The 60,948-nt window shown below is 41.1% G+C and overlaps 2 protein-coding genes across 3 annotated transcripts; one reads left to right on the top strand and one right to left on the bottom strand.

Annotated features, from left to right (window-relative positions):
* The first annotated feature begins 2,114 nt into the window (after positions 1–2,114).
* CRB3 (crumbs cell polarity complex component 3) lies at positions 2,115–23,009 on the top strand. Of its 2 annotated transcripts, none has more exons than XM_087886536.1 (4): positions 2,115–2,231; positions 17,164–17,413; positions 20,670–20,737; positions 22,153–23,009. In XM_087886536.1, exons 2-4 carry the CDS (start codon positions 17,338–17,340, stop codon positions 22,354–22,356), a joined length of 348 nt encoding a protein of 115 aa, XP_087742662.1. In that variant the 5' UTR covers positions 2,115–2,231; positions 17,164–17,337; the 3' UTR covers positions 22,357–23,009. The 2 variants fall into 2 exon arrangements, with proteins under 2 accessions (XP_087742662.1, XP_087742663.1); XM_087886537.1 differs by lacking the exon at positions 2,115–2,231 and adding an exon at positions 11,201–11,326.
* Positions 23,010–26,262: 3,253 nt separating this feature from the next.
* Positions 26,263–56,360, bottom strand: DENND1C (DENN domain containing 1C). Its single transcript, XM_034434440.3, has 23 exons — positions 56,187–56,360; positions 54,442–54,506; positions 52,344–52,387; positions 48,410–48,459; positions 43,882–44,001; positions 42,499–42,568; positions 42,294–42,374; positions 41,513–41,602; positions 39,701–39,751; positions 39,038–39,148; positions 38,310–38,410; positions 37,610–37,655; positions 37,264–37,365; positions 35,039–35,164; positions 33,668–33,769; positions 33,063–33,150; positions 32,758–32,798; positions 31,673–31,744; positions 30,864–30,914; positions 29,864–30,001; positions 28,596–28,651; positions 27,212–27,422; positions 26,263–27,114 (listed from the first exon to the last, which is right to left on the bottom strand). Exons 1-23 carry the CDS (start codon positions 56,201–56,203, stop codon positions 26,536–26,538), a joined length of 2,412 nt encoding a protein of 803 aa, XP_034290331.2. The 5' UTR covers positions 56,204–56,360; the 3' UTR covers positions 26,263–26,535.
* Between the last annotated feature and the right edge of the window lie 4,588 nt (positions 56,361–60,948).

Genomic DNA, 60,948 nt, shown 5'->3' with positions numbered 1-60,948 from the left:
CTGCTTAATTTGAAGGCAAAGGGATTTTTTTTTGTCTCAACTGACCCCAGACTGAATTATCCCCTGGGTCAGGGCTTGGTTCCTCTGGGTATAAGAAGCTTTCAGGAATTCCTATGTGGCTGCATATTGGGGCTAAAGAATGCAGCTCAAGGAATGGGCAGCCATCCTATAGCCCAGATTGCTTTACAAAGTGGTCATTTATTACTGGTATAAGCTCTGTCATCATGTCTCCTGAGACTGCAGTACCCTGATGAGACCAAGCAACATCAAGAATTCTTTCATGTCCTTTTCTTCAAATCCCTTATTTCCACAGTCAAACAAGTGAGCTCTGTATCCGAAAGAAAGATGGAGAATGCAGAAAATAGGAATGGCGGGGAGGAAGCATTTCAAGATTTGGATACATTTAAATAGTAGATTTTAAAGTGGACTTCCTTGATTCTGATGACTTTTGGGGATGCCGACTAGCAATTCCCATAATTATCCAGTTGAGGCTGAAAACAAGTTAAGGAAGGTTCCTTGATACTCACCATGCTCCAAATTCTGTAAAATCTCAAGAAACCATCTAGTTTGCTAGCTTTTATCACCACCACCACCACCACCACCGACAGCCACTGTGTTAGCATGTTTGAGCATGTCTGATGATGTGGAATTTGACTTGAGCAATTCCTGGGAGTTGCTACCAGTCTTTCCAAGAAGAAATTCTTTCTTGGGAGTTTTCTTGTTCCTTATGTCACACCTGCCCATCCCTATTGGACATACATTTGTCCTTCACAAATCTGTGTGACACTCTTACCATCTCCTACATTTCTTAAGTTTTTGTTTTGTTTATCCTTTTTAATATATAACCCAAAGTGGCAGAAATAGTTAATTCTCCTGCCTCCTATTTCCCCCACAATAACCCTGCAAGGTGTGTCAGGCTGAGAGGGAAGAACTGGCCCAAAGTCACTATCATTACTCCCTTTTCCATCTGAAATATTTTATTTACTTATTATACTTCTTTTACTTTTTTATGTTAAATATTAAATTGCCTCAAGTTTCTTTGAGGCAGCTGGTTTGATGCAGTCAGTCAAAGGCCTGCAGACACTGAAATTCTCTTTCTTTCTTTCTTTCTTTCTCTCTCTCTCTCTCTCACACACACATACTTTATTGGTGCATCAGATTAATGCTTTGTTCAGTGAAGATGCAGAATGCTTCCACAAGGGGGAGAAATTCCATAGGTGAGCAGCAATAGCCAGTGATACATTAAGATAAAGGCCTCTTCCAAGTCAACCCTGACTCTCCAGTACAGTAGTTTTCTTGGCAACAAAAGGGAAGTGGTTTCGGCAAGTGCGGATGCATTCTGGGGTTTTGTTCATTCAGCACTAGCCTACAGCAATCCTGGCATGGTTTAATGGTCTTCTATTAAAATGCTAATCAGACCTGAGATTGGAATGCTGCCTTGTGCCCTGTTAAAGTGTCAGATTAAGTTTGTTTTGTTTGTTTTCCACCTGTTGTGTGCTGGCTTAGAAAATGAATTTTAATTGGATGTTTGTAGTTTTTAATATAAGGGCCAAATTTTTAATATATTTTAAACTGTTTTTAAATGTTGTGGTATATGTTGTTTTAATATGGCTGTACACCGCCCTGAGTCCTTCAGGAGAAGGGCGGTATAAAATTTTTAATAATAATAATAATAATAATAATAATAATAATAATAATAATAATAATAATAATAATAATAAATCTACTCTTAGGAAAGGGCGCCTAGCACAGCAACCGGGAAAAGAGAAACCAAGTGACAATTGTGATCATTTTGATGTGATACTCCGGGCTGGCACTTAGATTGCAGTCTCCTCGGGGCACATCTCCCTCCTTTTATTAACTATTCTATAAAGCAATGTGCTTAACAATATTATGCGGAAGCCAACCGCGTCGAATGGGCGACCAAAGCAGGCACCAGAAAGGCAGAAGCGCTCTGGAAGAAGCCAGGAGAAGGGAACTCGGGGGAGCGATCCCGCCGGGCCAGCGCTGCTTTCTTCTGATTGGCAGAGCAGCCAGATAAGCGGGAGGGGGCGCCTCACCTGGCTCAGGTACGGGACGGGAAGTACCTGTTGCTTTGAGGATCACGTGCCTCGGAGGGGAGGAGGCGGCGGCGGCGGCGGCGGCGGCGCTGTCGTCGTTGCGGGAGAGCGACTGCTGGGTCAGGGCGAGCTCTCGAGCTCAGAAGCTGCTTGGCCGACAGTGCGAAGCAGGTAAAGAAAGGCGGGGATGGGGCGGAGGGGGAGCGGGGTTGGAGGTTTCCTCTTCGGGGCTTGCGAACTTTGGCATCCCCACCAGCGAAGGTGAAGGCTTGGAGTGCTGCCCCGGAGAAGGAAGGCAAACCTGTTTCTCCTTCCCGATCCTCGGAAACCAAGGGTGGGGTGTTTTGTTTTCTCTTGTTTGTTTTTGGTCGGGCTGACCTGGGGGGGGTGTCCCATTATTAAGCCGGGGCTTGTGCGGGTTTTTCCTTCGAGCTACAGTTGTTGGCGTGCTCTGCTTGGACCTTCCGAGCCCGGCGCCGAAGTCCACTTTGGCGGTTCTCCCCTACAACTTCCAGCTGTTTCCCGGGAAAGGGCGGGCGAAGCAGGTGCCTCAAACGCGAAGGGAAAACGGCTCCTTTGAACGTTGGTGTCCTTTTGGTGCGCTCCCGGCCTTAACTTCTGCTGGGAAGGGAAAGTAAGCCGGCTTCTGCGGGGCATCTGGAAGGGGATCCGATCGGGCCGTGGCCACGAGCAGTTAGTGCTGCTCCCTGTTTGAGCGACTTTTCGATGGGTTGTGTTTCCTAAGCGGCCAGGTTAACCGTTGAGTAACCTGCTGGAATTTCTCCCAATCCAACCTGGGAAACCGGGTAGAGGGAGTTCTTGTCTTCTGCTAGGAACGGAATTGAGAGTTGAGCCAAATCTTGTAAGGCTGGGGATGAGAAATTCATGGGCTTTTGGGATTAGAAGATGCAGCGAATCTCTCCCTGTGCCTTTACCCGTTGCCCTGGCTTCTTAGAAAAGAAAAGGCTGGAATTCCCTTCATCCCCACAATGCATTTTACAGCTCTATTCTTACATGTACATAGTATAGAGATGTACTTTTAACTTCACTTTCTATTTTTAATTTCTGTTTTCCTTGTTTATAAACCATCTCCCCCATCCACCATATATATTCCCTAATCCAGAATCCCCACCTGATGAACTGTAGTGCAGCCTAGCAAAGCTTATGCCATACATTTGTTTTGAAGGGACTACAGGTTTTTCTCGTGCAGCTGCTCTCTGTAAGCATGTGTCTTTAAGAACCTAAGCACTTTGAAAAGCCTAGCATTCTTGCAAGCATCCCAGCAGGTAGCCTACTGAAAAACAGCCTATTAGACTGTGAGTTACTTTCTGCTCTGTCTAGAGCACAGAGATTTTTGAATAAATAAAAGCAGTGCCTTTGCCACAGATAGGAGGTGGAATATTGAGCAGGTGTAACTCCTTTGCAGTTTCTCAAAGTACTGAGGCCTTGGCTCCCTTTGTATCTGGTCACTCTGGGGGGATTGTTTTCTGCAGAGGGGAAAAGTGACTTTTCTTGCCTTACCAGGAAAGTTGGTTAGGATGAAATTTAGTTGTAGGAACCAGTGAAAAGACAATGTTCATAGAAGTTGCAGGCACAGGACTGCCAGAATTGTCTGTGTTAAACTTTCAGCTGCACAGAAGTAAACATCAGATCAGATTAGATTTTTTGGGGGGGGGGCGGATGTGGAAAGCTGAGCTTGTTCCCTCTGACTTGATTCACACACTGATCTAAACTAGTGGTTGATCTTGGGATCCCTTTACATTCTTAAAATAACTACCTATTCTGAAGAGCTTTGGTTTATGTGGATTTTACCAATAGATATTTACTGTACTATAAATTAAAACTGAGAAATGTTAAAGTATTTGAGCTTGAACACTTGTAAGAACTGCTGCTCAAATCCATATTGTGTTTTAATTTAGCCTTATTGTGATCCATGGAGTCAACCATGTGATTGTAAACCATGGTTTGTGGTTTAGGATTATATGAGAACTAGGCTAGTGATGCTTGTTGAAACTTATCAAAATAGAGCGTAAATATATTAATCCAGCTTCTTGTTTACCTGTAACCGTTCAGAGTCCAGATGGATTGCCAAGATTTGAAATCATTGTGGTTATATATGTGCTGATGGGTAGGGCCTTCATATGACTTGACCAGGCTTGAAACTTGTTCAGTGGCGCAAATCAAAAGGAAGAGGAAGAGGATAGGGAAGATTTACTCATACTACGCAACCATAAAAAATTTGGCAGCTTTACACTGTGTTTTATAAGGGTGGAACTTTTGCTTGGACAATGCTTCATCTAAAAAGTGCACTATCTGAAATCTAGGATGGCCCAAGCTCCTTTCCCCAGTAGATGTGCCTTAATTGCCAAGTAGAGATCTGATGACATGATGATTACCTGCTCAGCAAACATAGATATCTCCTGATAAATCATGCTCTTTTTGAAAATGTGAAAAGTGCAGGAACCATGATAAGAAAAAGAACAAAACAAAACTCCAGTTTACTCTCTTTCATGCTCTGAAGTGGTAAAATTAATGTGAATATACCTCTGAAATAATAAGGTTCAGATTCTTAGAACATGGCTGCTGTTACAGAAGTTAGATCAATTTGGAACAAAGTGGAAATGATTAGGAGTATCTCTAGGTTCTGTCTAATGCACAGACAAAAACTGCTGAAACTGTGGCTATTAAAGATAACCCTTGGTGTAAGCAACCCCTGTATAGTTACTCTATGATTAGTCCCTGTGGTGCTTGTCTTAGAAAAAGAAGTTCAAAGGTAACAGGAGAGATTTACCCACTTGGACTTCTGGATAGGCTCAAGGCCTTGCCGAGCAGAAAATATCAGCAGCAGCTCTCTTGACTCACTGGCAGAATACAGACAGTACTCTGAATTGTAGGCTAACGTCCATGAATAGGTTCACACATGGCATGAAGATAAAATGTGGTTGGCTGATTTGGGGCTTATCTCTTTCTAAGGGAGGTTAGCTCCACACTATGATTCCAGTGGAATGAAATCAACGTGTCTCAGTGTAAGAGAGTTGGTATCACCTTTTAACCAGTGACTCATGAAAGCTTCCTAAAGATCATGGGAATGAGTCTGTCTCACAGCTGACGTTTTGCTCTGGGCTTCTAGCATTAGAATATGGTATCAGAAGGAAGAAGAGGGTGGGGGAAAACACTCTGAGTCAAGAGGCGTTCACAATTGCCAACTTTCTGTGTGGAAATACACAGAAATTAGTTCCTGCATCTATTCCAAGAAACCACTGTAATCTAAGGCAGTGCTTTTCAACTTTTTTAAGATACAGGTAGTCATTGACTTATGACAACAATTGGGTCCAAATTTTTCTACTAAGTGAGATAGTTGTTAAGTGAGTTTCATCCCATTTTACAACTTTTCTTACCACAGTTGTTAAGTGAATCACTGCAGCTAAGTTAGTAACACAATTGTCAATGTCCCCATTGACTTTGCTTGTCAGAAGGTCACAAAAGGCAATCACATGACACTGGAACATTGCAATCGTCAATGTGTCCACATTTTGATCTCATGACCACCAGGATGCTGCAATGGTTGTGTGAAAAATGGCTATAAGTCCCTTTTTTTCAGTGCCACTGCCATTGTAACTCCAAACGGTTACTAAATGAAAGGTTGTAAATCAGGAACTTCTGTATAAAATATACTTGGATTAACAATTATTCAGAGAACTTAGATCCATCATGGTAGAAACAGAACACGCCTTTTATTTCATTGGTGGCAGTCACTAAGAACTTACTTAAAGTGTCAGCGATTTTACCTTGGTTCCCATAGGAACCAAACTAAAAGTGGTGCATTTACTATCTTTTGAGATCCACTCATGTAAAGAAGTTTTTCCTTGCTAGCCAGGTGTCAGTATGAGTTAAGGCCCAAGGTGAGTCCTTCCCAAGTAAATGATTGGGAGTTTTATGAAAATAAGAATGTAATTATTTCAAGAGCTAACTGGGATAATTTGTTAAAGGAACAAGGGAAATATCTCATTGATAGTCAGAGGCTAAACCATTTCTTAAACCTTTTTGATGCCAGAAATATTTAGAGCAATTAGAAGTAACCATTTGTGTGTCTAATCACACTTGGCCAATAAAGTATTCTATTCTATTCTATTCTATTCTATTCTATTCTATTCTATTCTATTCTATTCTATTCTATTCTATTCTATTCTATTCTATTCCATTCCATTCCATTCCATTCCATTCCATTCCATTCCATTCCATTCCACATATTTGTATTGGCTGGGGGTGATACTGATATGTAAAGTGAGTAGTACTGTAAAGTAGGCTTATGGATGCGAATCACTGTCATATTAAAAGGAGCTAATTAAACATTTTTGGATGAACTGATTATGATTTTTAGGCTCAATTCACACATTACAGTAAGGTATTGTGTAGTTTGTTTGGTTTCAACCCAGCATATTCCATGAACCTAAGTGATTACAATTTATTAAATAAACCAGAGTTAAACCAAACTGGAAGGTAATATGATCTGCAAGCTACAATGTAATTTGATTGTTAGCAATGTGTTCTGGCTCAGGTTTCCAGTGATATACGGTAATTGCTGAAGAACCTTAGCTCAATCCTTTTGCCATAAAAGTTACTGTATTGGTTCTCTTCTTTGTGAATGGCTGCCTTAAATTGCTTACTGATTGGGCTCATCACATTATGCTTTAACCATAATGAGACTGGATCAGAGGTTCTGACAAATTCTGGAGAACCAGTAGCGGAATTTTTTTTTTTTATTGCAAAAGTTTTACAATTACATTTTCACCCCTTTTTCCCCCCCCACCCCCCCCAAACTTCCCAACCTCCCTAACCCTCCCCTTCCCCCAGACTTCCCTATAATATACTCATAACTGGTAAAAAAAAAAGCACAAAAAAAACCCCTTAGTATGACACTTATGTGTAAACTTGAACCCCTCCCTCCCCTGTATAATTTTTCTTTTTACCTCATTACATTAAAATATTTCTAATACATTATTTTCAAATAAAAGCTATTTGATACTTTCTAGTTTGATATTTGTTCTGAACATATTCTATCCACCTTTTCCATTCCCATTCATAAGTCTCTTGTGAACAATCTTTTAAGTATGCTGAAATCTTCGCCATCTCTGCAAAACTGGCCATCTTCAAAGTCCATTCTTCAATAGTGGGCAAAGCTTCATTTTTCCAATATTTACCTATCAACAATCTTGCTGCTGTTATCATATACAATATCAATTTTGTTTCACCCGATGTAAAACCCTTAACTATACCCAATAAAAACAATTGTGGAGAGAATTGAATTTTTTTCTTCAAAACATTCTGCATGACCCACCAAATTTTTATCCAAAAAGCCTTAACTTTCCTACAGGTCCACCAAACATGATAATACGTAGCATCCAAACATTCACATCTCCAACATTTTGGCTGAACATTAGGGTACATACATGACAACTTTTTGGGATCTAAATGCCATCTATAAAACATTTTATAGAAATTTTCCCTCAGATTCTGCGACTGTGTAAATTTAACATTCTGAACCCAAATTTTTTCCCATGTTTCCAACATCACTGGTTCTTCAAAATTTTGTGCCCACTTAATCATACAATCTTTAACTAATTCAGTTTCTGAGTCCCTTTCTAGCAAAACATTATAAAGCCTTTTGATATGCATTGGACCTTTCTCTTTTATATGTCTAACCAATTCTTCCTCGTGCAACATAATACCAGTTTTTTGGTCCTCTTTCCATCTCAATTGTAATTGATTATATTGTAACCAAGTTAAATTAATCCCTTCGTCCAACAGTGTCTGCAATGTCTTCAGCTGCCATCTGCCCACATCTGTAATAAGAACCTCTTTGTATAACCCCCCCCCGAGTGACATTATATTTGTATTCCACAAAGTATGACCAAGATCTAGCCATAGCGGTATTTTATAATCCCATTTGAGTCGGTGCTTCTTCCAAACTCTCATCAAAGAGTCTCTAAGTATATGACTTTTAAATACTTTATCAACTTTGTCATCATAAAATAAGTAAGCATGCCATCCAAATTCAAGATCAAAACTTTCTGCATTCAATATTCCAGCCTTTTTACTTCCAAACCAATCACTTGTTAAAGTTAAAGCTGCTGCATCATAATATAACTGTAGGTTTGGAAGTTTAAGACCTCCTCTTTCTGGAACATCTTGCATAATTTTCAATTTCACTCTCGGCTTTTTCTCGTTCCAGACAAACTTATTGAGTCCAGTTTGCCAGACTTTCAATTGTTTATCACTTTTAAGCACCGGAATCATTTGAAACAAAAAAAGAAATCTTGGCAAAATGTTCATCTTAACTGCTGCTATTCTTCCAAGTAGAGACAGCTGCAGTTTTTTCCAAGTCTCCATGTCTTTCTGCACCTCTCGCCACAACACCTCATAGTTATTTTGAAACAATTTCATGTTTGATTCTGCAACCTGAACTCCTAGATATTTTAGCGGAAATTTTGAGTAGTTCAGAGAAACGGTAAATACCACCTCTGACTGGCCCCACCCCCATCTATTCTCTGCCTCCTGAGTCCCAGCTGATTGGGAGGAAATGGGGATTTTGCAGTAACCTTCTCCTGGATTGGGGAGGGAATGGAGATTTTACAGTATTCTTCCCCTGCCATGCCCACCAAGCCACGCCTACCAAGCCACACCCACAGAACTGATAGTTAAAAAATTTGAATCCCCACCACTGGACTGGATGATTCCAGTTTAATGTGGTGGGTGGACAGAGCCACTAGAGTTGGTAAATTATGATTGATGGCTTAACATTATAAATAAACTGAGCCATGATAGTTTTTAAAAAAATCTTGGGGAAGCCATGGCTTTAGTATGATATATGAGTCCAACCAGAGTGCCTGAGAGGCTGAGATGTTTCTCCATTGGGTTTTAAGTACTGCTGTCAGATTTCTATCACCTGTGCTTTGCTGAGAGAAAGCAAACATATGAACTACAAATGGCAAAGATTGGTAGAGATAATCTTCATGGACTTCCCTGTGCTGAGGTTGTGTATTTTTGATGCTGGATATTGGACACAGCCAGTTTGGCATAATGGTTAAGGCAGATAGAAGCCAGGAGACTGAGAGTGCTAGTCCTGCCTTAGGCACAAAGCCAGCTGGGTGATTTCGGGCCAATCTGTCTCTGTCTCTGTCCTAGGAAGAAGGGAAGGACAAACCCCTTCTGGAATCTTACCAAGAAAACTTCAGGGATTAGTCCAGACAGTCCTCAGGCATCAACATGGACTTGAGGACATCCCTACCCCATTCCCCAACAAAACAAAACAAAAAAAATGGAGATAAACTTGACAGTTATCATCATCAATATCTGTGTGTAAGCATCCAAGAGGCATTTGATTAGTTCCCTAGGAAACAAAATGTGGTAGTAGATCTCCAACAGGAGTCCTTTCTGGTGATGGTAATGATGAATATATTCTCTGAGAGAACTTGGGTTCTATTTATTTGAGGAAGCCTGTCTAGGTAGTTTTTGGTCCTCCGACAAAAATCTTTCAATTATGAATGCCACTACTTCCTTCATCTCTTTCAGCTTTCTTTACTAATGGAAAAAGTCAATATCGCAATTGTTCTTTTGTTGAAATGGTAAACTGAGATTGTTTGAAAGTTCCATAGAAATGTGATGTTTAATAAGATAAGAACAGCCAACCTTTTTTTCACCCTGCATAGACAAAGGCATACTACTGTTCCTGCTAAGGAGCTCTTGGGAAGTTGGATTGCTTTAAGAATAATCAGGTTGATGTGACTCTGATGAACCTTCCCAAGTGGGATGGGAAGAGCAAGAAGATGCTTCTTTCACTCTGCGAAGAAGGAGTAATTTGGGGGAGCATGGTGGGCCTGGTTATTATGGGGAGGGGTTAAAACTTTCCTGCCATGGAGATTCTGATTTAGATGCTGTTTCTCTCCTCCCTACTAATTGCACTGGGGAACAAGTAATTTTCACAAAGATTATGCAGGATGAAGAGGTCTTGAAATGCTTCTTAGCAGCCATTTTTAAAAAAAAAATCAAGGTGCCTGTTTCTCTGAAATGCTGGGATCTTGGATTTTTGCAGCCCAGTATTTATTGGGAGCATGCCCATGAACCTGATCAGAGCAAATGGTTGTTAGTTCATGGTGTCCTGAGTAAGTATGAGAGCAGAAGATAGTGGGCAACCTTGCAAGCTTTCCTTTTGGCAAGTGGCTACTGAATATGGCTGCCCTTTTGATAATTGGGCAAGCTTTCTTATGCCATTCCTTTTGCAGGTGAAAGATTTTCAATATTTTCAAATTACATCCACTTTTACCTATGCATAAAACAAGGCGAGCAAAGCTTTTAATGCACTGTGCAGTGGCTGCTTTAAAGTTAGCAATCATAGAAGGTGAAACCACGATCAGTAGCACAGGCACACTTTTATTCACAAGGAACATAGGCTAAGATGTAAATGCTATATCCACGTGTTACAGTAGAAGGTATCCAGAGTTGTTAATTCAACGTGCATCTGGAGTAATCCATGTTTTACAAGTCTAAGGTCAGATTAATTTGGATCCTTTCAGGGTGCTCAAGTTACATTTCTCTTCTCAGAAAAGGGTGTGTGTGTGTGTGTGTGTGTGCGCGCGTGCATGCATGCATGCAAGTGTGTTCAAAGGGCAAAGTAGAGGTAAAGTCTGAAAGCTATGCTGAGGGAACAATATAGTATTGCTTTGGGCAGGCCTGAAAGAGTTCTTTAGGTCCCTGCTATTGTGCATTAAGCAATGAAAGGCACTGCCATAGGCACTGCCATAGCTCTCAGAGATGACTGGTGGTGTGTTAATTGGTGGCTACTAGCCACAGCCTTTTGTTTGCTTCGTGGCTTGTCTTGCATCTTGAGGGGTGGTTGCTGGCGGAATGCCAGATGAGGTGGATGTGTGATCCGACTCAGTAAATAAATTCCTCTGGTGTGTGCAGATTATTAAGCAATCCGGTTTTGCTTTCCGCCCAGGAAGTGAAGCAATTGCTGATGTGCACTCCCATTGAACTAACAACTCGAGGGTAAGTTCTCTCCTAACAGTCTGACAGGCAATTGACGGGGTTTCTGCTGGTGAAGAAATCGTGCATGGACCTGGCTGATTGGGAAACAGTCTGTTCTGTTTTTTAGAAAAGAAGGAAAAAGTTGACTTGAAATTGTTGTGATGGGTTAAAATAATTAAGAAACGTAAAACTGCTGGGAGAGAAAAAACAGCAATGAATTTTGTTTAGAAGACTGATTTGTAAGTACTATACATAAGCAGCTATCGAGACTTTCCTATTGTTGGCTGGATGTCCAATTTCTGGAGAATATGGAGCCCCCCCCCACTTCCTAGTGTGGTCTTGTATCAAAAAAGCAAAAGGAAAACCCAATTTCTCTTCCCCTCCCCACCCTGACAAAGCCCTGAAACCATTCCCCCTTGATGTTGTAGTACAGAAGAGTGAGCAATATCTACTTTTGAAATGTTGATTAATTTACCTCTTGGCTAATTGGCTCCCTGTGAATACGAATTAACTCTTTATTCCCACCTTATCCTGAAGATCCGAGGAAAGATCTCACTAAATTTATTTATATATTAGATTTTTAAAATCCCATCTTTATTACTTTATAAGTAACTCAAGGTAGTTGAACATATCTAATACTCCTTCCTCCTCCTGATCCTGAATCAGTGTCCTCCACAATTTCCTTATCAGTCCCAGGGGGCATGCTGGTTATGACCTACATGTAAATTATTGACTAGTCCGGCTGGGGAGCGCTCATTGCTGTTTTTCTGTTTGGTTTTATCCACCCTTGCTGGGTAATGTGAATCAAAACATATCTTGCTCAAAGCCTCTGGACTGAACTGCTCTTCTTCTGGGTCTCAGCCTGGCTTCCACTGTGCTGCTTCTCTAAGAAACACCATTTTAAATAGGGGTGAGCATCTAGCAGGATCATCTAGCCCTTTCGTATTCCCCAGTTGTGCTGCTGACATTGGGAGTAAAAAGGTTAGGTGTTTGGTGGACAGATATTGTTGCTCCAAAAATAAGAGCCCAGCCTTATTTATATGGTAAAACTTATTTTTTCTGATTTATTCCTTAAATATAAAAGTTGCCCCCAAAATAAAAATTACAGGAACCCATGTTAAATCTTAATGCTAAGCCTATACAACTCTCTTCATTCCATCTTGAGGACATATTTCAAGGTAGGGCAATATTGTTACCATTATACATAGTTTGCATCATAATTTGCACCATTTGTTTAGCAATCGTTTGAAGTTACAATGGCGGTCCCCACACTCGCAATATCCCCATGGTCACGTGATCAAATTCAGGTGCTTGGCAACATGTATTTATGGCTGTTGGAGTATGCCAGGTCATGTGATTGCCATTTGTGAACTTCCTAGCTGGCTTCTGACAAGCAATGTCAAGGGGAGAAGCCAGATTTGCTTAACGATCACATGAGTCAATTAACAATTGCACTGATTCGCTTAAAAACAATGGCAAAAAAGGTCATGAAATCAGGCACAGCTCACTTGTTTAGCATCAGAAATTCTGGTCCCAGTTGTGTTCATAAGCTGAGGACTAGCTGTACTGTATGTGAATTAGTGGGTAGCTTCCTTGAAGTCCACTTAATAAATTCATGCCAGAGGTGACTTTTCAATTGGGCCTTTGCTGGTATACTACTCAGGCTTTCATCCTTTGTGATATGCTTGTTAAATATAGCTCCATCCTATACCTCATTCATGTTACAGGTAGTCTTCAACTTACAATCACAACTGAGCCCAAAATTTCTGCTCCTAAGCAAGACAATTGTTAAGTGAATTTTGCCCCACTTTATGACCTTTCATAAAGGCCACAGTTGTTAAGTGAATCACCGCAGTTGTTACGTTAGTGACATGGCTGTTAAGTGACTCTGGCTTCTTCATTCAGTTTGCTTGTCAAAAAGTCACAAAAGGTAATCCCAGGATACTGAAATTGTCCTAAATATGAGTCAGTTGCCAAGCACAGAATTTTGATCATGTGACCAAAATGGTTGACTACAATGGTTGTAAGTGTGAAAAACAGCCATATCGTTTTTCTGCTGTAACTTCCAATCATCACTAAACAAAGGGTTGTAAGCTGAGAACTACCTGTGCTCATAGATTTCAGTGGAACAATTTCTAAATGAACCTGTGAAAGAATGTAACCGTGGCCCCTTGAGCCCATCTGCTTCTTTTGGCCCAGAAGGTAGTATGACTCACTTCCAAGGATCAGTCCAGGCACCTTCCTCTTTTCTATCCAGAGTGGGATTGAAATGTGTATTAAGATTATGCTTTTATATGCATGAGGAGAGGGGAGGAGCTTTGGGATGTTGGGTTCACTTTAGGGAGAGCAGCAAAATAATGATGATGATGATGATGATGATGATGATGGACTATACAGGTGGGTGAATTTTGAAAACCTTATGTAGTTGACTATTGAGAAAGAGAGAGTGAAAGAAAGTACCGAGTTACAAATTAGAGGTCATTTGCTAAGACTGCCACGGATGGCAAGAAACGCAAAATTGCTCCTGTTTCCTTGAGTTGTTACTCAGCAAAAAAAGTCACATATTTGGGGCATGCAGTTTGGGGGATAGTAGACTAAGAAAAGCATCTCTCCTTGTGGCAAAGTTCAGGGAAGGGGAAGGCAGCGGATGTAATGGATGGATGGGATCAGGGAGATAATTGGGATGTCCTTGGAAGAATTGCAGACGGTGTTTGTCCATATAATCACCAGGGTGGGGCCTGACTTAATAGCCCTAACTAACCAAATACAAGTCATGAATGTTTAAGTATTTCCATCTCAGAGGAGCAATTGTATGTTTTTTGTGGGGATAGCAAGGATGTCTGTGGAGATTCTCAGTCATCCAGGTCAGGGATTTCCAACCTTGGCAACTTTAAAACTTATGGACTTCAACTCCCAGAGTTCCTCAGTCAGCATAAGCAAAGCTGGCGGAGGAATTCTGGGACTTGAAGTCAACAAGTATTAAAGTTGCCAAGGTTGGAGACCCCTGATCCAGGTCATAGTTGTCTTAAAGGTGCTTTTTTTCTGGACTGTTTTTTTTTTCCTTTGAGGAAGAAGAAGAAAATGTTTCACTTCTCATGCAAGAAGCTTCATAAGTTCTGATGGCAGGTGGGTGGGAGGATAGGGATTGAGAGTTGAGACTGGGTGGTAGAGGGATGGAAAGATAGGTTCTGACAGGATGGTGGTGGAAAGATTACATTTCTTTGCAGTCATCTGGTCCCTTCAGGCAGCAGTTTGCCTCATGTGACATATTGAAGCAGTACTTTCATCCAGTGGTGAAATGCAATTTTTTTTTGCTACCAGTTCTGTGGGTGTGGCTTGGTGGATGTGGCTTGGTGGTGGTGGGGTCATGTGACTGAGTGGGCGTGGCCAACTTAAAAAAAACTTTTAAAGCTTTTTTACTACCTATTCACCCAACCTGGTAGTAAGAAAATGCTTTAAAAAAGTAAAAAAAAGGTTCCCACGATCACGCGGCACAGCTGTGATCGTCGGAACCTTTTTAAAAAACTTTTTAAAGCATTTTTATACTATCGGTTTGCCCGAACCTGTAGTTTTTATCACTACCGATTCTCCCGTACCTGAGCAAACCGGTAGCATTTCACCCCTGCTTTCATCTGAGTGGGATTTCTCATCAAATCTTTTTGATTTTGTGGTTTTCAACTTTTTAAACACAAATTATTCACTTTTTCATTTTTTTTGCTTTTTTAATATGTGAATGATTTAACATATAAAAAGGAAAAAACATCATATAACAAAATAGAAAAAAACATAAATAAAAATAAACTAATAAGAGAAATACCTAACTATAAAATGAAAAGGTCAATTCTTAAAGAAATCGAAATTCAATCACATAAAGAACTGTTGGATGGCTGTCTTCAGTCTAGTTCATAGGTAGAGAGTGAATACATACAGGTAGTCCTTAACTTAAGACCACAATTGAGCCCAAAATTCCTGTTGTTAAGCAAGACATTTGTTAAGTGAGTTTTGCCCCATTTTATGACCTACCTTGCCACAGTTATTAAGTGAATCACTTGATAACTTAGTATCCTAGTTGTTAAGCGAATCTAGCTTCCCATATGTTTTTCCTTGTGAGAAGGTTGTAAAAAGTGATCATATGACCTTGGGATGCTGCAAAGGTGGTAACTGTGAAAAACAGTCATAAGTCCCATTTTTCAGTACTGTTGTAACTTTGAATGGTCACTAAATGAACTGTTGTAAGTCAAGGACTACCCGTATTTCATCCAAAGATTTATGTCAAGTGTGAAATAATAAAACAATATTTTTAGTTGTATCCCATGCATAGGAAAGCTAAATTTCAAATGTGATTTAACTTCACATTCACATCTTTAATGTTTGTTTTCTCAGCAACTTGGTGAATATTAAACCAAAATAATGGCACAAGAAAACAAGGGCAAAATATATGAGCTGTGTCTCATTCAAAATATTATATTTCTAATATACAGAAACCCAATCTGTACAACATACAGGTAGTCTTCAACTTACAACCATTTGTTTAGGGACCATATGAAGATACAACAGGACTGAAAAAAGTGACATGGCTGTTGCAGCATCCTTATGGCCATATGATCCAAATTCGACCAATTCACAACTGACAGGTATTTATGACGGTTGCAGTGTCCCAGGGTCATGTGATCACCTTTTGCAGCCTTTTGATAAGAAGCAAAGTCAATGGGGAAGCCAGATTCACTTAACAACTGTGATAAGAAAGGTTGTAAAATGGGGCAAAGCTCACTTAACAATTGTCTTGCTTAGCAATATAAATTTTTGCTCAGTTGTGGTCGTAAGTCAAGGACTACCTGCATGGTGTGGTGTATCTAATAATTCCCAGAATCTTTGGTTGTGTTAATCACATTTTAAGATTATAAAATAGGGTTGCTTTTTAAAAACAAGATATTCCAGGTCTTTGTTTTAAATTACTTGCAAGTTGCTTATATCTATCTAAGTGCTATTTTTCAGTTATACATACAGATTAACAGTTGTTTGGGAACCTCCAGCCCTTTCCCCACAATATTAATCATTTAGGGGTTTGGGGCACTGCTCATGCATGTCCCAAACTGCAACTTCAGAAGAAAATTTCATTGATTATATTGCCGTTTTCTGGTTTAGGCTGTCCATAATTAAGGTCTTAATATCATCTAAATCATTTTTACCGTAATCTGTTAAATGGGAAATGAGACAGAATCAGCCTTGTAAATGAGAAAAGTAATACTGTAGTGGCTTGTTTAGCTAATTGATTAATTATGTGTTACCAAATCATTTTTTACTTCCAGCAACCACATAGATAATCTGCATGATTAGTCAAATTACTGGTTTGTTTTTGCTCCCATTTTAGATGTCCTTGCTTGCATCTATTTGATTCAGAAAAACATTTAGGCAGAGCTCTAAAGTAATCCAGTAGTAATCCAGCAAACTGTAAACCAAATCCAGAGATCCTTGTTAAGCCATAGTTGTAATAAATAAGCAAATGAACAGTGGTATCAAACTCTGGCTTACTTCCTTAAACAATCCATGAGTTACCACTGGTGCCATCAAAAATCATTCTAATCCATAATGGCTGAATGCAGTGTACTCTACCAACAAGAAGGGTATCCTTTAAAATACTTTGAAAGACAGTTGTGAGAAATTAAATGCATACAATATCTCCCAGGAATAAGTTTATGAGTAACAATTTATGGAGCATCACATATTTATGGAGGAATATGTTATATTGCTGGACAGAATGACTGATCTATTGTCCCGGTTTTGTGTGTGGGTGTGGAGTGGAAAAAATATTAGAATTGCCATGTTGGTGGAGAGCAGAATGTTCAATGGTTGTACCAAAGAATGCAGCAAGCCAGTTGCAGTCCTGTTCCACACCCTTCTTGACTTGTTCATTCAGAAGAACATCTAATTGAACGTTTGTTCATTGGAAGAAATATCTTCTGATGATTCCAGACAATTTCTGAGTTGTTGTACTAAGATTGTGGGAGGCCCAGATTCAAACCTAGCAGTTGCCCAGACATTTGAGTATCAATCACTTTGTCTCTTTCTTTTCCAGTGGCAAACAAGCCTGGCATCTCCCTCCCAGGACTTTCTTGCAGCAGAAGAACTACCTGGAGTATTTGGGAGGTTGCTGCAATACAGACAGAAGTTAGTGCCAGCAGCCTTTCTCCTGCGGCAGTGGGGATTTCCTCCCCTCATCCTGCCCCTCTCCTGGCTGGAGAGGTGGGCAATGGCTGGCTCTGGATACCTTGCACTCCTTCTGGCAGTGTCTCTCCAATCCCTTTTGCATCCTGCATGGGGTCAGGGTGGGTGAGCTACCTTTGCTGCCATAAAAGAAAGAAGAATGGGCTGGCTAGAATTTGGGGAGGGAATCTGGCATCTCCGATGGTTGGTGGTTGGTACAGTTGCCTGTCTGCTTAATGATTGCCCCAAAGAGTGGATCATGCCCAACAGTCAGAATATCTTCTCTAAATTCCTCCCCTCCCAAATAAAACTCTATCTGCAACAGTTTGGATAGTAAATTTCCAGCTTATATTACAAAGTCTAGGAATTCTATCTCCTGTTGGAGTATGATTGGCTTTCACTGATGGCCTTTACTTTGGAAGGCATCCTATGATGTCTTAGACTGTAAATTATTTAGCAAGAGTGCAATGTCATATTCAAACAGTGCTCCATGTATGGGATCATTATATATTTTTATTTGATTTGTTTTACCTATAAGCCATCTCAAATGCTAAAGCAAATCTAAGGAAATAGGCAATAAATTAATTTCTCAAATTAACATTTGAGAAAAAAAAACCAAACCAAAAGAAAAACCAATAAACTGTTAAATAGCATGTTGGGAGAAAACGGCATAAATATAAACAAAGTAAAATACTCAGTATCAAATCAAATATGGAGCCAGAAATCACTCTGCCCCAAGGCCTGCAGAACAAAGCCAAGCCTTCAAGCTTTCTGAAAAAACAGCAGGCTCCAGATTTTGAGCAAAGCAATCCCAGCAGGCATGGAGAAGCAACCTATTAGATTGCAAATTTTGGTGGAGGACCTGGAATATCTGCTTTTATTGTCTATTTTGGGAAAGCTCCCTTTATTCAAATTTAATTAAGTTAAATTCAATTTAACCCTTCAATTTAACGTGTTTGAATATTTTCCATAGCTTTTACTCTGAACTGGATTTTAGAACTTGGGACAGTTTGAGTATAAATATTTCAATTTTCTTGTTGAGTTTATTCTGTTGCACAAGCTATCTTGGGAGACTTTAGTTCATAAAGGTAGCTTAGAAATAGTTTTAATAAATAAATTATACAACTTTTGGACACAACCTTTTAAATTTGACACAACCTATTAAATTTGAAGTGTCACAATTTTCCAAACAGTTATAAATATATATTTGGACAATATTTGACTTCCATTTTGGTAGACAAGAGAAGCAAATTGGTTTGTGTTCAAAGAGATCACAATTATATACGTGCCTTGTTCTAGTAGTTTTAATTTCTCTGCGATCTGAGAAAGCCATTAACCATAAAATTTCTCATTCAAATATAGTGAGGCATTAAAATAAGAGCTCAACTAAAGCAGAATCCTTTTCTTCCCTCTGTGGCTTCCCCTGAATTCTTTGGCTCTTGACTAGACCTCACCTATGAATTGCAAAACCCTTTCAGGATATAGCTCAGAGTCCTTCAGGCCAGGGAATGAGATCTGGCTAAATCTTTAGTGCCTGCCTATCACTCTGGGCGTGGATTATCTGAAACTTGGAAAGACTGTTGAAACCTGGTGGCTCCACCTCCTACCTTCTCATACCTGAAACAGTGCTCAGGCCAAGGCAGAAATGGAATGCCTGGGAGCAGAAACTATCCAAACATGAGCCACACCTGCCCCAAGAGCCAGGTGAAAGCTTGTCAAAGGAAGTTTCTTTAAAAAAATAAAACCAGCAATTCAATAGTCAAGGGAGTCCTTTCCTAAGAATGTTGCATTCTTAACAATCTTGCTGGTATTTGGGACATTTTTAAAAGGAAACTCATGGATCCAGGTGAAAAGATTGTTGAGCCCTGTAACAGGAAAAAACAACAACAACAGATTGGCAACTGAGACTGAAAATGTATTTATATAGGCAGGATTTGAATAAAACTTTGTGGAAGTAGTATATCTATGTTACTGTTTCCCTAATGCCCAAAACATTAACTTGAATATAAACAGGGCAGGCAAAGTCTCAGTAGAGCATGTTTCTCAACCTTGGAAGCTTGAAGATGGGTGGACTTCAACTCCCAGAAACCCCCAACCCAGCGCTGGCTGGGGGATTCTGGGAGTTGAAGTCCACCCATCTTCAAGCTACCAAGGTTGAGAAACACTGCAGTAGAGGGTCTCCAATGCCTTAGTGATTATCTAAGGATCTAGTGGTGAGCTTGAATGTTTGAAACAACCAAACCCTAACTAGCATTGGGAATTAGTGAATGATTGAAGCTATTCCTTGACAAGCATTTATTTTTGCTACTACTACCCTGGATTCTCCATGAATATTTGTCTGTTTCACACACAGAACTACTATATCTTATTGTTTTTATTCAAACAAAAAAGAAACAATCCAGGTGAACAGGTTGGAAAACCACCTGTTTACCGCATTACAAAGATCCCTGGATATATTATATCGTAACAGTCACTAGGTGGCATTGCATTTTAGTGCATGGCTGAATTAAAATTACCCATTACCTTGGACAGATTTGATTTCTTGGCTGGTGTGTTATTAAAAATCATTTTAGAGGAAAGACATGGAGTACCATTAAGTTCTGTTATAAGCCCTATGATGTTCCATATTTTTATTCATGATTTAAATTCTTCTATAGAATGTTTATCAAACTGGGAATCTAAAGCCTGATTTATGCTCCTGCATTTAGGTCCAAGAACAAAGGCAACTGAATAAGGTGGCAACAATATGCATGAAAAGTCTAAGGGCCATAGTTGTTGATAAGCTGACCATGAGCCAACAAAGTAGCAGAACCACTAACAGTCAAGACTAATTTTCATTCAGCAGTGCTTTCATCTGCAATACCATGTCCTATTTATGGCTAAATGGTATTTTAAGAAAAATAGCAAGTTGAAAGTCCAGAAAGGCAGCCAGGATGGTGAGGGGCATAGACAAATAATCCCATGACAAAATGGAGAAGAAATTGACTATACAGTATGTGTAGGGTTGAGAAGAAAAGATTGAAGCGATACAATATAAATTGTCAAATATTTAGGGGAAAAATCTAGAAGATGGAGCAGTATCCTTTTTTTTTGTGCTCCAGAGAACAGAAATTATTCCTGAAGACAAATTAGATGTGCAGACCCAAGTAGAAAGACTTTCCTAATAGACACCAATTTTGAATAGACTGTGTTATGAGACGACTGGCATTATTTTTACTGGAGGGAATTAGGGAAAGCTTCAGTGATCCCCTAATTGGAATGCTGCAGTTTGTAATGGAGAAGTGTTGAACAACATAATTTGCACAGTTTCTTCCATGGCATCGGAGCCAGATATGAGGCTCTTCCTTTATTTCTAATGCTGTTTTATGTCTCTCCAAGGTTCCTCTGGTGATAACAGCACAGCAGGGCCTACGTCAGTGCCACCCACTTCTCCCAAAGGCCTCTCGGTAGGTGTCTCAGAATGTGAGCTGAGTTACTAATAGTTCTTGAGGGAAAGGTATAGTAAGTAACCCTAGAGCAATTTCCCTTCTATCCAGTGAGTGAAAAGAACACAATTGATGCTTGTGTTTTCTATTGAGTGACTGGAAGTACCATTATAAGATGGGCAATGTGGAACATCACCACAAGATGGCGCCCTTTGACTCACAAAGAGTTCAGCTTTTTAAAAGAGACAAATCTTGAAAGATAGTTGTGTTCTCACATGAGTACTTATAAAAGTCTGACTGTTTTCAGTATATTACACACAAACACGAGAATGCATTGGCAATGGAGGGTCTGGATTTGGGCTGTACTTTTGGTATTGGAAACAAACAAACATAGAAGATCCTGTACAAGGTCTCTGCTTCCTGTCTGTGTGTCCATCCATCCTACCATAATTGATAAGGGCTCCGAGCCTACAAAGAAGCTGTGGCAGTTTAGTGAATCAAATAATGAAGCAGTGTGTCTTTAATGTGATTCATAAAGCAGCTGAATCTTTTTCAGTTGTACATAAGCTTTAAAAATGACAATCTGTTTGTTTTATGGATAGCAGAGGTGCTCGGCTTGTGTGAGATCTCAAATCCCTTTTCCAAATATTTTCAAATGCTTGCTCTGGCTTAGCACATAAGCAAAGCTGTGGCTTTGGATAGTGACATTTTCTACAGATAGTCCTCCAGTTACCACTCAGTGACTGTTTAAAAGGTGCTGAACGAGGGGTACTTAGGATGGTCCATAATGTTGTGCCCATTGCAGATTCCCTGCCATCAAAGAATAACTATTTGAGAACTTCCCTGGTTGCTTCCCACAAGAAAAGTCAAGGGGAAGCCACCAGGGACACTCACAAGCCACTACCATAAGTTGCTTTTGCCACTCTTTCTCCTGAGAAACCCCACTAGGGAGTATGTCTGCAACATCCCTCCCATGCTCCATAGCATCATGCTTGCAGCACTCCCCCCCCCCCGCCCATGGTCCTTGCTGGACTGCCCTCACTCCCTAATGCTCAACCACGGTCCCACCAGCCCATATATGCTCCCTAGTGCCCACCCACAATTTACCCACATCATCCACATGACCCCAGTGCTCTCCTTACCTGGGACTCCTGCCTCTACCCACTCGATGACCCAAGTGGTCCAGGGGTTATGAGAGCAACCTGGACTCCTGGGTTTATGCTTTATGCTTATATTAGTTAGCAACAGCAATCCCAGTCCCAATTGCCATTGATACTCATGGATTACTTGTACTGATGTGTTACAACTGTTTATTTGTGCAGCACAGACTGCAAAGGGTGGGTAATAACTTTTCCATATTGAGCTCTGCCTTGCTCTGTTTTTGTGTTGAACAGCAACTAACTCTGCTTTTTTTCCCCAACTCTTCCTCTGTGCAGAAGGCGGAACTGGAAGCTGCTATAGCTGTGCCTTGTGTTTTTGTAGGACTCTTGCTAATTGGCCTTTTGGTTTTCATGGGACTCAAAATTCGAGAGAAGCGCCAGACAGAAGGGACCTACCGGCCCAGCAATGAGGAGCAGGCAGGGACCCGTGTGGAACCACAGACCAACCTCAAGCTGCCTCCAGAAGAGCGACTTATCTGACAGAGTGAAAAAGGACACAATTTTGGGGTCTCTCCTTGGAAAAAGCTGCTTAGCACACTGGACTAAAAAAAAAAAAAAAGATTGAGAACGGACCTGTAAAACTGGAAGAGCCCCGGTATGGTTGGCAGCATTCCCAGCTGGCTGGCTAGCTATGAATAGCTGTCAGTGGAGAAGTTCCAAATGTCAGGAAGAAGGCAGCCCGGGAGCTGAGTAGAGATGCAAGATGGGATCCTGCTCTCTGCACCCAGAAAGAAAAGGCCCACCCTGATGCTATGGGAACAGACCATGCTGTTGCTCTTCCTAGAATAGAATCGACTGTGCAGCCAGTGGGAACGGTCGGTCTTTCTGAAGAGAGAAGGATGGTGGCTTCGGGATATGAAGGCTGCTGCCTTAGCCCAACTGGTGGATTCTGGGAGGGGATTTTGCCTTTCAAGTGTTTTTTTTAAGTGTGTGTTTGTTGTCTCCCCTGCCTTTAAGAATGCCACTTTCTAATAAAAGTCAATCTCCCTTTTTTGATGAGGGAAAAAATGGCACCACTTGATGAATTGTGCGGTGGCGGAAGGGTTAATGCACTCAGTTGCTTGATGGAAAGTTTATTCTGAAACGATCTAAATGCATCACTCACACCAAGCAATAAAATGAAGCAAACCATCGAGCAATCTAGAAATTTAGCTAGACCTCACACATATTAAATATGCTGTTTATTTATTCTTCAGTTACAAGTGCTGCTTCATCATCCTTCTTCCAAACTCTTTAAAGTCACCATCTTTCATGTGTCTCATTTTAAAAGTTTGGGTCATCCAATTTATATCCTATTTTTATTTTCTATAACTGGTCAGGGCTGGCTTTACCCCCTTTTCTGTGCATTGCATAGAATGCAGGCAGTGCTTTATTTTTTAATGCATTGATGAGTTAACTCTAGAATAAGGGCATAAAGAGACATCCAGGCTTCAGGTACAGGTAGTCGTTGTCTTTTGCCTATCTTTTAGTGATTGTTCAAAGTTACAGCAACACTGGAAAAAAAGTGACTTTTGACTGGTCCTTGCACTTAGGACCATCACAGCATCCCTGCCGTCACATGATCAGAATTTGGGCACTTGGCAACCTGCAAATATTTACGATGGTTGCAGCATCCCAGGGTCATGTGACCACTTTTGTGACCTTTCCACTCAGCTTTTGACAAGTAGTCAATGGGGAAAGTCAGATCTACTTAACATTTGTGCAAGAGGTCATAAAATCAGATGCGACTCACTTAATGACCACCTCATTAAGTGAGCCACATCTGATTTTATGACCTCTTGCAATTGGAACCAAAACATCAGTCACTTAATGACCATCTCAGTAAGTGACTGATGTTTTGGTTCCAATTGCAGTTGTAAATTGAGGACTACTTGTAGCTATCCAAGTTCAGGGGTGAAAAGCTGCTTTCGTGTAAGAAACTTTCAAAGGAATATTTTAGACTTTGGCAGACACTAGGTAGCAGCACAGTACTGTATAGCAGGGGTCCCCAACCCCTGCGCCGCAGTCAACTACGGGGTCGTGGCCTGTTCGAAACCGGGCCAGGCAAGAGGCGGCTGGTGCGTGACTCAGTTCCACTTGCGTGAGGGGCACCCCAAAGGCTTCTCTCTCGCATGAGTGGAGCTGTGTGCATGCGTGTGTGTCAGCCCACCACTCGCGTGGCCCAATTCCCCTCTGCCCCACAGCAAGGCTGTCAAGCCGCCTGCTCCCGATGCTCCAAAAGCAGAGTGGTGAGAGCAGAGGCTGAGTGCAATGAGTGCACTCTGTTCAGCTTCTCTAACTCACTGAGGCTGCCTCTGCAGGACACCTGATCCGCTTTTGGAGCATTGCTGAGTCTGAGGGAGACCATGTCCCCAAAGGTTTGCAGCGTCAAAAGCTTTCGCAAAGGGACGAGACTTTGGGGGAGCAATCTCACACTGCTTCAGCCTTTCTGTCCATTTGCAAAAGTTTTTGGTGGGAGAAGTCTGAAGGAGCGCGAAACCGTGCCCCAAAGACTTGACTTCTTTCTTGTCTGAGTGGACCTGCATGTGCGCCAGCCCACTGCTCTCATGGCCTGGTTCACAAAGTTTGGGGACCGCTGCTGTATAGTATCATATAAAGATAGTCCTTGACTTACAATCATAATTGAGCCCAAATTTTCTGTTGCTGAGTGAGACATTCATTAAGTGAGTTTTACTCCATTTTACGACATTTCTTGCCACAGTTAATTCAATCACTGCAGTTAGTAACACAGTTGTTAAGTGAATTGGCTTCCCCATTGACTCTTCTTGTCAGAAGGTCACAAAAGATGCTCGCATGACTCTGGGATACTGCAACTGTCATAAATATGGGACAGTTGCGAAGTGTCTGAATTTTGATCTGAAAGGAGGATTTTTAACTCAGGTTTGGACAACTTTAATGTGTTTGTGTGTGTGTGCAATGGAAGCTGCATTGGGGTAGATAATTTCGCGCATTTCTTAACTTAAAATAGTAAGGTTGCCTGTAGCCAGAAGCACTTGGCGGGCTACCAAAAAGGATATAGCTTAACAGAATAATTAGAGTTGACCCAATGCAGCCTAGAAGCATGTGACGGCCGTGTCCGGGAGGATTTTTCATCAGGTTCGCCTGATCCGCCAGTTGCGTCCCTATCTAGATCGGGACTCCCTACACACAGTCACTCATGCCCTTGTTACTTCTCGTCTGGACTACTGCAACGCTCTCTACATGGGGCTCCCTTGAGGTGCACTCAGAGGCTCCAACTGGCGCAGAGTGCGGCCACGCGGGTGGTGATGGGAGCGACATGGAGTTCCCATGTAACACCTCTCCTGCGCGAGCTGCACTGGCTCCCGGTGGTCTTCCGAGTGCGCTTCAAGGTTCTGGTTATCACCTTTAAAGCGCTCCATGTCTTAGGACCTGGTTATTTACGGGACCGCCTGCTACCACCAATAGCCTCCCACCGGCCAGTACGCTCCCATAGAGAGGGGCTCCTCCGGGTGCCGTCGGCCAAACAATGTCAGCTGTCGGCCCCTAGGGGGAGAGCCTTCTCTGTGGGGGCACCTACGATTTGGAACGAGCTGCCCCCGGAGATACGTAGGATCCCGGATCTGCGCACCTTCCGCCGCGCGCTTAAGACTTTTCTATTTTATCAAGCTGGCCTGGCCTAAATCTTCCCCCTTTTTAAATGTGGAAATTTTAAATTTTTAAATTTTAAATTCGTCTTATTTATAGGGGTATGGGTAAGGCATTTTAAATTGGGGAACCATATTGGATTTAATTCTGTTTTAAACGTATTTTAATTGTTTATATTGTATGTTTTTAATTTTGGCTGTTCACCGCCCCGAGTCCTTCGGGAGAGGGGGCGGTATAAAAATCTAATAAATAAATAAATAAAAATAAATAAATAAATAATTTGAAGAAGTCTTCAAAATCGCCCATTAGATTTTTTTTTCCTTCAGGAGTAAGATCATCCTTTTATGATCTCTCATCTCTTTTAAGATTTAAGGGTTCTTATACCACCTTATCACTGCTTGCTAAATCCAGCTATTTCTGGCTGCTCTTCTGTAATTATTTACATAGCAACTGGACCTAGAAAGGACTTATTTTATTTCTGTATTATTGGCCTCATGGATCTATAGCTTTATCAACATAGAGGGGCAAAGAACTGCCAGCTTACAGAAAAATGAGCAGGCGAGGGATCTCCCTTCCCCCACCCCTCTCACCACACACACCTATCATTACCATAACACTTTAGATAATACTGCTTGATTTTATTTATGGGCATTGAACTTCAGGGACTCATTTACATATGCACACCATGCCACCATGCCAAACTACTTTTCCTGATATGCTGCTTGAGAAAGGTCGACATGGGAAGCAGTCTTCCACACTGAAAGGAAGAAAGGCGCTCTGCCCAGCTCAAAAATTCATTTATTAAAATGCAGGTTCTAGAAGTGAAGTCCTGCCAGTTGGCTGTACATGAACTAAGTGCTCCTTTTCCTTTGTGCTATTGATAGACACCTCCCCCCCAACTCTGCTGCTTGCTGTATTTTTATGTGCCTGGACAGATGAAGCACTTCTATGCTGCTCCCTCTTGAAATGCCTCCAGGTTTAAAGGGTAATTATGACTCAAACACAGAAGGTTTTTTTCTCTTAAAACATTCAGCCTATTTTCAGGATGCTTTTTCAGGCCTCAAATCTTTTCTTCAGTTCCAGCACCTTAGGTTGCATCAACTGCCTAGAAACTAACTGAGGTGGTAAGCTGGTGACCCTACCTAGGGTGCTCTTCTTTGCCACAGAGTCGTTGGCTTTTGTTTGTAAAAAGTCTGCAGATGTTTGGATGGTGGAACTACTAGCAACCGATGACTCTACCTGTGGGTTCTCGTTGATTGGAGCTTGAAGGGTCTGGTCAGTCCTACATTCCTGTTGCAACTTGGTAGCAGTGTGGCTCTCTGGTGTAACTGGACTAGGAAAGGCAGTTTCAAGATCTGCCTTCTGGGTCAATGCCGCTTCTGATGGCTCATTGCTAGCCTCCTGGAAGGAAAGAGTTGTGGTGTCCAGACCAGGGCAACCTTGCAGCTCAGGGGCGCTGTGGACCAACACCTCATTACTTGTGCTTGCAGCTCTGGCAGACAACAGCAAAGTGTTTGACATGTTCTCTTCATCCACATAGCCCAGGAACACTCTGTCTTCAGACAGAGAATCTTCAGCATCATCCTGTTCTTCAGATAGGGCTTCGTAAAGGGCCTCTCTACTGGGCCTCCGCTGCAACAGGTCCGAAGACAACAAGGTCAATATTCAGCTCCATTATTGCAGTTACACCTCTTTAGAGGTACCCAGAGTCTGAGCTGGTAGGGCTTACCTTAGTATAGAAGTTCTCCTCTTCTAGGTTACAGAAATCTAAGCTGCGGGTCCCGTAGAGAGGCTGTTGAGCTTGGCTTGACTCCAGCAAGTTTAGTGTCTCAAAAATTTCACCTAAGAGGTCAAATTTCTCTGCATTCAGGTAACTTTCACCTCCCGCAGATTCCACAGAGGAGTCCGGGGAAGGTGATTTGAAGGGAGTTGAAACATCCCTGGAAAATAAATATATGAGAGAGCTTGACATTTCTGTATAGGTGAGGCAGTTAATAAAATACAAGGGAAACTATCTTATTAAGCAATTGGATTTAAGTAAAAGGATTTGCTAAAATGTGTGTGTCTCATTTCTTCCTCCCTGTAGGACTCTTCTCACAAAAGGTGCAAGAAAACTAATTAATATGTGTTTTGAACCTGAGAGTCAAAGGCAATATTTAGGGAGCTACCAGATAAACTAATCTCAGTCTGGGTTTGCACAATATCACTAGTGGCATTCAAGGGATGGTCAAATGGGAGGAGTAAATTTAAAAAGCAGCATTTTGTCTCTGCCTGTTATGGTTATGTGGTGTGGTGCTGCTTACACTTATGCAAATTTTGGAGTTTGTGAAACCACAGGGCTATGCCACTTCCTTCATTTTGAAAAAGCCTCCAGTCCTGCAGAGAACTCTGAACATTATCACTGTATATTACAAAGCTCCCTGCATGGCAAGATTTTCTATATTTACTGTGGACACAGGCTGTATGTAGGCCCTCTATAGACTTTGTTCCATGCTCTTTTGAAAACTCCCCATTTAAAGATATATGTTTGGTTTTGTTCAAGGAGGGTGAGGTTCCTGCATTTGCCCAGATGAGGAATTCTTGATAAGTGGTACTCATCTAAATTCCACCTTGCCACATTTTTAATGAATTTAAATTGAGATATTTAGCTGTAATGCAAGGGAAATAGTGTAGGTTTGACTCATTCACTAGAGTAATTATCTTGTTAATTTACCACTAGTTAAAAAGAGTTAGTGACCCCTGTTGCAATGGGTTTGAGAATTAATTGATGCTTTGTTACAGGGACAATCTTTTGATTACTATTTTCTCTCTCTCCCTCTGTGGAAAAGAAGGTAACTGTACGATGAATGTACCCTGTACAATAGGGGAGAATTAGTTTTTCCAGAGCTGATTGAACAAAGGTTTTTTTTTACATAGGTCTTCCCTTTTTTGTCAGTGCGGTTTGTGCAGAAGCATTTCCTAGGGGGCTGAGCCCCTTCTTCCCCCTCAGGTATCAATGGTTCTTGGGACAGACCTCTCACACACAGAGAACTCAGCTAACAAAGCAGAGCAGCTGTCAGAGGAAGAAGAAGTAGTGGAGCCCAGCTGCCCTCCATTTGCTTAGCTTGTCCTACCTTTGAGTCTCCAGTTCTGTCTCACTGTTTGTTCTTTGTGGTCGCCTCGGGCGAGACTGAAAAGAGAAGAGAACCTGAGTCCCCATGCAGCCCTGGCCTTGTAAGGGAACAGCTGTCTTTTTCTTAACAGTACTTTGAGGTTCTGAGTTTTGCCTGTATACAGATGGGAAGAAAGTCCCATCTGTAAATATTTTAAGTTACTTATTGTCCTTTTACAATGAATTTAAAAGGAAGCATGCACCTGTCTGTTATAGAAATTAAGAAGAATCTGCCATAGAAAATGTCTAGCACTATACAGCAGGCTATATTTCCCAAGATTACTCGGAAAGCCATTAACAGTTCACCTGATACAGAATGAGAGAGTTTTTATCTTGAAATTTATTTATTTATTTTATCCTGTAGCACTGTTACTTTCTGCTTTATGAATAATATAGTGGGGTTTTGGCATATTAGACCTTAGATCAGTGGTTCTCAACCTGTGGGCCGGAACCCCTTTGGGGGTCGAACGACCCTTTCACAGGGGTCGCCTAAGACCATCGGAAAACACATATTTTAAATGGTTTTAGGAATAATTTTATTGCTGGGGATCACCGCAACATGAGGAACTGTATTAAAGGGTTGCAGCATTAGGAAGGTTGAGAGCCACTGCCTTAGATGGACATTAACTGACTTCACTTCACATAGCTGCTCTTCTAAGTTTTTTTCTGCAGGATATACAAAATTTACTTGTAGTTAGCTGCTATTAATATTCCAGCTATTTTCTCCCCTTCAGCCCCAGGGCACAAAAGCATAAAACTGCATTCTAAGAATAATTATGAGAGGTTAAGGGCCTATGAAATGTTGCTAATGTCTATTTTGTAAACCTTTGGCTGGCTACGATAAAAGTTGTTTTTAATCTCCAAACAAAATGACTGAGACTGAGCTATACAAGACATGATAGCCTTAAGATACCTTATAATTTGTTCAATTACTTACTTATGGTCTACTCCTCACAACTGCTTACACAAGTTGCACACATTCAAAACTTCCTGCCCACCTTTTTTCCAAAAATATGCCCTTCTCTGTTTCTTTTGAGTTTTGATCCAAGTGGTCCAAGAATCTTGTGGAATTGCTGCAGAGATCTACTGCAGAGGACACCCAATATTTGGGCCATGCAGCAATGAGCACCAGATCTGTTCTTCTGCTCTGGTTCATTTCCTTCCCCCAAAGCTCTCCTGATCAGGCTCCTTCCCGTCTTTAAGCCACTAACACTTCCATTCTCTCAATACCTTCCCAAAGTGCTGAGTGATTGGCAGTCGCTTTTGAAGATTCTCAGACTGCTTATTTCTGGTAGGCAGGATGGGACTGGAGATCTGAGTGTCATTCAGGGGCTGTTCTTGCTCTCTGGGCTGGCGTAAAGAGGAATCCTAGAAGAAAACAGAATCAGAGAGCATAAGCTCTCCTTCCCTCCCTACTCTATTGTTTCTGGAGAGTCAAACATAGCAATAGCCACACACACAAAGTCTGAAATATGGTTGCTGGTGTGACCAAATGACTAACTAGATAAATGTTATATGAACAAAGACAACTTGCAAAGAAAGAGACCTCATATGAAAGGAAGCTATGCAATGATGCAATGGATTGCATGCAGTTACTCACAATAGTTATGGGGATACTTATCCTGAAAAAAATGGCAAAACAGAACAAATTCTTAGTAAAGAACTAGACAAACCATCGTTTGACCTTGACTCCCAATGAGTTTGGGGACTTACATGGCTATGTTGTTTTCTAGGCAAGAGTATGGAAGTGGTTTGCAATTTTGTGTGTGTGTTTTTTCCCCTTTTACTTTCCTCTCTAGCCTATATACCTGGAATTTCCTGGAAGTTTCCCATCCAGGTACTAACTAAATCAGATGCTGCTAAATTTTAAAACTTCTCCATATCAGCAATGCACTGCCTTCTACTTGGATGTTAGCATACTACATGTAGTGTTTCTCATCCTTGCCAACTTGAAGACGGATCAACTTCAACTCCCAGAATTCCCCAGCCAGCATGGTTGAAGTCCACATGTCTTCAAATTGCCAAGGTTGAAAAACACTGATATACTACCTACTTTTAACAATGAATTTATTCCTCTTCTTTCTACTTCCTTGTGGATTTTGTAACCAGAGTAATGTAACATGCAGGCATAACTACAGTTGTACAGTAAAATAGGCTACTGCTGCCATCACACTATTCCCACCCCCCCTTTTTAAAATGAGAAGTTTGGAATAGGAAAGAATAGTCTTACTTTTATGCGGCTCCGTATGTTTTTCAGCCGGATTTTGGCATGACCCTTGGCCTGGAAGAATCAAAACAATCTTGATAAGTATAATTTAAGGGAAGAAGGAGGGAAGAAGATAGGCAGGGATTATCCCAAGGACAGATTCAGCTGGGGGAGCGTGTGTTTCCCTCCCCTCATTCCCCCTGAGCCATTATTACCAATTGTCTTGTGAAAAGGATCTTAAAAGCATCTCTATTTGTTTGATTTTAATATTTGTTATACTGTTTGTTGCCCAGAGTCATTTTTGCAGAGTGAAATGGGTTTGGCATATATATTTAGTAAAATAAGTAAAATACTGTACTATAATTTATTTACAATTGTTCTGGAATTGAGCTTGACTCAAAGGGGGATTTAGCTGAAATGCTTCTAAATTATGTACATCTATATCCAGTATTTATATATCTCATGCACTTATCCATCCATATATATATATGCTCTTTTTTATTGCACTTGTGGTTTTTTTTTTAATTTTGCCATTTATTTATTGTTTTCAATTCTGTTTTTTTTAAAGTTTTGCAAACAATGTATTTAAAAATAAAGAAATATATTCTTGTAAACCATTTCAGGAGAAGGAGAAGGAGGAGGAGGAGAAGGAGGAGAAAGAGAAGGAGGAGGAGGAGGAGGAGGAGGAGGAGGAGAAGGAGAAGGAGGAGAAAGAGAAGGAGGAGGAGGAGGAGGAGGAGGAAGAGAAGGAGAAGGAGAAGGAGAAGGAGGAGAAAGAGAAGGAGAAGGAGAAGGAGAAGGAGAAGGAGAAGGAGAAGGAGAAATTGCCTTACATATTGGTATGCATTCTTGACAGCTGGATTGGTTTTATTCTTCATAGTACTAATTAGGGCTCCTCCACTTTTCTAGGGAGAAAACATCAGAGACAACTATTAAGAGCAAGGCACATTCCACTGCAGCTATTGAAATAAGACACTCAAGGAGCCTCCTGGCTGGTCTGACTGAGCAAAAGGAAGTTATGGGAAGTTTTGCCACAAATCACAAGTGGACAAGGAAGCTCCTCCAGTAAAATGGTGCTGAATTGCTAACTTGCAACAAATCCTTTTAGCAGCCTATTTAAAGGAGTCTCCCTGTAAAATAGATCGGAATTATCCTCATACTGGAAATGTATGTGGGACATCTTTGTGGTATGGCCAAAAGACTTAGGGCCTGGAGAGCGGCTTCATGACAAAATTCATATTCCTCCTGATCTCATAGCATCACTCTTTAGTTGTAGGTTGGACTGGGGATCAACATGCAGTATTTGAGAAAATTCAGAGAGGAACATCTTTAGCCCAATCCTAGAAGATTATTAAAATTTAGTTTGAATTCTGGCAATTCTTAGGAGGCTTGTCTTGAGAACTTATGATACCAATAGAAGAGAATATATGTAGCTCAGGGTTGAATTGTGGAATCCTTGGTCTCTTCGAACTTGATTGTTTGCTGGCAGACATTTCATTAATTAACTAGATAACATTATCCATGCTCAATGATCATGAATGCATGGATGATGATGTTGGGTAATGAAATGTCTGCAGGCAAAACCCAAAGCTCAAAGAGCAACAAGGACTCCATAACATATTTGTGAGCATATTAGAGGAATGTCTTTCAAACTGGTTTTTATTTATTTATTTATTTAGGATGACTGCATGTGGGCTGCAAAAATTCAGACAACTACTAAATGACAACACTTCTTTGCTCCATCCAGTAGTCATCTGGATTTTTGCCTTCCAGATCTATCTTCACCACAGGAGCCTTATAATAACTCCCCATACAAGAATAAGTTCATCATAAACATGAGAAAATAATTACTGTAGGTAAAAACATAACTGATACTAAAAGATAAACTTCCTTCTTAGATGAAAATGTATTTCCTTACCTTGAGGCTCTCCACCCACAGCTGATAAGAGTGCATACTACCTAGGAAGGAAGAAGGGAATAGATGAGTTGCTAATCTGGCTGCAGACCCTTACAGAAATTGGGACTTGAACTGCATATTCAGAATAATTTATGTATCTGACCTACAATGTCTGTTATCTCTCAGGAGATTGTTTTTTCTTTGTGTATTTTTAACAGAAGTTAAAAAGTAGCTCACAAAGGAGAGGATGTTAAGAAGAGCTTAAGGGTCTTTGCATATCCATGGTCCCTCAACAAGGACACAAAACAAGGTGGGGTCTACATTACCTGAGGACAAGCTGCTGTCAATCTCCTGCTCAAAGTGGTCAGAGAAGTCCTCATCTGCATTTAGCTTATCCAGCCGGTCATTGATGAACTGATAGCATTGTGAGATTGGGAAGAAATAGAAAGAAGGACCTTATTAGAATAAACAGGAAATAACCATCTTCTATTGAAACCAAATATTTCAGTTGTTCAGCTGTGGGATTAGAATGCAGAGAAGCACTTATGGTCTGCTCCTGCTCTGAGATGTGGAAATATGACAAGGAAGTAATATTAAGGAGATTTTGAATTCTTCAAAGGGGTTAAGAAAAACCCCCCACTCCTTTTTTATCTTATCTTTCAATTCAGCCTTCCATCCCAATACATCAGAAATTTGAGTGCATTAAATATTTTAGTAATGGACTTCATCTATTTGTTATAGAATTTGTAGGCTCTTTGCTTGCATTACTCAGGAGTCTGTATGTGGCTGAATGTTTTCTCTATTTGCCTGGGTGTTGGCTTGGGAAGGTTTTTGCTTTGTGGGCCGAACATGATAGCAGTCCATTTTCTGCCTCCCCCAGGATTTGCTTAAAGCACTAACTGGGAATCTGCCAGGTTCACCATTGTGGTACCTCTTTGAACAGCTGCAGATGAACGGCCCGCTGGAGGAAGTCCTGCATGGCGCCGGATCCCTGCTGTATGAAATTCTCCTGGGAAAAGGAGATGTGCTTTTCCTGTGAGAAAGAGGGACAGGGAAAAGAGATGTGATTGACAGCAAGTGTGACCAGGGTGGATGGACAGAGACTGGGCTAAGGAGGCTGAAAAGAGAAAGTGGTAGAGAAAATTAGAGCTGGAGAAAAAAAGAGGAACCTCTCTGGAATATCATTCTGGATAATGAACACAACAGTGGAAATCACAGAACCTGTTTGCTTTGAGAATTTCTTTACAGGTCTATCCCAAACAATGGCATTCACTCGCAATCCCAGATCCTAAGCAGTTTCTCTCTGTCCAGCAGCATCAAAGTGGTTCTAGAGAGGGACTTAACCAAATGTCATCTCTATGTCTGACCAGATACGGATTTGCTTTACTGAAAACTTGTCTCTGTTCTAGAATTAAGTAGGCTTTTTTCATGTTTAAAAACCCTTTAAACAAAATAATAAAAACCCTTTAAACAAAATAATAAAAAGGCATTTTTGCATGAGACAAGGGTTTGGATTTTTTAAAAGCTCATTTGTATGAACAGCCTTCCCTTGAGTATTTCACAAAGTATTAAAAACATGCTTGGGACAGACTAACCAAACCTTATTAAGGATTTTTTCCCCCCAATACTGCCCCCCCACAAACTAATTTACTTGTGGCAAAGCTTAAACTCTACTTAACATGTCGATTGTTGCCACCACGAGGGTGGGGGGAGGTCTATTGGGTGTTTTTATTTGGGGATTTATTTCTGTAAGCCACTCGGAGTCACCATGAGTAAGTTGGGCAGCCACATAAATTTTCTTAATAAATAAAAATAAAAACCTAGTCTCCTGCACCTGTGAAGCTACCATACTGACATCACCCCTAAAGAGCTTGGAGGCTTAAACAAAAAGCAAACAAACAAAGGTGGTTCCCAACTACCCAAAATGGCCCAACAGCCCTTATACTTATATACCGCTTCACAGTGCTTTTCAACCCTAAGTGGTTTACAGAGTCAGCATATTGCCCCCAGCTGTTTGGGTTCTCATTTTACCTACCTTGGAAGGATTGAAGACTGAATCAATCTAAGTTTACCTATGATTTTTAATGTTTTTTTATGGATGAGTTTTACTTAATGTGTTTTGATTCATTTCATGTTGTAAATCCACCAGAAAATTGGGAGGAGGGAGGGAGAGAGGGAAGGAAGGGTATTTTTCTTTCTTATGTCTGTCCTCTTTTCCCAATCTCCAAAGTTTCTGTGGAAGAAAAGGGAGCTGTGCAGAACTTCCTCTTCTAGCTGGTGGCTGAATGAACAGAAGTCTCACCAGACTGCAAACGAGTCCCACACGATAGCTGCCAAAGAGAAGCGCTTGGGCCCTGAGGAAGGCTCGGGCAACCCCATCTCCAGTGGCTGCAGATTGTTTTTTAAGCTGGAACTTCAGTAGGGAGACCTGGAGACAGAGAAAAGGAGAAGAATATATACTCACCTTAAATCCAGAGGCCTTTCCAGATACTGACTGGGTTTATACATTTGTATTAAGCAATGGTTTGTTTTAGCTATAACTTGGTGTCTAAACCATAGTAGTCCAGTTCACAAGCAATGCTATGCTAGAAAGAATGGCTTATAATGGACAATGGTTGGATCTACATGTACCAAGATGTCATGCTAATACAATCACAGTTCTACACAGTGCCCCATGTGTCACTAGAGCAGTATCCTATCCTATGTCTCAAGTCTTGTTCCATTTTTTTTTTTGGTGATCCACACCAATGTAGTATAAATTAAATGTGTCAGATTGGGCTCAGCCATGGTGTTTGTTGGGTAATTTTGGATAAGTTATTCCACTTCAGTCTAGCCTACCACATGGGACTGGTTCTAAAGATAGACCTGGGCATCATTTTAAACTCTTAGAAGAAAGAGTTGGTGTAAGTGTAATAAATCTTAAACATTGAGAATTAGGACTTTAATGATACCAGAGCTGGGCAAAGCAAAACACATTGTGACCACTAGATAGCAGCAAAGGAATACAGAACTCTAACTCTTCCAGATGTTTGCAGCAAAGGTATAAAACTTGAATCCTAAACCTTGCCTACCACTGACACTGTTTTTCCTAATTGTGGCTAGCTAGTTTTGCAACAAGTAAAAAACAACAACAACCCCACACCACTTCAAATGTTTCAGTTGGGAAGTATCCCCTCTTCTATGTCAGTGTTGTTTTCAGGAAGGGGAGGGGGGAGAAATGTGTGTACATTGGGTTACCGTATTTTCCGGCGTATAAGACAACTTTTTAACACATGAAAATCTTCTCAAAAGTCGGGGGTCGTTTTATATGCCGGGTGTCGTTCTCCTGTAACCAGGCAGACCAGCCCGAAAGGCTCTGATGAGCCTTAAATGGCTCTGGCTATCCCAGCTCTGGCGATCCCAGCTCTGATGATCCCAGCTGAGTTCCCTGCAACTCAGCTGGGTTCACCACAACCATGTAAAAGGAAAAAAGTTTTTTCCCTTTCACATGGCTCTGGCGATCCCAGCTCTGACGATCCCAGCTCTGACGATCCCAGCTGAGTTCCCTGCAACTCACCTTGGATCGCCAAAGCCATGTAAAAGGAAAAAAGTTTTCCCCCTCCAGCTTGCTTACCTCAGCTGCTAGTCGCAACGCTTGCCTTGCTTTGCTTGCCTGAATCTATTCCATCAGCAAGCAACTCCCTGCCTGCAATCAAGCAAGTAGGGAGTTGTGGACTTCAACTCCCAGAATTCCTCAGCCAGCAAAGCAAAGCTGGCTGAGGAATTCTGGGAGTTGAAGTCTACAAGTCTTAAAGTTGCCAAGGTTGGAGACCCCTGTTCTATTGGGTAAGTTTTTTTCCCCTTTGGGAGCTTTCAAAAAAATAGTTAATTGGGTTTTTTTTTAGTTGTTCTTTTTTAGACCTAGCCATTTAAAGTTTAGGAAGTTTTAAATTTAGCTTTCATATAAAAATAAAAATAAAATAAAATAAAATAATATTTGTGCAGCTTTCTGAGATTTAGTGTGTTTCTGTAGTGTTTCACTCTAACTACACAAACACACAAAATCTCACAAAGCTGTATGTGGAATTTTGTGTGTGTAAAGTGTGAAAGTTGGTTTTTTGGACTTTTTGTGGCTGTGTGAGGTTCCTGCTTGTTGCAGGGGCCATTTTGGGTCTAGCACAGCTGCTTTTACATTGTGGGTGAGCCAGTTGATGTTTTTTTAATTTTTATTTGGTGTGCGTTGGAAGAGGGGTAGTCTTATACGGCGAGTATAGGCCAAACCCTATATTTTAACAGGAAAAGTTGGGGGTCGTCTTATACGCCCAGTCGTCTTATATGCTGGAAAATACGGTACTCATAAATGCTTTGGTTAATTTGAAAATGAAACATCTGAAATCAAAGTTCACATTTAAATTGTTACATCAGGGCAAACAAGTGCTCGCAAGGACAGAGCTTCTTATGTAGAGAAAAATAAAAGAAGGCTCTGAGTAGTCATAAGGATTCTAAAACATTGGCATAAAAAAAAAGTCTCAAGAAAGTAATACTAACAACATCACTTGGGAGATTTTCCAGGTCTTGGAAGGGTGATTCCATTGTATTGTTATCAATGCTGAGAATGACGACGTCTTCCAGGGCTTTGCTCCTCACACTCTAGAAAAAGCCAAGGCAGAATTGAGAAACAAGAAGAATAGACATTTCCTCAATCTTCTTACCTTTAGGTAGCCTGGCTCACAAGAGTCAACTGCTATTACAAAGATAACAGAAATGAAGAAGTAAATAAGGCCAAAGGTGTACAAATGCTCCAACCTGCTGCTAAAAAATATCCATGGAACTACCTTACTTAGGCTAATCTTAAGCCAGTTATCCTAAGGACAAGGTAGTTTTGCAATCTCACCTCCATAAGGCTTGTGTGGACTCCAATGAGATAGGGCATAGGGGCGCTGTTGGCGAAAGAGATAAATGTTAGAGCTAGTACCAGTTCTTTGTGGGCTCCTAGTAGGTTAGGCCCTCCTAGATCCAGTTTCTCTCTTACAATACACTATGATAGCTTTCCAATCCCAGTTTTCTTCCCTCTTTTAAGAAGTGCTTAGGAGGAAAATATATTTGGGAAGGGCAGGAATTCGCAGAGGGGCAAAGAAAGGGCTGAATTCCCTTTTGGTGCTGATCTCTGCAGCAAATGAAGTCATTCTTCCCTTCAGAAAGTCTTCCCTTGAGAGGTAAATAAAATGTGGCCAGCTCAGGACAGCTTCAGTCACCTCCTCACTGATTATGAGTAAACCCAAGAACTACAACCTAGCCCTACAAATGTTCTCAAAATAGTCTCCTTTGGGTGATACTCCTTTGGGTATCTTTTCTTTTATGTACACTGAGAGCATATGCACCAAGACAAATTCCTTGTGTGTCCAATCACACTTGGCTAATAAAGAATTATACTATGCTATGCTATGCTATGCTATGCTATGCTATGCTATGCTATGCTATGCTATGCTATGCTATGCTATGCTACATCCAAACCAATGTACTGGATGGAGAACCATTGAAGCTGCTCAGCCTACAGAAGCTGACTCTCAACTGAGGAAGGTGCAATCACTCACCAGCAGTAGTCAAGGAGGTGTGGAGGCAGTGCAGGGATAAAGATGTGCTGCCAGTACATGGGATACAACAGGGAGGAGGAGGCCTGGACACAGGCTGTCAGCTATAGGGAGATGAAAGACACACTTTTCATTAGATTAGACTGACCCTCCTTGGAAGTTGAATAAGGAGACAGGGCTTTGCGTAACTCTTCTTCCCAAAGTAAAATGCGAGCAGTACTTTCCTCCCAGACATGCAGAGGATTCAGAGAGTAGTGGCTGAGATTTAAATCAGCAGCCTCCTAGTCACTACTCATGCAGGGATAGTAAACATGGAGGTGGAGGGAGCAGGTTTGTGTCTGTGGCTTACTCTTTCCACATGCTAAACTGTCCTGTTTCCTGTCAGCCTTGCTTTGGGCATTAGGGAGTAAAAGGCCCTATGAGGATATCAAGATAGACTGATACTGTGCAGCCACCAAGGAGCACAATCAGGGAATATGCCCCAGTTCTCTGTTTACACCTTCATTGAATACGTGGAGGAGGGTCAGGGAATACAATTAATTGATAAACCATCTCACAAGGCATCAGGCCAGAGGAGCCACCTTTGTGAGAGCTTTGTGCCAGGTGATTTCATTGTGTAGATGGAAGAAATGCAGATTCCTTAAGCATTGTCATTTCTAATTCCTTCCCACCCAGGTCCATCTTAGCTCTGAGCTCTTTGCCTTGTCTTTCCTCCAGCCGCTCAGCCTCACCGTGCTGAGCTTGCTGCTGGTGAGCAGGATCCGACGCTCATGGAGGAGGCTTGCGTAGAGGTGCAGCATGTTGTTCACATCCACTGCCACGACAAACTCGGTCAGATTTCTCTGGGGAGAGCCAATACTTAGTTAGGTTCTCTGGTAACAGCTTCAGCAACCAGATCTGTCTCTACCCTCCATTTCTCTTTATTCTGTTTCACCCACAGCAAGTCAATTAATCTTCTCTTCTTTACCACTTTTAGTGGGGGCTTTAACTGACTTTCAGAGTCTATTTTTAATGCCAGATCTTAACTCTGAAATGCAATTAAAAATAGTACAGAGAAACATGTGCAGTTTCTGCCATACTGTAATCACATTCAGCCCTGCAGATTTGTGATTATGGAGGTCAGGGCCGGATTTAGATGAAAAGAGGCCCTAGGCTATTCCACTTATGAGGCCCTTTCACCTATAGTGAAAGTGTAATTTTAATTTTGCTAACAATTTGAATGTAGGCCCCTCTTGATCTTGAGGCCCTAGGCTGAAGCCTAGTTAGCCTATAGGAAAATCCGGCCCTGATGGAGGTGATCTTTCAAGGCTGGGGGCTTCTGACTTAAAGAAGAAAATTGTCCATACAAGGCAAGGTATTGCCATATATTCTGTGACAGAAATGCTATAACTTACATTGTCAGGGATGGTGGGCAGTTTGCCAGGATCAGGGGCAATGAAATAAGCCTAGAACAGAGAAATAATTAATTACTTTAATTTAATCTAATTTAATCTTTTATATTTGTAATGTAATGACTGCCTACTCCAGAAGACTCTGGGCAGGCATATGTAGAAGCAGAGAGGTGGGAATAGTGGCATTAGTTAATGCAAGCAACAATCTAGTAGATATGTAAATAGAAGGAATCCAATTAAGGCTGCATGCTACATTACACCACAATATTTGTGACTGATCTTAAAATATTCATATTTAATTAAACGGAGACATAGGATATTGTAATTTAGGGAAACATCATAAGGAGTGTTGATATTTGAACTTTTCTTCTATGTATTGTACATTATTTTTCCATTTTATTTTTCTTCTCAGACATCCAAAGCTGGAAAGAGAAAAAAGAATAAGAAATTGCAGGCATATCTTCCCTCGTTCCTAAATTGTACCACATAATTTTGATTGAGGAAATAGTGGCTGCCCAATAAAATTAGCAATCAGATTATCTTTGCCCAAAACTACACTTGTTAAATGACAAATCTATGGAAACCAATTATGGATTTTAATGTAACATAAGGAACAGTGATTTGCAGCCCATAGGCCACCCCAGACCCAAATCTGGCAACTTCAGAGCATCCTGAAGTCACCCTGCCATCATTTGTTAGTGAAGCTAATTCTCAGCAACATTGTTTTGAAGCAAAAAAAAAAAAAAAAGTAAAGATAAAAGATAGCACAAAAGGCACTCATTTGGACTATTGCAGAATGCTTTACATGGGGTTGTCCTTGAAGACCAACTAGAAGCTTCAGCTGGTCCAAAACACAGCATTGCAAATGAATGCATCTCATTATGCCCATGTGACAATGCTGCTCTGTGAATTGCAGCGGCTTCCAACATGCTTCTGCGTGTGATTCAATATGTTGGTTATCTCCTTTAAAGCTCTATATGACATAGGCATGGGTTACTTGTGGGACTGTCTTCTCCTAAGAACATGTGCCTGCCCCACATTTCAGGTTCCTTCTTTGACAGTAGAGGATTTATTGTTTCTTTTTTGTTGTAGTTTTATACCTGCACCACCCAGAGACACATTGCTGGAAATGTGTGGCTTTATACAGTTAATAGCATCTTATAAATTAAGTAAGCATTTAGAAAAACCAAACTATATTTTTTTAGTCCACTTCCTTGAGTTCATCAACACAAGAGCATACTACATTATGCGTGGGCAACACCTTCTGGCCTGCATAAGATACAGTCTATTCAGAGGCAGTATTTGATCCTTCTGAATGGAAAGCAGAAACAGTTCTAGGCACACTCCATGCATACAACAGAATGAGATGAGAACAAGCTGGTAGAATTATGATCCCTCCCCCACTGGGTGGTCTCCAGTTGTTTTGGAATGTAACTCCCATAACTCAAGAGGCTATCTTGTTAGAAAGCAGGGCAGTTGAATTCCACTGCATCTGAAAACTGAATTATGCTCATTTTTTAAAAAGATCCCGTTATGCAAAAAATGCAAATAAAAAACAGATGTAGTCAGAGGAGGGGCAAAGCAATGTCTGGACTTGACATTCATTTTTGTTCTACTTTTTTTTATTCACAAATGTTTATTGTGGTAAGTCTTAAAAATGAGAATAAGATTTCTTCCACATGCAACTTCAACTGGTAAAGCCAATTCTGCACATACCTGGAGGTCGCAGTTATTCCTCCACAGCAACAGGGACATAATTTCCATAAACAAAGGAAGCACAGGTAAGCCCATAGCAGGCATCAGATTGTGACTTACCAATTCTGCTCCAGTGTCCAGATCCCTATTTCTGTTTTGCCTGTTCAGATCTGTCTCGGTAGAAATTTTCAATTTAGTTGCTTTTGAGCCCTTGTAGAACAAAAGGTGATTGAAAAATGAAGAAAAGATGGGATTAGTATTCTGAGCCAGAGGCAATTAGTAAATGGAAACCACAGAAGCCAGTAAACATGCCTAATAGTTCTTCCTCTACCTATTTTCCCCACAACAGCAACTCTGTGTGGTGGATTGGGCTTAGAGACAGTGACTGGCCCAATGTCACCCAGGCAACTTTCATGTTTAAGGCGGGACTAGAACTCACAGCCTCCTGGTTTCTAGAGATGAATGTATCTTTGCATTTAATAAGCAGAAGATTTTTCAAAGTACAATGTTAGGCTGGGGGGACAATGACAATTAATGGGCAAGAGGATTTAATCTTGAAATTTATCAAATAGAAAGTGACCACCCTCCATTAGTATCATTCCAGGATCAATGGAAAGTTTTTCCACAGGATCAAAGAGAAAGGATTAAATCCCTAAACTTGTTATGGAACTCCTCCTTCCACCTGATTCTAGAATCTCAGTATGCGTATACTACCTTTCTTTCTTCCTCATGCATACACTGACTCACTCCTGATTTCTTATGAGGTGCCATCCTCATTTGGCTTGTGTGTGTAATTGCACTTGCTGAACTGCTGCAACTCCCACACACTGATGATTAAAAACTGATGGCAATGTGGATTATCACCTTGGAACTAAGATTGGAAGGTGAGTATGGTACTTACAAATTCAAGGGTGATGGGGCTGCAGAGACTAGGCACAGGGTAGAGATACAGTGCAGATAAGAACTCATCCAGCTCCGTGAACTGGCAGGAAGATAAAGGCAGAGGTTATACCCTTGAATGAAAATGTTAGGAAGAGCAATAAAAGGAAAGAGGATCTCTGGAGGGATCTCTGGCCTTGGAATGGATCCAAAGTGCTTATTCTTACCTGCTCTTTGGCTACGTTTTCTGCAATGTAGTTCAGGATCTTGTAGAAAACTTCAAACCAAGGTAAGTAACTGAAGGAAGAAGCAATGGCAGCATATAAAATGATTTTATCGTAAATACATGTCTTATATCTATATACTTTCTGGTTTGATCGCTGTCCATTTCAGATCAAAGCCTCTTCAGGTGGCAGAGAAAAGTGTTTTGGACTATAAGTCATAAAACTCCTCACCACTGGATAGGTTGAGTGTAGTTTATGGACATTATAATTTAAATTCCAAGGAGGCTGGTATTGAGTTGCTAATCCTTAATGTACTACAGGTATGCTGCAAAAATACAACCGCAAGATGGCAGAAAAACAATTTTCTGTTTGTTTCCTGCATTCATCAACCATTGATGAATGTTTGCAATGAATGCAATGGCAGTGTTCACACAACAATGTTAACCAAACAGTGTAATGATTTCAACAGTAATCCTGCCCTCAACAGTCACTACTGGTCAGAGAAACAAAGGAACAATTCCAATTTGGTATAAGGCTACTTCATAATCTCTCTCTGACCATGGCAAGCTATATGGTTTTAGGAAGTATTTCATTTGTGGTTCTGTAGATCGAAGGCTTGTTGCTATCTTATGGGTTAATTTTATTACAGAGTGAAATAATTTTTAAACACTCAAAGCAGCTCAATCATCTCATTCTGCAAAAGGTGGAGTTGGGAAAGAGAGCTAATACTTACTAAGCTAAAGGCCATTGATGGGCTGTGTTTACTCAACGTGCTTAAGCCATTTATTAAATTTATTTTCTGAGAATCAAATGAGCTGGATTTGTACAATATGTTAAAACTTCCATGCCTCTAGCCCCAAGCTTAAGACAATAAAACTAAATAGGTACTGACATGATCATTACACTACTTGGTTAACAGTATTGTGTGAACTTTGCATCCATCAAAAAGCAAGATTTCAGGTGGCAAAGTTGTGAATCATAATATAGTCTCTTAACCTTAACATTATTACTTGTTTTCTGGAATTCTTCCTTATGTACTGTCTACAAATAATGATCTGAATCTCTTCTGCCTGATAACTACCTGGTGCTTTTCCATTTAAGGAGAAATATATTTCATTAGCAGCCAACAATCCAGAAGGCTAAAGGAGAGAACTGGAGACCTTTGCACCAATAACCTCAGGATTTATCCAGAAGGCAAATGACCCCATTTCCCCTACCAAGAGGAAGATTGGAAAGAAAGATCTGGTGCATCTCTATTGCTGCATTTTCAGTGGAATCTTTTCTTCCCATCGAGCCAATAGAGTATTTCCACAATGCTCAAGAAGTTCAAGAGAGCTTCTAGAAGGACTTACTTGAGACCTCCTACCCAAGAGGAGCCCCTTGTACCTGAGTAGACACAGGCAGGCTTGGAAGCCGATGGCCAGTCGACAGAAGCCAAAGTGCTGTTTCCCCTCCATGTCGGTGAGGGCGAAAGTGAAGTGCTGGACTGTGGGACATTCCTTAGCCCTTGGAAATAAATGGGGAAATAATATCAATGAGAGATATTATGATGGAGAAGAAAGCAACCCAACATCCTACAAAGGCTGACCAATTTATAACAGCATACATTGTTGTAAGCATTGCCTATTTTGTTATGTTAATTATATTCCTTAATTCATGGATAAATTATAAGCAGGGCTGATAAATTCCCCCATTCTCCCTTTCATCTACATAGGCCAGGGGTCTGCAACCTTAAATACTCAAAGAGCCATTTAGACCCATTTCCCACAGAAAAGAAAACACCGGGAGCCACAAAACCTGGGTGGGAGTGGCCAACTCGATGTCACTCACTTCTACCAGTCACATGACCCCCCCTAGCCACGCCTACCCAGCTGGTCATTAGAGCTGAGAACCAGTTGTTAAAAAACACCGGGAACCACAAAATCCTTTTGACATCTCTCTCTCCCCACTCCCTCTCCTCCCCCTCTCCCTCTCTCTTTATATCTCTCTGTCTCTGCCCTGGCCGCTTCTCCATCCCCCACAGTCACCCTTACCTTCTCAGGCCAGGTAAGGAGTGACTGGGAGGGGAGGGCAAGGGTTGGGGCCAGCCAATGGTGTGATCACCTGACAGGGAGCCACAGCAGAGGGCCCAAAGAGCCGCATGCAGCTCCGGAGCTGCAGGTTGCTGACCCCTGACATAGGCATACAGAAAAACACATAAACATGTGCATATATGTAAGTTTTCCCTCCTGGGAGCAAGGAGAGAGTTGTTCTTTCCCAAAGACAATTCCTGTTTAGCAGGTTGGGACAAGCATGGCAGAGTTTGGGATTGGAATGCTGGGGGTGGTGAGTGAAAGCCTCTCCTGCACAATCCCAGGGATGCACCCAACCTGGGATCAATAGGGTTAGGAGGAGTAAAGCCTCCATGTCCAGTAGCCCTGACCATTTGTTTTTCTTCTGCCTTTGGCCACAAGGAAATGCCAGTAGAGTAAATGAAGTCCTAGCTCACATGGAGATCTGCATTTGCATTCAAGCCAAGGTGAATTCAGCTCCTTTTCAAAATTATAACCGAACATGTGGAGGTTGGAGAATGAAGGAAACAAAAGCAGCACACATCCTCTCCTCTTTACTCAATTTGAGTTTTTCACAATTTAGGTGAATGCTGAACAAAGCTGAAATGGAAACATGAATTCAAAGTTTCAAGTAAGAGATGCATTTCCACCTAAACTGGATACAGATGAGAGCCCTAAATGGAAGATATTAGAGCAGGTGTATCCGACCCATGAGCCATGGGCCATATGTGGCCCTGAATAGTAATGCCCCACAAGATTTAAAAAAATAATAACAAAAAATAAAATAAAATAAAATAAAGGAAGTTTATTATTTACATACATTAACTATGTTATATATTTTATATGTGGCCCCTTCACTAAGGGTGGCCCAGGCTAGCTAAAAGGTTGGACATGCCTGCATTAGACATTTATAAAATCATGCACAATGCAAAAAAAAAAAAAAAAAGATAATGGGAAGAATGTCTCATAATGCTGAGGACCAAGAAATTTGAAAAATGGCAATTTGAGACATACAAAAAGATGTTTTTTTCACTGTGGGATAGATACAACTTTGGTAGTGTTTGTGGATGACTTATAATTTGGAGATGAGGGGATCTACCCTTTCTTATCCTATTAGATCTCTAATAAGCAGGGTTTAATACAGTGGTGGGTTTCAAAACTTTTTACTACTGGTTCTGTGGGTGTGGCTTGGTGGGGTGTGGCATGGCATGGTGGGCGTGGCAGGGGAAGGATACTGTAAAATCTCCATTCTTACCCTACTCCAGGGAAGGTTACTGCAAAATCCTCATTTCTTCCTGATCAACTGGGACTCAAGGCAGAGAATAGATGGGGGCAGGGCCAGTCAGAGTTTTTACTACCGGTTCTCCGAACTACTCAAAATTTCTGCTACCAGATTTCCAGAATTGGTCAGAACTTGCTGAAACCCACCTCTGGTTTAATACCACTAATCATGGAATCTGTCTGTGCTGTCTGTGGGAATTGGGGAAACTGTTCTGCAGTGGTTTCACTTCTTCCTGAATTGGTGGACCCAGTAAGTATTGATGGAGAAGAGATAAAAGTGTGCTGGATTGGGGGTGGGGGTGGTTCTGGAGTGTTACTGATACCTTTTCTTTTCAAATCATGACATTTATTTTGCCCTTTAAAAATCCCCCAAGATTCCCCAAGCAGTCAAATGAATTGGTTTGAGAAATCTGGGAGCTACAGAGTGAAGATAGCACGGGGCGTGGGGTTGCTAGACTATAACTCAAAAGATGACTCAATACCATTTGTGAGCCAAGCTGCTGTGTAATTAATTGGTACAAGATGAGTAGAGAGTAAATGGTTAAAATGGCATTAAAAGAAGATCAGTGGTGGTTATTCTTGGTGACACTATGTAGAAGCAGCTTGCCAGTGAGTATTAGTTGCTGGCAGGTGAAGATTCTCCCCTTCCTGGTTGTTCATGGGCTTTCATTGGGGTTGGTTGTAGGAAGTCACCAGTGAACCCTTACTTGCTTACAGTACTTCCACTCTCCTATTCTCTTTGTATCTTTTATGTAGATTTTCCCCAACTCTGGCTTGAAAGTGGAGCCCACTCTGGGAGGAGCCTTGTTCTTTCTTCCCCTTCCCTACATTCAGTTCTGGGGAGGGAGGGTGCCTTCAAACCAGAATAATGACTCATTAGAGACAGAGGAAGCACCCTTTCTAAAGTGTCGACATATCTTCCTGCAAGGAGTGATTGAACAATCCATTCTAATGAGAACCATCTGTTTTCAGTAGAGACAGAATGCAAATAGACAAAGCTGGGTCTAACTAGCAAGGTGGAAAACTCTTCCAGTGGATGAGAACTTTCTCTTCACAGTAGGCCTTTTATTTTAGTTTATTTCCTGTCTAAAGAATTACTGCTCTAAGATCAATAACTGATCCTGGGAGATTAAATTTACCTGATCTGGACTACAAGAATCCAGAAGACCATAGCCACTACCAAAATTTAAGAGTATTTTCTAATGTGACTTGGCAATCATATGGAGATTTCTAGCCCAAATCAGATATGCTCTCCCACTGGTTTAGTATTGTGATTTTGCCTGAATTAGATACTGATTTCTGTCTCTTACAGAATTATTGATAAACAGTGACCTTTCCAATAGATCAGAGAACAACTACATCACCTTTTTCATTATTGTTAATTTTAATATTTCCAATAGAATTTAAGGCATTAGGCACATATACAGCTCATTCATGCAGGAAAAAGACATTGTGAATATTTTGTTTCTCCCTAAATGCAGCTTGTTTCAGTATAGATCGGTTCACATTAGGGCTAGTTTAAAGAGTTGGTAATGTATAGAAAAAGACAGTTTGGTGCAAGGGTTTAAAACTTCAGATTAGAAACCGGGAGACCGTGAGTTCTAGTCCCATTTTAGGCACAAAACCAGCTGGATGACTTTAGGCCAGTCACTGTCTGTCAGCCCTAAGAAGGGCAAACCATTTCAGCAGATGGAAGCAAGCTAAGGGTATAAAACAGAGGTTACTGCTGCCTGCTTTTCTGATCCTGGGGGTGTTGGTGGTAGTATGTGCCTTGAATCAATGGGGATTTGGGGCACATGGATCTACTCATAGGCTTACACAGCTCCTTATTAGCTAATGGGCACATCAGGATAATTGGATTTTTGAGTGTACATGCCTTAGCTAATACAGCTGTAATACAGCTAACAGGTAAATTGAGTTTATGGATTCTCGGTCTGATCTAATCATTGATTTTGTTAGTCAGTGGATAGATTTGGTTGACAAGTCATTTTACAAAGTAGGATTTTATTGCATGGTGAGCAAGGCTGTTTTGTTCCTAGATCATTTTATCAACACAAAGGCCTATTACTTTTAAAGCATTCTGTATTTTCCTCCTCACTCACCATCTGATTTTCAGGAGTTCATCTACAACAGGGCTATCAAACTCCCGGCTCATGGGCCAGATGCATCACGCACTGGCCACACCCATGCCCGATTTAGCAAAGGGGAAAAAAGTCCCGATACATCAGGTGATGCCGCTGTGATGATCTGAGTTTGACACCCCTGATCTATAATGTTAATTTAGAGCTGGGTGTAAATGAAACATTCAAACCTTGTGTTGCCCTGGGCTGCTAAAGTTTGACCCTGGTTCACACATAAACAGAGAAAGAGACCAAGTGATGAATCTGTGTATCAGAAAAAGCAGAGTGGCCAGCTTGCAGAAATCAGAAAGCAAAATTTTCTAGTCACAGAAGATTGCTCGTTAAATCTCTATTAAAGCAGTGGTTGATTTAAAAAGTCAACAAACTTAAATTGCAACCAAGCATCTTTTTAATTTTTTTAAAGTGCATATCCATATCAACTGGAGAATTCCCATTGCTTACCTCTCTATATCAAGAGGGAAGCAAAACTTGGGTAGCATCTGGATTGATTCCTATAAGAAGAAGAAAATATCTTTGATCATTATATCTCAACAGTCTCACAGAAGCACAAGAAAGCGTAAGCAGGAAATCACTTGCATAAAATATGGAACATTATGCAAACCTATCCATGAGTACTTGGAAGGAATTCCCAATTACTGTACTGAATTCGATTCAGACTACATTATTTAAATACCACAAGTTACTCCTATATATTTTATCAAAGAAATGTTTTATATCTTATAGGTTGCCCTCATCAGCCAGTTGCATCTCCCTCAGAAAAATTTCATAAGGATAGGGTTGTTATGAGATCCACTTGTGCCCCTGACAAAGAAAATTCTACTCCACTACCCCAGTTTCAGAAATTTATGTGATTATTCTTCAGAAACATATATTTATGGTTGAACACATAACACATTATCTGAAAAGATAATTGATCACTCTCTTTAATAGAGCTCATATCACGCAAGCTTGAGAATCTTCTAACTGGCCTGCTTGTCTTCTGGTCCCAATTATCTATGAAAGCCAATGCCCTGGGCCAGTTTAATTTCTGGGTGCAGGTTCATAATATACAATGATAAATCAGAATCTCAAAGAAATCAAGCATATCATGAACAAGCTACAGCCTAGGGCATGCACGGCCTTGAACTGGCCTTAAAATATTTAAAATAGATATATGCTGGGGTTATAGCCTATAGGATCTTACAGATAGTCCTTGCTTAACAACAGTAATTGGGACCAGGGACTGCTGTTGCTAACTGTCATTGTCACATAATGTCATGCTTTACAACCACAAGTCTTAGCAATGGCAATTCCAATAGTGTCCAGTTATTGTTGTTAAGCCAATGACCATGGGTCATTAAGTAAGGACCTTACACGATCACAACTTCCAAATTTGCTTATGGGAAGTTGACAGGGAAGGTTGCAAATTGTGATCACATGACAATGGGACACTGCAATGGTCAGAACTTTATTTATTTTTTATTAATCAAATTTATGTAACTGACTATCTCACAAAATGTGACTCTGAGTGGCATACAACAACTGAACGACAACAAATATAAGCCTAGTGCCCAGATTGTGATCACATGACTGCAGGGATGCTACAATGGCTGGATCTTTGAGAATCAGTTGTTAACTAATTTACCACTCATTCAGTGTTGTTGTAAGTTTGAATGGTTGCTGAATGAGTGGTTGTTAGCTGAGGACCAGCTGTACTTGATTATTTAACTGGCGGGGGCAGCAAAAATATAGAAAAGCAGAAAAAAAGAGCTTAGTCCTCTCTAAACTAGCATTCTGTTTTTAGCACAACTCATACATGCATATATACCCATCCCATCATGCTCTTTGCTTTCAGGGTAAGAACATTAGAGAAAGTGCAGAAAAGAAGTAAGAAATAGTCAGCCAAAAAGATAATGGCATGTGATATTTATCCATAAAGACATTAAACAACTAAGGAGACATCTCATTTCCCTGGCTATTCCTTGCTCAATGCTGAGCCATTCATATTCCTTCTGTTTTCATGTGTGCTTTACCTTTTTCATAACTTATTGACATCTAAACTTTCAACTGCAGAATTGAAATAAATGCCATAAATAGCAATAGCACTTAGACTTAGATTCCACCCCATAGTGCTTTGCAGACTTCTGTAAGCGGTTTATAGAGTTAGCATATTTTCCCCAACAATCTGGGTCCTCGGAAGGATGGAAGGCTGAGTCAACCTTGAGCCGGTGAGAATCAAACTCCTGGCACTGGGCAGAGTTTATCTGCGCCACCAGAGCTCTAAATAGATGCTAAGAAATGAATTCTTAGAATTATAGAGATATGTTGAAGAGTGGTATTGAAGTAAATGCTATAGATTAATTCCAAGAAATGAATTCTTACAATCCATAATATTTACTTAAATTCTATTCTTCAACATGTCATTTTAATTCTTATAGAAATTAGCTATTCCCATGCTAATTTCTAAAGGACCCCTTTGTACATCTCTTCACTATATCCTAAATAATTTCATCACTTTTATTTTCAATTCTAATCACTGCTAGAGGCTTGGTAACATATTCAGTCCTTTTTGCTGACTTCCAAACAGATTTTGGTAGCAACCATTTTCTTATGTGTATTTTCCTCTGTATCCACGACAATTTTATTTAATTTTCAAACAAGGATCCTTTTTCATACTTTCAATTTCTGTAACTCAAAATACTTATGTGTCTATCTGTAACATCTGGAGCCTTGATAGCACAGTGTCATTGAGCCTTGAGAGCACCCTGTCATTAACACAGCTGCCTGCAATTACTGCTGGTTGAATCTCTCCAAGGCTCAAGGTTGACTCAGCCTTCCATCCTTTCTAAGGTAGGTAAATTGAGGTCCCAGTTTGTGGGGGCAATAAGCTGACTTTGTATAAAAATATACAAAAGTATGAAGGCTATTGCTTAACGCATTGTAAGCCGCCCTGAGTTTCCGAAGAAGGGCGGCATATAAATCAAATTTTTAAAAAATGATTTGTTTCACTCTGTTTCAACCTCTTTTCTCATCTCCATTCCATTCAGTTGGGAGACTAATCTTGTATCTTTCTTCCTGCATTTGTTCTATTTTTATTCTAGTTTCTTTCCTTTTCCTTTTCAAAGATCCACTCCTGACACTGCCAAAGAACAGCTCATCTCATATCCAGAACCTCTTATCACCCTTGTATCCTTCACTAATCACTCAGGATTTCATCATAAACAATCAAGTCAAGTAATTGTTTAGATTTAATCGAATTGCTTTGGCATATGTTTGTATGAACAGACTTACACTTAAGCCATGTAAACAAATCCCTTTTTAAGCAAATACCAAATAATCTCTATTCTCATTGATTCTTGGATCCCAAACAGTGCAATCAGATTTTTGTACTCTCTCATTGAGAGTGTTGGATAAAGTCCCTCGTATCTCTTCTCTAGTTCCTCTGTTTTCATCATTCTCTAGAATATAAAACTGCTTTTACATGAGATCACAACAATCTAGATAGCACCAGTTCATATTTTTTGACATACAGCTTAGTCCTTCCTTTCCTAATTAAATCTGCATCTTCACCAACTCCACTTTAAGATCTGACCACCTTCACTCAGGTTGCATCCTTTCCCTTTCTCTTAGTTTCACAGACACACAATATATCTCTTTTCATTTCTCTCATCTCATTTATTATCAATGTACTTGGTTAATTAACTCCTATTACATTCTAATTGATAGTGAATTTGCTGCCCAGCTTGGCTTGGGTCAATTGAGGGTTTTACATCAGGCTGTTTAGTAAGATAGAGAAGGTGTTGACTAAGTTACAATCTTTTTTATACCTATTTCATGGGCAGCATTCTCCGCTAACAACTCAAGGTTTATCCAATTTATATATGCTACAATTCCAAGCAAACTCCAATTTTACCCTGAGCATGTTCCTTACGATTCTATGCAAGCTAGCTCCTAATATAAATGGCTATTTTCCAAGTTTATGACCTGTATCCTATCAAGTAGAAGGTTTACACAGTGCACAAATTCACATTCAGGATTCCATGATTGCAAATCAGGGCAGGTTTTTAATTTACAAAACCTAGCTGTTTGAGGAGATCATGAGTTTTAATAAGTTTAGATGTTCATGCTGGCAGGAAAAAAAAAGGAGCAGCTGGCACGCATTAGCATTCAGCATATTCATGATCAGACAGGATTTCAGAACTACAGAAGGAGAGGCAGAACAAAGTGGCATATAAGTTTGTGCTGATTTTTGGAAGGCAAAGAAGTTAGAGTGGAGAGCTAAGAGAGATTTAGATTAACAGAGTTGGAAGGGACTTTGTAGGTCATCTAGTCCAACCCCCTGACCAAGCAGGAGACCCTATACTAGCTATGTAGAAACTCTACAAAGGAGGCAGACCTGGTCATCGAAGTCCAGTGGGAATTGTCTACGCACTTGAGGATCTGCACAGAAAAACAGAACAGAGGTCAATATACAGAACCCAGGCATAACCATTTTATTGTAAATGAAAGCAAGTTCCAGGTTCCATTTTTTCCATGTTATCCAGACTGTGGTTTTCTCTTGCAATTTCTACATTTTGGAGATTCAAATTGTCTCAACCCTATTATCCTTTAAATGACCCTTGAATATCTGGCTCTTTCCCCAGCCACTGCCTTAAAAAGTCTGTTCCTTGATGGGAATTTGATTCAAGTTTTAGGTATATTAATAACTGGGTTGTATGTTTTTAATCTGCACAAGAATGTGCCTGACCTAAAGTGATCCTGCTGGCTTTTACGACCAAGGGAGGCGTAGAACTCACAATCTCCTGGCTATTAATCCAGCACTTCGACCATTATATCAAAATGCCAAGAAAAGTAGGACAGCAAATCTCAAAGGGGGTGGGGGGAGGGGGAAAATCAAATAAAAGAACAGTTTTGTAAGGGTTGGGGGCAGGGGTGGGTTCCACTTACTTTTACTACTGGTTTGCAGCGGGAGCACGCACGCGCGCTTCTGCGCATGCGCAGATCACCCATGATGATGTCGGGGCGGGTGGGTGTAAAACCGCTGGTTTTACTACTGGTTCTGTAGAACCGGACCGAACCAGGAGCAACCCACCACTGGTTGGGGGAGACTAACTACACAGTTTAAGACACCAATTGCCAGCAGTTATTCTAAGGCCACCACTGATTCCTGCCGTTCTCTTGTTCTTTCTCCCCTAAGCAGCCAAAATATTCACTTCTACTACAGTTGGCACTTCCACAGAGCTACCATAGGGGAGGGGAGCCTTAAGGGGCAAAATGGGTGATTCTGCAAACTTTAAGGCACTAATTCCACCCTGTAACTCTCCCAAAGCCAATCCAAGTGCAAGAGGCAGCTGGCAGAAACCTTCAAAGCTGGGAAAGGAGGAGCCACATTGCCATGGCCTTGAAAAAGTAGGAAAAGGAGAGACAAGATTAAATCTGTGGGTCTAACTCTAGTCCATTTCAGCCTGCTGGTTAGATCCAGCAAGGAAAAACTGCTGTAAATCCCACACTTTTGGGAAATTCTGGGAGGGAGGAGGGCTGAGACATAGAGATGCTGCTTTGTGTTGCAGCACCAATATTGGGGATATATTATGTTGGTTCTCCCTTTGTTGATTTTTTTGCAAGTTTCTAAAGACACCACCCCCTCAAGGGTCTTTCCTGATTTTGAGTTGCTGTTGCCATCTTTTATTGAATTTTTGTAATGTATTTCTAATTTTTCATGGGATTTATTTCATATATTTTTATATGAGCTCTGAGAATTGATTTTGATTGTGGCAACATAGAAATATATGTTTAATAAATACATACAAATAACGACATAAAATATTCCTTGGTGTCGTTAGACAGAAAAGTTTTTGTATGGCTTTCTAATCCTCTGTAATGGATTTATCTATCCAACTTCTGGTACCTGCCTGCAGTGCATAATTGGGCAATACTAATATTGATTAATAATAATTGTTTATATGCAAGTCATTTTTGATAGATAGATGGATGTTCTCCTTGAATATCTGCCCCTAATCTGACCTTTTAAGTCTAATAGGTTATAAAACCTTGACATCCACTCTGCTCAGCCTTGTTAGCAGCAACCACACTCTCTGGGGTCTTCAGAGACTGCATTTTTAAAATTAAAGTGTGGCTCCTGGCCTCATGAAAAGTAGTTTTCATTGACCATAATACATGGATTTGCACATCATCTATGCCAAAACAACAAAACAAAACAAAACAAAACAAAACAAAACAAAACAAACAGCATAATAGGGTAATAAGATGTGTGAAGAAGACAATACTGTAAATTAGAACAGGGATACAATAGCAGGTTAAAAAAAAAAAGTAAAAAAGCTTCATTTTTGATCCAACTCTTTTCACTCCACATATGTAATCAAGGGCTATCTCAGACTGTACTATAAATCTCCCACAGTAATGTATATAATTTTATTTTCACTTGCTGTTAAATCCCCCCCAAAAGACCACCGACTAGCAGAATTGAGACTTACCATCATCTGCAAGTGATGGACGAGCAACTTCAAAGAACAGATCAAATATTTTCTGTGGATTTTCCCTGGGGAAACAAGAATCAGTGGATTCAGTAGCAAAATCCAGAAGCCATATGAATTTAGAGAATATGGTATTTATATTGGGAATCTAAGAGAGAATCTTGTCTTAGAACAAAGGTATAGAATGGAAATAATCTTTTGCCAGACTACATACTTTCATAACTAGACTTTCATAATTTCAATTCCCATAATTCCCCTGCCAGAACAAGCAGTGGCCAAGCTCTTTGGAGGACACCAAGTTGGGGAAGCCCTTTTAGTGGTGTCTTACTTCAGGTCTCACTGCAGCATGTTACTGTATTGGCATGTGAGATTGGCCTTGAGAGATAGCTGCAGAATAGACAATGGGGTGTAAAATGTATCTCAGCCCACAGATGGAGGGGGGCACGAGAAGCATTTCAGAAGGACCCTTCCCAATTTTCTAGAGACCAAAAAGAGGGGAGGGGAGAAATGCTTTCAGACTTGCAAGATTCTTTTTAATAAACAAAGAAATAGTATTCCTGGTTGTGCTTCTTGTACGGATTACCTCACAGGGCTAATAAGTGCCTATTGTACTGTTAATATTGTAACCTACGTGATCCTCCCAGCCATTTCCCCCCCCCCCACTCGGGGTTGACAGCATGATGGTGGTGTAAGACAGAACTAATCCAGTCTGCGGCTATCTTGATTAAAAAGTCACCCCCTTATACTGGTGGCAGAAGACCTGGGATGCCCTGATCAGATGGCCATATTTGTAAGAACCTCAGCCACTGGAAAGACAGCTCTAAGGCCATCACTTCCTGCAATTTTTAAAGTTACTTTTTTAACAAACAAACAAACAAACAAACAAACAAACAAACAAAAGGAAGAGTGAAAAATATTTCAGACAGTGGTGACCCAATTGGGTTTGGCACCGTAAAGATGAGGGAGGCTTACATGTCTTTCTATCCCATTTTTCTTCCCCTGAGGCAAAAATAAATAAATAAAAATAAATCAGAGAAAAGAACTTATAAAAAGCCCAATTTTTGTGAAGACAATCCAGGTCAGAACAGATGACATTTTAACACTGGAATATCTAAAGATATTTAACTCTCTTTCACTCACAGGATAAAATAAAAGTAATGTCAGAGGGACAGAGCAGAAAAAAAATGTGTTTTCAGGACATGATTTTATTGTAATTAGCAGAGCAGAAAAAACCCTAAAGCAGTTTCACATGTAACTGCCAATCTCCATTCTGTGATGCTATTTATTTCCACTTCTGAGCTCTTAAAATCAGTTCCATATCTTCAAAAATCTTTGTGAGCCAAATACTTTACAAGCCCACAGCCTCTGAGGGCTAGCCATGTACCATCTAATTCAACTTTAGTGCTCTGGAGAAACTTCAGTCTTCCTACATCATATGGCTGACTCAGCAAGAGCCTTTGTGAGAAGTAGGTTGGGATAACACTATTTTTAAAGGTGCCAACAAAACAAAGCATGGAAGAGTTGTTCTATTTCATACTCTTATGAATTGCAAAGGATCTTGTTAAGACAGACCACCTGCGACATTTAGAGGAGCAAAATGTTTTTATTTCCCAACAGATCAGGAGATCAGAGACTTAGCTGACTTCTGCATTGCAAAAGTAAAACTGAAGTACACTTAGAATGGATTGTTATGACAGGCCACCCCAACCCCCACCCTACTTCTTGAACCTGTCCCAAGGTCTTACTTGATCCGAGATCCCATTGTCCTTGACTCATTCCAAGACCATCATCTCACTGAAGCACCAAATGAAAATCTTCCTTCTCATCCAGATTGAACCTCTGGAAACTAACAATTGTTCCAGAGCTCCGTTTGGTAGGTTTCAAAAAGCAGTATTTCCTCTTGCGGCTTTTTGTTAGAGGAAGTTTGTACCCTGTGACAGCCTTAGTTCACTGCAGAGTGAAAACTTCAGCAGGGGACGGAAGGAGGTATGGTGACTCTTTTGGTCCATTTCTGCTGTATTAGTAGATATTATTGCTTTCTTGTTCTTCAGTAAGGACAACAGATTTGAAGACCAAACAAACTTCTTAATAAACAAAATTATCTTGTTTCAAAAATTTTGTACAGTTAAATACGATAGATGCAATGGTCTTTAATAGCTGATGGCTTGTGTGGAAGCAGAGGTTTTTTTTTTAATGTGTGTGCATGCATGCAAAAAAGAGAGGAAAAAGGTGGGGTATTTTAGTAGAGGCAACAAAGATGAAAACATCTTCAGTTTGGGAATCTGAAAAGAAACAGCAATAAAATTTGGGATGTACCAAAATGCTATTAAACTTGAGAAATGGGCAATGCTGTAAAATTGGAATACTTGGTTATCCAACTCCATCAGACCAGTGGATAGGGCAGTATTGCTTCATGAAAATATAGAATAGAATAGAATAGAATAGAATAGAATAGAATAGAATAGAATAGAATAGAATAGAATAGGAACAGGAACAGGAACAGGAACAGGAACAGGAACAGGAACAGGAACAGAGAAAGAACAGAACAGGAACAGAACAGAACAGAACAGAATAGAAATCTGGAAGGGACCATGGAGGTGTTCCAGTCCAGCCCCCTGCTCAAGCAGGAGAACCTATACTATTTCAGATAAGTGGCTGTCTAGTTTTTTCTTAAAAACTTCCAGTGATGGAGCGCCCACGATTTGTGAAGTATTTACAGAAATATCTATATTTTATTTATCAATTTATAGAGGTTTTGAGAGGATGATGATTTTATTAGGATTACCACTAGGAGAACATATAGATTGGCTTGGCACCATCATCACCTCAATTGGCTTGAAAAGATCTATAACAATGGTGAGGTGGCAATCATGAGGCATTTCCATACTAGACTCTGCACACAGTTCAGAATCATGTTTATATCTGCTGGATAACACAGTCTGATGCAGTTTGTTTGAGGCTCCACTGTATTTGAAACTGGAGCAAAGCTGGTGCCTTTGCACATTGCCATGGCTCGGCTGAATATGTTGGCAACATGTTCCTCATTTGCAGGAAGGCTTGCCTCACCCCACTTCTCTGTTTCTGGGTTGGTATTTTTCAATAGGAAAGATGAGTTGATACATTTCTAGTTTCTCCTCAAGCTTCCCCTCATTTGGCTGTTTTTTCCCCACATGGACAAACAAATCAATACAACATGAGTGAAGGACATGGATGAAGTGTTATATATGGCAACAATTATATACCGTGTTTTCCGCAAAATAAGACCCTGTCTTATATTTTTTTGAACCCTGAAATAGGCGCTTGGCCTTATTGCGCTCAAAAACCCGATTGGGCTTATTATCAGGGGATGTCTTATTTTGGGGGAAACAGGGTATGTATATGCAAACTATTTTATTTCTCTTTTAGATGACTGGGAGTAAAAGCAGCTGGGATGAGTATGTGATTTTTGTTGTTGTTTTGGTCCTTGTTCTAAGGTTCTGAGGTTGGCTGTAGTCAAGAGGGATTGAAAAGTAGAAATGCTCAAGGAATCAGAATTAAAAGGGGCCATTCAGGGCATTGAGTCCAGTGGCCTACAGGAACTCAATTGAAAGGTTTTCAATAGATGGCTATAGAGGCTCTTAAAGATTTTGAGAAAAGGGAAGCCCATCTCCACCCCTCCATCGTAGTAATTAGTTTCACTATTGAATTGCTAAGACCATTACATTCCTCCCCCCCATAGCATTCCTTGGGGATTTGCCTTCCTGTAACTTGAAGCCATTACTTTATGTCCCGCTTTTGAGACTGTATTATGTATTTATTAAAAATTCAATTCATTCAATTATCAAAGCTCTCTGGACATTTACAATAAAACAATGGTAAATGGTAAAACAATGGTAAAAAAAGAACACCACTTGGTCATGTTCATGTGAAATGCCTTCAAAGACTGAAAAACACTCTCTTACCTCTCTTTTCTTCTCTTTTCAATTTTAAGTATGCCTAATCATCATCATCTTTGATTCCATTTCAGTGAATTTGAATTGTTCATAATGTGTTGTGACCAGAATAAAGCATAAGATGGGGTGTGACCAGTGCAGAACAAAGACCCATAACTTTTTTGGATTTAGAAGTTACAGTTTGATTAAAGCAATTCAATTCTTTTTTTGCAGCAACTTTACAATACTTACATATAGTCAATCTGATCTACTCCAACTGCACGATGCTTGTCAGACACATTATTGCCAAGTCAGATATTTCTCAGATTGTATATGGATGTTGGATTCTTTTCCTAAATGAAGTGTTTAGCATCTATAACATTTTTATTTATTTAATTTGTATACCGCCCTTCTCCAACAGGACTCAGGGCGGTGAACAGCCATTGTAAAACATAACATATAAAATTTAAAAACAATTTAAAAAACATTAAATAATTTTGGCTATCGATTTAAAACAACCCAATTTAAAACCAATTACAATTTAAAACCAAAGGGATGGGATCAAGCCAGCCCGGCTAGGTGAAAAAGATGTGTTTTCAGGGCCCGACGAAAAGTTCGGAGGTCTGATATCGTGCGTATCTGTGGGGGTAGGTTGTTCCAGAGGGCAGGTGCTGCCACAGAGAAGGCTCTCCCCCTGGGAGTCGCCAGCCGACATTGTCTGGCTGACGGCACCCTGAGGAGTTCCTCTCTGTGGGAGCATACTGGCCGGTGGGAGGCTATTGGTGGCAGAAGGCAGTCTCATAAATACGCTGGCCCTAAGCCATGGAGCGCTTTAAAGGTGGTCACCAACACCTTGAAGCGCACCCTGAAGACCACAGGAAGCCAGTGCAGCTCGCGCAGGAGAGGTGTCACATGGGAGCGCCCCATCGCTCCCATAATCCCCTACGTGGCCGTGTTCTGGACCAACTGGAGCCTCCGGGTGCACCCCAAGGGGAGCCCCATGTAGAGAGCATTGCAGTAGTCCAGACGGGAAGTGACGAGTGCTTGAGTGACTGTGCGTAGGGAGTCCCGATCTAGAAAGGGACGCAACTGGCGTATCAGGCGGACCTGATAAAAAGCCCCCCTGGCCACGGCCGTCATATGCTCTTCTAAAGACAGCCGTGTATCTAGGAGGACGCCCAAGTTGTGAGCCCTTTCTGTGGGGGCCAATGATTCGCCCCCAATAACCAGCGATGGCACCAGCTGGCTATATTGGGATGCCGGAAGCCACAGCCACTCGGTCTTGGAAGGGTTGAGTCAGAGCCTGTTTCTCCCCATCCAGGCCCGCATGGCCTCCAGGCACCGGGGCATCACTTCAAGGGCATCGTTGGGGTGGCCTGGGGTGGAGATGTACAGCTGAGTATCATCAGTGTACTGATGGAACTCCACCCCAAAGCCATGGATGATCTCACCCAGTGGCTTTACATAAATGTTGAACAGAAGGGGCGAGAGGACCGACCCTTGCGGCACCCCACAAACAAGGCACCTCGGGGTCGACCGCTGCCGCCCTGCCAACACAGCTTGAGACCGGTCAGAGAGGTAGGAGGAGAACCACTGCAAAACGGTGCCCCCCACTCCCAACCCCTCCAACCGGCGCAACATGATACCATGGTCAATGGTATCAAAAGCCGCTGAGAGATCTAACAGGACCAGGATAGAGGAGCAACCCCTATCCCGAGCCCTCCAGAGATCATTCACCAACGCGACCAATGCCATTTCCGTGCTGTGCCCAGGCCTGAAGCCAGACTGGGGTGGATCTAGATAGACAGCTTCATCCAGGTACTGTGGAAGCTGCTGCGCCACCACACTCTCAACAACCTTTGCAATAAAACGAAGGTTGGAGACTGGACGATAGTTAGCCAAGACAGCCGGATCCAGAGAGGGCTTCTTCAGGAGGGGCCTCACCACCGCCTCTTTCAAGGTGGCCGGCAGGACACCCTCTCTCAAGGAAGCGTTAATAATCCTCTGGAGCCAGCCTCGTGTAAACCTCCCGGGAAGCCAGCACCAACCAGGAGGGACACGGGTCCAATAAACATGTGGTCGCGTTCAGCCGTCCCAGAATCCTGTCCACGTCCTCAGAAGCCACAGGATCGAGCTCCTCCCAGATAACACTCTCAAGACCTGCCTCAGTCATCCCGTCTGGACTTACCCAGTCAGAGGCCAGGCCTTCCCAAATCTGAGCGATCTTGTCATGCAGATACTGCACAAAATCCTCAGCTCAACCCTGCAAGGGATCATCCCGCGCTCCCAGATGGAGGAGGGAGCAGGTCACCCTAAACAGGGCGGCTGGGCGATTATCTGATGATGCAATAAGGGCAGCAAAATAGCTAGATTTTGCCGCTTTTATCGCCACTAGGTAGGTCTTAATATGAGACCTCACCAGTGTTCGGTCGGATTCAGAACGGCTGGTCCTCCAACCGCTCTCCAGGCGTCTTTTCTGGCGCTTCATCTCCCTCAGCTCCTCAGAGAACCAAGGAGCTAGGTGAGTTTGGTGCCGGGTCAGAGGCCGCAAAGGCACGACGCGCTCCAAAGCCCCGGCGGCCGCACTGTCCCAGGC

Source organism: Pantherophis guttatus, chromosome 2 (genome assembly GCF_059756535.1).
Source record: "Pantherophis guttatus breed Tessera chromosome 2, ASM5975653v1, whole genome shotgun sequence".
In the NCBI taxonomy this organism is placed as follows: domain Eukaryota; kingdom Metazoa; phylum Chordata; class Lepidosauria; order Squamata; family Colubridae; genus Pantherophis; species Pantherophis guttatus.
Note: the sequence above shows the minus strand (reverse complement) of the source record. Positions and strands in the feature narration are given on the sequence as shown.

What these genes read in the sequence shown, in the direction of transcription:
- CRB3 (XM_087886536.1), top strand. Translation starts at nt 17,338, where the DNA reads ATGGCTGGCTCTGGATACCTTGCACTCCTTCTGGCAGTGTCTCTCCAA. An exon ending in GCATCCTGCATGGGGTCAGG is followed by an intron (nt 17,414 to 20,669) that starts GTGGGTGAGCTA and finishes TGTCTCTCCAAG; the next exon opens with GTTCCTCTGGTGATAACAGC. An exon ending in CTTCTCCCAAAGGCCTCTCG is followed by an intron (nt 20,738 to 22,152) that starts GTAGGTGTCTCA and finishes TCCTCTGTGCAG; the next exon opens with AAGGCGGAACTGGAAGCTGC.
- DENND1C (XM_034434440.3), bottom strand. An exon ending in CCAGCAGCAAGCTCAGCACG is followed by an intron (nt 38,411 to 39,037) that starts GTGAGGCTGAGC and finishes ATCTCCCTATAG; the next exon opens with CTGACAGCCTGTGTCCAGGC. An exon ending in CACCTCCTTGACTACTGCTG is followed by an intron (nt 37,656 to 38,309) that starts GTGAGTGATTGC and finishes TTTCGCCAACAG; the next exon opens with CGCCCCTATGCCCTATCTCA.